Raw genomic sequence first — 71,403 nt, forward strand, 5'->3', positions numbered from 1 at the left:
TTCTTCTGGGGAAGACAGCTTGGTGCTCTCCTGGAGGAGAAGACAACTCTCTTCAGTGACTGGCTTGCTGTGCTCTCCCTGCCTAGAGGTGCTGGCACCAAGGTGGTGAGCTCCAGCTGCACTGCAAGGAGCACAAAACCCAGGATGGCTGCCCTGGTGGCCCAGCCCATGGGCTGTCCCACTGGCCCTTGTGTCCCTGTGGCCTCCATCCCAGGAGGAGACCTTGCATTAGGCTCAGTTAAAGAGCATTAAGGCAACAGCGAGCCTCATGGTGTAAGGTGTTCATGGAAACCTGTGTTGCTAAGCAAATAGGATGCTGTGCTTTGTATCAACTGCAGTGTTTGTAGCTTGGGAGGTTGCATGCCTTGAGGACAATTGTGACAGCTGAGCCTCGGAGCTGCAGATACATGGTCTTGAAGCCAAGGAAGGGCTGGAGTCACCCCAACAGGAGGAGGGTGTTTGTGTGACTGTGACATGGGACACAGGGTGTCCTCAGCAAGGGCTCCTCAAGTACTGCTGGGCTTGCTTGCCCCAGATCCCAGCAGCACAGGGTGGGTGGGAGAAAACATCTCCTCCTTGCTTTTTTACAGAAGTTTTCTGGGATTTTTTCCTGCTCTCACAGAAAGCCATGACAAATCTCCCGTCCCCTCCTAGGGAGGCAGTGCCAGCCCAGAACACCTTAGGGAGTGAAAAACACTCTGTCAAAAACATAGGAAAAAGCAAGCGGAGAAAGATCATGATTAGTTGCTTTTCTGCCGTGTGCATGTATAATAATGAACCTTGGGAGCAAGGCCATGTTAGTCCTAATTACAGCTCTTTAAATATTTATATAGCCTATTCTGCTCACCTTGCTCTTTGGCCCAGTACAGCGTATCTGTAGGGCTGCCCTTTCCAACTCAGCCCCATTCATATATTTCACTGGCCCCTGGGTAGCTATTTTGCTTTATCTGAGAGAGGGAAAAGAGATCACACCAGAAAGGTAAATCCCAGGTAAAAAGGGTACAGTGTTAACTAAAACAAGAGGTACAAAGGCGTTGTTTTGCCTGCATAACAGGTTCATTACAATCTCCTCTCAACATAATTTATGCAGATTTTTAACAAATGCAAAATCTGCAGATTTCAGGAAAATTCAGCATTGGGCATACCCTGAAGAATCAACTGAGACAACCATGCTTGTTTTCCTGTGTGACCTCCATCAAATTGTGATACCTTCAGCAGTGACAGAGTTAACCCCCTCTTTCACCTCTCAATGCTTCATTACAACAGGTCTATTTAGATGTAATAGGAATGGCTGGGAGATAGATTAGGTGCTCATGGCTGTGATGTGGAATTAGTTGTGTAACCAACCCCTTCTTTAGCCCTTTTCTTAAAATCCTTTTTCTAATTCCTTCCTTCAATAAACCTCAGGATCTCAGGCTCATTTCCAATGAACTATTCGTCAACTAGAGGAGGGAAAATCCAAACTAATGTTAGTTAATATCCTCCAACCTTGGATCACACCCACTCCCCACTCTACACTGAACATCTAGGGGATAAATCCATGTAGTAAATGTCCCACAGCGAGGAAGCAGGCAAATGATGGACTGTCTGTAACAGCATCACTGAAGTGACCAATCCGTACAGAAGAGCTGTGCAGCTCTCAGGATTTTGGTCATCTTGGCAATTTGAAGAATCTTTAATGTAGCATACTTCATCCTGAGCACCCTTATGAGCCTGTTATGCAAGCAAAACCATACCTCTGTACCTTCTGTTGTTTCCACAACACCTTTGTTAAGGAGATGTTACACCAGAGGGACTAAATTAGTTTGCATCAGAAGTGCGTGATGTTTCATGCTGCTCACTTCCATAGCAAATTTGCTGGCTGGTCTAGGACTGAAATAAATATGGGACCTTCCTCTGCCTCTGAAGTCAAGTAGCACAGATTAGCCATTTCCAGCCCATAGTACATCTGATTCTGGGTCTCATCTGACCCCTGTGCTGTCCCGATGGCCTTAATAGAGTATTCTTAGAATTATCTTTTTATTTCGTTTTTTCCCCCACTTCTAAATATCTGAAATAGTATTGCAGTTGAGCAGGGTGATATTTTATTTCTGTGAAAACAGGGCTATGGAAAAAGTATAGCACTGTGTGGGGAGGATAGTGCTGAAACTGGTGCAGTCTATTCCTCCCTGCCTCGTATTTGGGAACAGTCCTCAGTGCATACTGCCCTCCATACCATGCCCAGGGCACTGGCAGGTACCAGGACAGGGAGGAAAACAATGACTAAAGAGCATAAATTATGGCCAGCACCTGGGGCCTTTTTTTGCTCATGCCAAAGAAACCTCCAAGAACAGGTGCTGGTTGAGTTCCCAGTGAAGCCATTTGGGGTCTAGGGCTCCTAAAGGCACATTTTAACTCATTCCAGTTGGCTGGAAACTTTCCAGCAAAGTTCAAGGCCAGCACCTGCTTTCTTCAGGACTTGAATGTCTTGTATAGAATGAGTTAGGTTCAGCCAAGGCTCTGGGGTGCTTTCCTCTGGATCCCTAACATCCCTGGGCTGGGAGTGCTGCAAACTGGGGAATCAGAAAGATGTATTTGAAAAGTCTTTTCCTGGGCTAAGAAGTCTTGAGGTTAAGGGTCTGGCCCTAATTTCCTGAAACTCAGAGGGAGGGGGAAGGAAGAAAAATGTTCCTTTTGGTGAACCAGAATTCCTGATCTTCAGCCAGCTCTGGTACTAACATTGCCATCTATGCTAGGTTTCCAAGCATGTTAGCCAAGCGATTGCTCCTTATCAGACTGACCTCCTTGGTACCATGTGGGCTCAGCACAGCTCCAGTGTCACCTTGCCTAGGTGCCAGCTCTCTGGTGCTGTCACTTCCCAGTGCTTGAGAGCGGCATGTTGGTTTAGCAGCACTGCACAGCCACCCTGTGCACCCTGCAGAGGCCTGAGGAGGCTGCCTCTCCAGAGCTGCACATTCAGTCTCCATCTGGAGAGGAGGACAAGGAGAGCCACAGGGAAGGGATGGCTCTCCTGGAGCCAGTGCAGTGCTGCAGGAAGGCAAGACCTCTCTGGTAGGCAGGCAGGCAGTCAGTGGTCCCACTCTTTTTTCAGCTTATGAGGAGCTGGACTATGTTTCTGCAGGTGACTTCGCTGACATTATCAGCATGCTGAACAAATTAAGGACAGCGGTGGGACAGACTCTTTTCCCAGACCACCCTGTTGCCAGTGAGGAAAAAGACAAAATTTACCTCCAACATTTTATTTATTTTTTTTTTTTTCACCTCAGAAGTGCCCCAGGATCTGCCAAGGTAGACATTAGCAGAGGAAGCCAGTGATGGGCAGAGACCTACCAGATTTGAGCAATGCACTCAAATGCCTTGAGAAGAGCTTCATCAAACGTGGCACAGAGACAGCTTCCAGTAGCAGATAAGTATAAATACTTGTAAACTATATAATATGTATTCAAATACTAGGATAATATATAAAACCTCTCTTCTTCAGGTGTTGACTCCTTATTTCATTCATTTCACATTCGACCTTCTTTCCTCCTTGTCGTGGGGTGACAGCCTTTATCCCAATATCGTGTGTTGTGTCTGGCAGCTGCGCCTTTTCCTCCCCCGGCCGTCTTGCCGCGGCGGGGCGGGAGGGGTGTGAGTGTGACCAGGCACCTTGGCTTTTGCTTTTGGCTGCTTGGCTTGGCTGGCTTGCTTGCTTGCTTGCTCCTGCCTCGGCTGCTAGCTGTTTTTTTGCCGCTTTCTGCTTTCTACGCTGTTTTTTTTTTTTTTTTCTTTCGTTCTCTCTTTCTTACCCTCCCCCGAAGATACTGGACCGGCTCCGGACCTGACCTGGGACGTCCAGGACCCCCCGGAGTCTGCGAGAGAAGCTCAGCGCCCTCCACAGCACTGCCTGGTTTTCTTTTCTTTTCTTGTGTTGGGGAGTGTTCTTTTGTTATTTGTTAATAAATAGGTTTTGTTTTCCACTGTGCTCCTCCGAGGAATTCCTTCCCGAACCCGGTATTGGGGGAAGGGTGGTTGGAGTTTTTTTTTTTAGGGGGCTCCCTTTTGGAGACTTCCCCTAATTTGTCCTAAACCAGGACACTCCTGTACATAGATTCCCAAAATCATTAAGGCTGGAAAGGACCTGTAAGATCATCGAGTCCCCCCATTAACCCATCACCAGTGTGTTCACTAAGCCATGTCTCCAAGTACCACATCCCATGGTTTTTGAACACTTCAAAGGATGGTGACTCCACCACTTTCCAGTGCTTGACCATCCTTTCAGTGAGAAATGTTTCCTACTATCCAATCTAAACTTCTTCCTGGTGCAACTTGAGGCCATTTTCTCTTGTTCTTTCACTTGTTAACTGAGAGAAGACACCAAATGCATTGCACAACTCAAAATTAAGTCAGCCAAGACTTTCAGGTTTTCTGCCTCTTACCACCACCCTGCAGCTCTTATCCAGGCTTGCTGCCCTCACATCCCATTCCCACGTGGCCAGCAATTTACTCAGTTCAGCACACCTGCAGCAGCTCACACAATGTAGGCTTCAGTGACCAGCAATACATGGATTGAACAGTTATGCACACTGTGAAACCAGTGTGTATAACAGTAATACAGCCCAGGCAGAAGAACTCTCTAGGAAAGGCTCTCCAACTCATTATTTCACTCAGCTTGATTAAGAAGATGAGCTGTCAGGACTGAGTCCCTGCAACAGAGCTCCCAAGGCTGACCAAGGTGCAGGCGGATTTTAGTGTGCTGTGAAGTGCCTAGGAAGACCTCTGGGAAACTCAATTAATTTGCAGTGAATTTGTGCTGCTCTGTAGGTCCTGTATAGGGGAAATCAAAGCCCAGACAGCACAGCACACCCCTGAGAGGCAAAGATGCTCCTCTGTGAGAGAGCTGTCTTCCCCTTTCCACACCTGCAGGCACAAGGAGAGCTAAGCTGGCCCCTGGTGTGGTCCTGGAGTGACCATTGCATCTTCAGATGATAAGACCGGTTTGGGTCTTCATATTTTGGGACAAGGTGATGTACCAGGTACCCAGTGCTGCCCCATGACCTGTCACATCTGTCCTGGAGGTGTGGGCAGTACTGAGCCTTTGCCACGGCAGTCTGTCCTTGAGGAAGCAGAGGGAGCATTGCCTCCTCCTGAAGGGAACTGAGGAGTGGGAAGAAAGGAGGTGAATGGCATTCCTGAAACGTGGGAAAAGAAATGTTTTGTCATGGTTGCCATGGAAACTGGGAATGGACAATAAGCACTTAGATGTTTTATCATGTCCCTTAGCACTTGTAGCATGCAACCTGTGTGAAAAGAAGCATTATCCTGTACAGGGAAGCTGACAGGTACCTGAATGGGAAAAAAAAAGTGAGAGAATCTCTGCCAGGGCATCCCAGCAGAGGGGCTACAGAGACAGCAGGGAGATGGCACTTCCTGAGGTGCTGCTAAAGAATAGGAATGAGGTACTGTGGAAGGATGGGCAGCACAGAGTCAAACACCTGGGGAGACAGGATTTGGCATGGAGAATTCCATGGAACTCCAGGGCACATGCCACCCTTGGGCTCTCATTACTGCCAACCCCACTTTGGCACCTTTCTGTGATCCTACATGTTCTTAGTCCAACCAGGCATCTCACTCGAAGCTGTTCTGTTTGTGTGCTTCCTCACTGCAATATTTGAGGTTTTATTCAACACATCATGTATTACTTTCATCACTCAGATTAATTTTGGTGCATTTGACTGGAAAAGGTCACGTAGCTCCAGCTCAACCCTTAAATGACAGATCATGCCCACACACTATCAATACTCCAAAGAGCAAGACATTTCCCTGGTTACAATGCATTCGTAGGCCAAAAATCCTTCTTTGTCCTCAGCACACCAAACATCCAGTATGTTGTGGTCATGATTATTTTGGTCATTTTGCTTTCCCCATCTGCCTAAAACATTAAATTTCTTCCTCCTGCTCCCACTCACATTCCTCCTCCAACATTTCCTTCAGGAAATCTTCTTATGGATGTGCAAAAAAACTGCAGGCACTTATCACATGAAGCACATCATGATGAGAAACACCCACCCTTCTCATGAAGTACCACCTTCCTCCTATCCATCTTCCTGAAGTACATGCCAGTGATCATCTGCAACCACTCTGCACAAAGCTAAATAATTCTTCCTTCATGCTGAAACCACCAACAAAGAGCCTCCTTGGCCAGGGAAACAGAGCATACACTAAATCCAGATGCCCAGAACAAGAGTTATAGTGTTCATATCTCTAGAAGCAAATAGTCCCTCTCCATTCCAGCACCTAGACCTGTTTTTTTTTTGCAACGACACACCATCACTGACCTTTCCACTTCCCATTACTCTCAGTGAATATTTTATAGTGATCAGTTAGCCTCTGAAAATCCATCAAAAGTACCTGGTCCTGCTGGAAAAGACCAGGTATCTGTGTCTGTCATTTACAACCCTTAAAGCCAGCTCCAACTCTTGCACATTTCCAGGCTTTTGACATGAGAGAGCAGAAATCTCCCCATTTAAAATCCCTATGACATTTGTGTAGCTGATCTCCCAAGCCTGTCTGTGAGCTCCTGATCAGCAGTAAGATACCAGAGGTAATGGTGGTGGGGTTGCCCACTTGGATGGGCACATTCACACTCCTCTCCTGTAGCTCTGGGCTCTGCTCACAGATCTAGTTGGTCTTTGTCATCCAAAAGCTTTGCCATTGGCAGTGACCATCCAGTTCTGAACCACTACCTATTCTCACCAGTTGTTGCTGCCTAGGTGAGCCCCGAAACAAAAATTTCTTCAAGCAAAACAGCTTCATGTAGCTTCTCCACAAAATTTTATCTCATCTTCTTCTGGTATCATTTCCTGCAGTGTATCACCTCAGTATCCAGTGTCTTTGGAAACCTCAGATGTAAATTCTTCTGCCTGCCCAAATACAAATGCATGTGCATAATTCTGTCCATATTAATGAATCTCATAATCATAGCACTTAGCAGCATGTCCTCCATCTGCCAAACAGTAATTTGAAAATGGTGCCAGGAACATTAATGGGTGTCAGGAAAGGATGTGAATCACGGGAGCTCGGCGGTTTAATACGCTTACGCCTCCAGACCAGTATTCCTGTAGTTTTGGAAAGGCATCACACAAATTACTGCCAGTAAATCTGTAGAGTACAGAATAGAGGAAGGGACCTGAACCTCAGGATATCTCCCGAGTACTGACAAAATAGCATATGCACAAGGGTTGTCAAGAGAAGCACATTAGATTGTGATAAATAAGCAGGGTGCACCAGAGAGTTTGACGTAGAGTGTACAACGTACATATTTATGTACTGAAAAATACCATCCCTGTATAGACATGGCCAAAGATCTAAAACAGTTAATGTCTTTTCTATAGATGGCCCAAAGATATAATTAAAAAATCTAGAGATAGATGTGGGTACCAGAGGGGGAGAAAACTGCAAGCTGTCTTCCCGATTAGTAGCTGGGATTAAATCCAGAATAGTTGATTTTCCCCATGGAGCTATACGACTATATTGTGACAAGAATATTATTTGAATCTACTTTTTCATGGTGGGGAGAAGCATACTTCAACTGAATTTCTGTGACAGTAAGGTCTCTCTTTGGCTATGAAAATATATTCCGGTGCACAGCAAATAAGACTCGAAGCAAAGGTCTGTAGAGAATTAATATTCTAGATAAAGGCTTGGGTTTTGCCTGATACAGCACCAGGATGAATGGGCTGTTGTTAGGTTGAATTCTTTTCTTGTTACCAAGCAGGTCTCCCAGTAGCACTTGCAAAGATAAGGAGATCAGATCTCCAAATTCAGCGTGAAAGCTGATCACTAAATCATGATGGAAATTTTTCTCTTGCTTTCAAGGTATCAGGTAGTGGCTGTTACGACAGGCTACTGTGTCAGTTTGGAGACACATAAAATACCCTATTTTCTTCACCCTTAATACCAAGATTGTTGCCTCCCCATTAATATGCCCTTTTTATCTTTTCTCTTTCATTTGATATGTAATGCTACACTTTGCTTTGCTTGGTACTTTGGTGTGTAACCTACATCCCAAGGAGAGCACAAGTGACTGTGGGTCACATTTGTTTGGTAGCAGGCCTGGCTGCAGATCATCATTCCAGCTGTCCACAGAGGATATGTAGCTGGTTGGCTTATAACCATCTCTGCCTTGTAAATCTGAGGTCTCCTTTATCACATTGCTTCACAGCAGAGATAAGTGTGTCCTGCAAACACATTTCTGTGCATCTGAGTCTTTTTATGGATTTGCTTTGACTGCTTTCCTTCCTTTTTTTTGTGTTTGCTTTCCACAGTTATCCTGGGGAACACATTTTCTGGAAGGAATACTCACCAAGTGTGAATTTAGCATAAAAAAACATTTCAGACTCATAATAACAGGCACTTACATCACAAAATAATTCCAGAAAGTTACACTCACCCACTTGGGAACAGAAACACATCACATCATCAGATTACCAACATCTTCCAAAGAACTGGACACAAATGAGACACAAAGCACAGATTATTCCAATAAATTATTTAGCAAATAAGTCTGAGCAATAGGTCCATACATAAATATTGTGATTTCTTCTCAGATAATCTACAAAGATAAATGATTTAGCTATGTGTCAGATGAATTATTCAGCCAAAATGGAAAATAAGTGAGATGCAAACATTTGCTCTTAAAGAAGTCCTTTTAATCAACTAATCTTGTCAGCTTCTGACATAGGAAAAATGGAAAGAGAATGAAGCATAACAGTTTCTTCCTGAGGAGCATTGATTATATGTCAGCAACATCCTTGTTTTAAATCTGGAGAAGAAGTCTTTGAATGCTAGTAACTTTCTTAAACCTTGCTTTGAGTCTGTAAAATCATACATAGCATCAAGATGCAACATCTCAAAAGTTTTGCAGAGATGCTCAAGGTCACAGTCAACATGTTTCTCAGAGAGATTCAAGAAATTAGCAAAAAGGCATCTCATCTAGCTCCATTTGTTTCCTCTGTTGGATCACAAAATGTATTTCCCTCTTCTTACACCTTTCCTGAGTTACATCACAGCACCCCATTAAGGCAAGTATGAATACATCTAATGACTCTCTCTTTCAAAACCACATTGAAATGCTTCTCCATGAGAAGCAGCCTGCATCCCCCTTGAGCAATGAAGTCTGCCATCTGGTAGGTTTGTTCTTTATAGTCATTTAGAGGATATTAAATCTTCTTTTGTATGCAGAGAATTAGGTGGTGGAGGGACTTGGCAATCTATTGAAGAAAAAAAGATGGAGAAAAAACAGTTCATAAAGGCATTGTGTCCAGAGAAGGATATTAGAGAGGCATTAAGTAGAAAGACAAAAGGCAAGCTAGCATCAGCTCCTTTGAAAGCTGTAAATCATTCTAACTCCTTGGGTGGTTGGTTAAGTTCATTGTTACTTGGGTAATTATTATTCTTCGCTAGAACCTAAGCTTCTAAACATATTTTGAAACAAAATCATCCAAAATGAGCTGCCAGAAAGACCTAATGGTGTGAAGGGGAGTCATGGAAAAAATATGTTCAAACAGAGCCTTTAAGGAAATCTGCAACTTTTCATTTACATAGCTACATTACTTATCTTTGGAAATTAGGGCTGTTTCAAGCTATTGTCTTTGGTCACTGAGTAAGTGTTGAAGGTAGCAGGCTCCTTGAGGGAGGGAGAGTCTCCAGACAAGGTTTCTGGTGTACCTTGGAGGCTTTCACTGACCCTCTAACCTGGAGACTAATGGAGCAGGCTAATGCTTCCAAATCTGTTTCAGCAGTGCCAGGAGTGGTGGCCTGGGTGGAGGGCCCCTCTGTGAAGTGGAGGCTGTTGGCAGACTCTTCCAGCTGGAAGGATCAGGTAAATCCCAACAGAGTACAGAGCTAGCAAATCTGTGGGCATGCTAGAAATTCAGGAGATTTGAGCAGAGTCTGATTATCTAAAGCAAATGCATTACAGTCATTGATGGCATGGGATTGTTTGATTGACTGATTGCAAAGACATCGCAGCTTCCAAAACAGGGATCACAACTCTAGAAGGTTTAAGCAGGGCCATAAACCTAAGTTAGATCCAAGTTAATTTTATTTTAATTCTGATAGTTGTTGAGGCTTTAAGCATTTGGTTTGTATGTGAGGATACAAAAATCTTAAGAACAGTGAGACAGCGTCACCACAAAATGCAGAATAGCCCTGAAACTGTAACCCACTGTAGCACCTATGCTGGGGGAAGTGCCCAGTGCCACACAGAGCAGTCTTGAGCTAAGTTTTCTTAGTAGAAGCAGTCAGGAGTGGCATTTTGTGCCATCCTGTAGTCTCACATTGCAAACTCATCCAGACTTGCAGGACACAGCTGGCCCAGCCTCCTACCTGGGACTATATAGTCTCCTCAGGGCTCATGTAGGTCAGAAACTCTCTAAAAAGGGAATTCAACTGTTCTTGAACCATGGCAAAAATACAAAAAGCCCTCACAAAAATACTGTACACTCCCAAGAAGTGCTGACCACGCACAGGGCAGCACCTACACCACAAAATTAATCCATGTAAGCCAGCTGGAACAACCAGATGTAAATTGGAGGAGCCCTCTGGCTCCCATTGCTACCTGTAGGAAAAAACAACCCTGTAATGAGCAGCAGCAGCAGATTTCCAAACCCCTCCACTACTTCTCCAGATTCGCAGTCAGTTTCCTACCAGACTCATGTGTCAGCAGGTCATAAAAAGTTTCAAGTCTCCTTTTCTTTTTCTGGCATTCTGGAAGAAGTTGTACTAACAATGAGCCACTGCTTGACAGCTCTGAATCCCAAGCTGTTGGGATACAGTGTGACTTCCAACATATTGCTTCCAGCCCCCACCACCCACGGGGAATGGCCTGGCAAGGGGAGAAGCACAGCCTGTTAGGAGGAGCCTTCCACAAAGAGATCCCTTATTCCCTGCACTCATGGCAAAGGCAGCACCCACATCAGGCGACGCCAAGCAGCCAGTTCAGCTTCTGGCAGGTCAGGAGGTCAGAGGAATGGTGGTAACTTCACACATTTTGTGTGCTGCATGGCCCAAATCAAAGGCTGCAGACCAAAAGATACCACAGCCTGAAACGATGGAGATTTTTTTTTTCACCTTGAACTGCAGCTACAAACCCATGCAGGAAAGCTAACCCTAGGGGGCTGGAGGAGAAAGCAAAAAATTAAACACCACCAACTGCTGTCATTGGATCTGGCTTTGCTCCAAGGTCTGTTGGAGCTGAGATTGATAGGATATATAGTATCCTGGAAACAGTCAGTACCTTCAGCTGATTATAAAGCCATTTTAATTGTCTTGCCACCGCCATGGCAACCATACCCCTAACTACAGCCTCCAGGTGAGGAGATGGGCTGTTGGAGGACAGTCCAGTGCCTGTAGACCACATCTGATGATGATGATGCAGTGATTCAGACAGATAAAACCTTGCTCCAACACCAGAAGGGACCAAATTCAGAGAAGGAAATTAAGCCAGTACTGTAATACATGGTAGCCTATTATGATAGCCAACATTTAGCATAAAAATTTAAATGGACATTTGGTATTATAGTGGGAGGCCTCCTGTTACAGCAGTCTCTGCAGATCTTATCCCATCAAGAACCCCTGCAGTGCAGCACACCCACGCTGGGGTAGGCAGGGCCACATTCCCTGCACAGCAGCAAGGAATGAAGATGTGTGGCCTTGGAAGCATATCAGGGAGTGAAGCTTGAGGAGGGGGAAAGTGTATAGGGGAGGATGGGAAAAGCATGTAAGCAGGAGCTCTGCAGCCAAGGAACAGCAGGTGTTTTAATAAAAAAGTACCTCTTCTCCTTCCAGTAAGTTTTTGCTATTTAATATCAGAATGCTTTATGTGATCCTTTGTTATTTCTCCAGCCTGAAGCCCAAAGAGCCCTGGCACCTGAAGCCTCTTTGATTCCCATGCTCAGTGCAAGTTAATACACCTCAGCTCCACTGCTTCAAACAGAGCCCCAGCATGACCAGATTCTCTGACCCAAACACCCTTGTGCCAGGTGAGAACTGATCGCTTTAGCTGCTGCCTGATTTGTGTGAGAGCTGATCCTGTCATTGGCCAGCTGGTTTATGTCTGTTTGGATTAAAGAGCTGTGTTGCCTGGGTTTTCCTTCATGATATGGAGCCATGCAACCTTATGTATTATGAGGTGCTTCACAAAAACAGCTTTTAAAATAATCAAATATCTGCAAATTAATTGGAAATGCTTCTTTCCCTCATCTCTGCAAGGACATTACTCAGTCAAATGCATCCAGAAAATTGAAGGACTGAGAATTTTCAATCAGGACTGGAGTGATTAATAGTCTTGGAGCACTCACGTGCTGACATGCACAGTGAACAACACAGTGACATCTCACAATTCACAATGAGAGGTGTGTCCAGCAGGGATAGCAATCCACAAAGGGGGAAGAGGTGGGAGAGAAAGGTCAAATTTCCAACATTAAATTCACAAGGTTAATAATGCCTTAGCATCATGCATATTCATCTGACTCCTTCACTTAAGCTGAGCCAGCTGTCCCTGCTTCTGACATTTTCCTATAACAGAGGCGAAAGAAATTGGTTCCTTTTAATCTGTGGCAGAAAAGGTTTATGGTTAGGGATGCATATATGCTGTGTAAATGGGCAGTTGCCTCTGCTCAGCTGATGCACTGACTTATCAAGCAGGACACGAGCCATGAAGAATCAAGGTGAGAGCTGCATTGGAAAATGGACACACCTGTGTGCAAGCGCTGCTGCAGACATGCAGCTCTGGAAATTGCATGTCCAGCCTGTGTGTCTTTGGCCATAATAACAACTTAGATTTTGGCTAAGGCTCAAGGCAGGGGCACATGGGGGCTTGCACAGATCCTTTTCCCAAGAGCCCAGAGGTGGGCATATGCATGAGGTGCCATCCTTGGCCTCAGCACGGGCATTTCTCACTAAGCATCTTGGCCAGGGGTTTCCATCTGGATTTGGTGTGCAGGATGAGTGTCCTTCCCACACCAGTCTTTTCTGGATCTGAAAATGCAATCCCCTTCTTTTGGAGCCAGTTATTATTTCCATGAGATTCATTTAACAAAGGCACCTATCCAATACTTGTGGTTTCCTGGCATAATTAATAATGAGATTAAATTCAGTCTGTGTAGTGTTCAGATCAGTTGCAAGGAATAACACTGGTTGACTGGCACTTACCCTGTTCATCATCAAGAGAGCCTTTGCCATATCGCCTATTTTAGAAACTGCAGTGGGCTTCAGAAACTACCAGTATGGGACTTCCAGGAGCCCACAAGAGGATATCCCATCCATATCCTCTGCTTTCCCAGCTGGAGTCTGATCAATTTGCCCATTGAGCAAAGTGAATTTCCCACTTGAGACTTCAAGGGTTGGAAATAAAACTCCAAATTTGTCCTGGAGAGCACCAGGCAGATGTTATTTGCTTCTGAATGTTTACTCTAGCTGCCATGGACACATCTTGAGCCCTACAACACTCTACAGGTCACTGTGGGGGTCAACAGAAGACAGAATGTCCCACAGTGCCCACCAGGCTGGGTGCAGCCTCTGAGGCTTATCTGCCACTCGAGACTAAACAGATCCTGTGGTGGAGACAGAAGCTTGCTCTTCTTTGGGGCCACAAAACCAAAATAAATTGTTTCCACAAAGCTCAAAATAGCTTTAAACCATTGTTTTCCTTGACAGTAGTCACTGTCTGTCTCTGCTCTCCACCTTGCCTTTTGCAGCTTGTGGTGAAGCAGCTTGGGAAAATGCACAGGCAGGAACTTGCTCAAGGAGACTAGAAGTGAAAGCAGGGGAAAAGTTCCTTGGAGGAATTGCACTCTCCCCACCAACCTCCTTGCAAGATTCTGGTGCCCTTAGATACAGGTGGCAGAAGAGGTTTCTCTGGAGAACAGTGGAACAGTGGAACAGCTTGTCCAGCCCCAAGTCTGGATCCTGCTCTGTCCCACCCAGCACCTGCACTGCACAAGGGATATTCCTTGATGGGATATCTCCTTGATAGGGTACACATGCACCCTACTATCTCTCTGGGGTGCTGGTGCCAAGGACACCTCCTACTTAAGGATTTCCTGCCATCCCAATGTTATTGGGGAGTTGGTTTTAGTCTCCACAGGATAAATCTCCCCTTGCAGCTACTCTGTCCTCAGGCAAGAATAACTCAGGAACAAAACTGTCAGAAACAATTGGCCAGCCCATTGCCACGTGGGGTTCATTCTTAGAACACTGAGCTATACAGTGAAGTGTATATCTATTGAATATATAGGCTTAAACCAATAGCTATGTTTTATATACACTTGCAAAAAGTGTATGTAAAAAGCACAAAGTGCATAAAAGGTCACTGTTCAAGAACAACTTCCAAAGAGAGCCTACAAACTGGTTCTTGGGTGGCTGTTGGGTTGGAATTCATATCCATAACCCCAGCACTAGAAAAATTCCAGTAGACACACTCCCTGTGTAGAGTGTACTTATATCTACATATACATCCTTTGGAAGGAGCTGCTTTCACTCCCAAATGGGTTTCCTGGGCACGAGCACAGATCCTTCTCATCCACCATCCTGGGTGCATGAAGAGCTGACTGCAGCTGTGTCACCGCTGTCCCACTGCCCCAATGGAATTACCTTCCACCACTGCCCACAGAAAGAAGCAGTCTCTTCCCTTAAATCAGCAGCAGCTGACATTTTCACCCCCACCAGCCAAGCATGAATGACCCTGAAATGCAGGGTGAGCTCCTTATTTGCTGACAACTTAATGTTAAGACAGAGCAGAGGAGATTGAAGCAGAGGTTACACACTGCTTCCTCCTCACCTGCAGCTGTGTTTCCCCTGGATGCTCCATGCACCTTGTGCCGTCCATGGATGCTGGCATTTGTTTTCAGGACCTCCCACAAAACAAATGCTGGAAGGGTCTTCCCTGGTTCACACCCATCTCCCTTTCAGCGTTCCCGTGCTCCATCCCGTGCTTGAGCTGGAAGCACCACTCTCAGGAAAAAGGCACTAAAGGAAAGGCCTGTTCCAGCAGCCGTGGTGCATGTCCCTCCTTTGAGCCTGCCAACGAGGGGACCCCATGGGCTGCACGTCTGCAGGCTGAAGCCACAGCTCCCATTGCTGGATGTGCAGAAGGAAGGAGGCAGATCCGCGCCCCCCTCTCATCCCTCTGCACCCGAGTTTGAGCCGCTTCCCGGGGGGATGCCCAGCAGTGGGGAGGACCGTGCTCCTTTGTACGTCCACGTTCCTCCACCACTGCTCCCCAGGCTGCTGCCACCAGTGTGACTTCTGCCACTGCGTGTGTTTTTTGCCTCTATCCGCAGCATCACCAATACATGCAGAGCTGCAGATGCCTCCTGACAGCCTGTCTGCAGTGAGCCCCTGGCAGGGGGGAGCCCCTTACCACAGCCCTGGCACAGACTGCCTGCGAGCCCCAGCTCCGCAGCCCCTCGGGACAAGGTGGTGGGATGCTGCGCGCCGCAGAGCGTGTCCCTGCCGCGGGTCGGGGATGCCGATGGGAAACTCACTTCGGTGCGGAGCACCCACCCCCAGCAAAAAAAAAAAAAAAAAAAAAAAAAAAAAAAAAAAAAAAACACCACCTCCAAAAAGAACTCCAGAAAAGTTTGTGCTTTCCGCATTCGACGTTTTCTCATCGACTGCTGCAGGGCGGGCTCGGGACACCCGTGAGAAAAGCAAGGGGAGAAGGGGAACTGCTCCGGGAGAGTGACCCCTCCGGGACCTCCGTCCCGCGCCTGGCGCTCTGTGTGCCACCGGCACCGTGCGGGGGTCGGGGCTGGGTGAGGCCGTGCGGTCCCACACGTGCCCGCAGAAAGTGTCCCCTCCCCGCGGGGCGGCCGGGCCGGGCCGAGCCGGGCCGTGTCTGCGCGCCGCCCCGCCGGCGCTGCCGGGGGAGTGGTTTCCCCGCGCTGGCGGCGGCGGGGCCGGTCTGCGGGCGGGGAGGTGCCGCGGCGGCGGTGCCAGCGCCCGGTCCGGGAGGATGCGGACGCGCTGACGGAGCTGCCGGCTCCCCTTTGCCGCCGTGCATGGGCGGCGGGCGGCTGCCGCCTGCCTCGCCTCGCCTGCCGCGCCGGTGAGCCGGGCCGGGGGTCTCCGCCGGGCTCGGGGGGTGCGGAGAGGGGGAGAGCTGCCACCTGTGAGTGCCCCGCTCGCAGCCCCGCGGCGGCCGGGTGGAGCTCCTCGGGACCCGTGGCGGAGCCGGCGACCGGAGCTGGGCGGAGGGGCGGCGGGTCGGGTGTGTGCAGGTCCGTGCTGTGCGGATCAGCGCCGTGCGGGTCAGTGCCGAGCCGGTCAGTGCCGTGCGTGTCTGTGCGATGCTGGTCAGTGCCGTGAGGATCGGGTCGGGTCGGTGCCGTGTGTGGGTCGGGTGTGTGCAGGTCTGTGTGGTGCGGGTCGAGTCAGTACCGTGCGGATCAGTGCGGTGCGGCTCGGGTCCGTGCGGGGCACGGGAGCCTCGGAGCGCGGTGCCGCGGGTTGGAGCGCTGCGGGGCCGTGCGGGGAGCGCGGAGCGGGGAGAAGCGCTCCGGTCCCACGGCCGGCTGCGGGGTAACGGGGGAAGAGGGAGAGGCGCGCCTCTGCCGCCGTTTGTTTCTCCACATGCACATTTGTTCGAGTAAAGGGTGTTACGGAGAATTCACTGAGAAAAAGGGTTCTCGTTTACAAAAACACCACCCAACTCGTTCGGCAGCCGAAAGGGCTGTGTGAAGGAATTCTGATGAATGAGCACAGCGCTGAGGGAGTTGTTGGCTTGTGGGCTGCGATCGCCTCAGCTATTTGTTTATGCCTTTTTTTTTCCAAGACAACTTTTGAGGCGAGGAAGCGACTAACAAAGCACAAGTTTAAGACGATGATTTTGCTTGCAGCCGAGCTGAAGCGAGCACTGAAATCCTGCGTTTCCCATCAGGTAGCAAATACCGCACATACGATTACTTTTAGAGAATGAAAGAACCTACTTTGCTCTGTAAATGAGGACTATGTTTCACTCAGAGCAAGGGGTGAGAGTATTTTCCATCTGCCAAATGAACATACCACAGAAATTTTCTTTTCATCTGGGACAGAGCCGTGTTTGTGCATCTCTGAATATGGCTACAGTCGTGGAGGGGAGTCGGGTTAGCCTGGTCATAGCATTAACTCTTCCAAGCACAATAAGCAACACACAGAGAGAAATTTGTTTCCATTAGTCTTTTCCTGACTGAGATCTTTACTACTGGCAGTACAGCAATGAAGCACCTCAGGCTACGGGTTCACATCTTACTGAAGGATCCAGGGTTGGTGTTCACACCTGCCCTGCAGCCTGCCTGGCTCACAGCACAATGCCTCCTTATGAGTAGCCTGTGAAGGAAGGTGAAGCAGGGAAATTCTGCCTACGCACAGCTAGGCTCAAGCCAGTGTTTTCCTTCTCTTAGTTTTAATGAGCAACAATTTTTTTGCCCAGAAAAGAATCCAGCTTACAGCTCAGGATTTCGATAATTAATACACCATTTAAAAAACATGTTTTCAGAGTCAACATTATGATTACAAAGAGAAAACAAGCAAACAGGGAATAACTTGACCCGGTTTTGTCGCTTTCCCATTCTAGCCTGACAGTTTGTCAATCAGGTGGAATTTCCTCCAGCGTCTTTGGTACGTTGCTTTAGCAGAAGAAATAATGTGCAAATATCGTTACTACTTTCTCTCCCTTCTCATAATGATCTCTTTGTATTAAGCAACAGGCTTTTGCATAGATCAGGTACCAACCCCAGAGTGTCACAGGCTCTCTCTCATTTCTGAAATTATTGAATCCTGAGTTGTTCTCTCTCTCTGTTTTCTGAAATTATGCCGCTGTATTTGAGCCCATTTAACCGTTTCTGTTTAGAAGTTGGTCAGAGAAGCCTTGATCCTATGCCATTCAAGGCAGGAAGAGCTCTGCCAGGACTTCAAGGAGACCAGTATCTGCCTCAGCAACAGCCCTTCCTTTTGCTTCTTAAACATGCACATTCTTTGGAAAATTCTGTAAAATAATCAATTTCCTGAATTTTCAGTCTTCAAGGGAAGGCTTTATTGCAAACCCGAGGAAAGCTGCCAACCAATAACATCCAGCTAGAATGAAGTAGACTGATTAATACCAACAGGTCCTTAAAATCTCATTGCAGTCTTTGTCCCTCTTTGATTGCAAGTCCTCAGGGTCTGGGACCACCTCTCCTTCATGGTTTGGAGAGAGCATGACCGGTCCCTGCAGTGCAGATGCCAGTGCTGGAAGAAGCTGTGGTCCAGCAGGATAATCCCCTTCTCTCATCAGTGTGCCTTGATTGATCCCGAAGTGTTCTACTCCCTAGTGCCCATGTCCCCATAGGACTAGGAGAAAATAGTCCAAGTCCAGCTTTTCTGTTGAGACCACTGAGCTTATGTAAGATGTAACCTGAATTTTCAGCTGAGTTCAGTCTCTGACATGCACACACATAAACTGCCTCTGTCAAATACTTAGTAGACCTCTAGATTCAGGGGGTGAATGTTAATTGGTTGGCAGGAAGACTCACAGTCTTGTTAATGCATATCTGCTTTCAGTGTTAATGACTCATTAAAAAAAAGGCACGCTGAATTTTTTGGTTTTTAGTGATTTCTTCATTTTAGATATGTGTTGTCCTCACTCTCCATCTTCCCCATTCTTACTGTGGTAGGACATAGTGTTCTCATATCCTCCATCTTGGGCTAGAGCAGCTTCCCATGCTTGGAAATTCAATTGAGGTGACGGAATTTTAATTTGTGGACAAAACCAGCTGCATCTCTGGTGTTAGGTTGTGATATCATGACACCTGTGGTTGTGCTGTTAATTGCCAAGGAATATTAATAGCCACTTTATTGTCTTTATTCTCTTAGGAGTCTCTGGTGGGTTTTTGTTTGCTTATTTTTTATAAAATCTTACCACTTTTGCTTTCTTTGCCTTACCAAATTTTCTGCTAAATGCTCAATATTACATCAGGTTATAACACTGATAGCGCTGTATTCTAATTTTCCCAAAGTTACAAGGAAATAACTAATTTGTCTTTTAAGTAAATACTTTTCTATCTGACTGCACCTAACCTCTTACCCTACTGTGTTGCCTAGAAATGAGCCCAGTGATAGACTATCCAGAGTATTCTTTCACGGTGCCAAAAAGACATCAAACATTTTGCAACCCATTTCCCATGACATTTCTATCTGAGAATCATGTACTCTATGTTGATGCTCTAAGATGTTTTTCCCCCACTCCCTTGCTTGAATTCAGAACTATCCAAAAATACCTAGGGAATGGTAGAAAGAATCACAGGAAGCCAATTTTAATCTGTCACTGATTCCCATGGGTACTGCAAGGTGAGGGGCAATCGTGGCGTGAAATATTAGGGATGAGAGAATCATCATCTTCCAGCAGATCCCAGAAACAAAACCATTTCTTTCGAAAAGCCTTTAGTAAGGGTTGCTCTGAGTTAAAAGGAACAATACAGTTATTTGTAAGATGCTGGCTTCGTAAGGCTATGGGAAATAAAAGCCTATGCAAAATCACTCTACTCAACACAGGCATTTCTGATCCCAAAAGCAAGTTCTCAGATGAGAGTATTTGCACAGCAAGTAGCAGAAGAGATACCTCTAAAACATTTAACAGCTTGTTGAGGCTTATCTCTAATTTTGATGGGGTGTTTTCCTAATGAGTTCCTCTCACATCAATTAGCTGCTGAATCTGATGTTAAAAAAATAAATCCAAACTTTCTCTTGGCACACAGTTCCATGAGGGCTCTGTGGAGATTTCCACGGTATCGAGGTCTACCAGCTTTCAGAGGAGCTGGCTTAGTCATTCTTCCCATCTGCTCTACTTCTTCCTCCCTCCGCTGCTCTACACATGTTTCCTGGCTGGCTGCTCCCCGTCCCTATCTCCAAGCATCCTGTCTGGCTGCCCCCCACCCCCGTCCTGCCCTACCTATCCCTTGTGGCATCTTCCACGAGGAAGCTCAGGTAGTTTAGTGCTGAGATCAAAGAGATGAAATAAATGAGTTGCTTTAAAGCAGCCAGGGGAAAAGAAAAAGCAAAAGGAAGAATCCACCAAGGAAACACCCATAGTAAGCAGCATAGCAAAAATAATTTGAAAAAACTTTGAGTCGAATCATCCCCAAATCATGAGTTTGCTTTAAAAATTGTGATAGGTAAACACAGGAACACTTTAGTTCTTTTTACTTATTCTTTGACCATTTGTGAATCTAGTTTTTAGCTCCTTTTTGCCAAGAGGGCCAGCAGGAACTTGGGCAGCTACCGCAAACTGGAGGTTGAGGTTTCTATGTAGCCATGGCGCTCCAGGATCCTGGGATGTCAGAAGAACAGTGGTTCCCCAGTGGCTGATAGTGCAACACCAGGAGTCGAGGAGGCTGAGTTAGAGTCATCTGCCAGCACTGGCCCTTTCCAAGCCTGTGTTTTGTAGGGTTGGAAGTCCACAGATGAGTGTCTGAGAAATTCCCGAGGGTGATACTTACCCCAGTAGTTTCTTTGGAGTAGGAACAGTAAAAACTGCAGCTTGCCACAAAGTTAGCGGTGAGAAGCAGCACGGTCTGGAAATAGCAGCCTCCTACCCCTTTTCTCTCTCCCAAACTACGTGCTGTGTCTTATGCTGAAATGCCTCAGCTCCTCCACTTTGAGAGCCGTTTCATCTCCCTGCTTCCTGAGAGAGATCGACATCTTCTGTGGAGCACACGCTGCTGAGGAGAGGAAGGCAGCTTTGGCCTGCGGAGAGCAGAACTCAAGTACTGCGTGGGTGGTCGAAGACAAGAGCTTCTGAAATGAGGGAACAGAACAGATCTCTAATCTCCAGACTCTGACACATATCGCACTTTTCTCAGTTGCTTAGGAAAGAGATTTGCATCCAAAAAGAAGTGGGAGGTTTAAATAGGAGTTCATGCATTTATCTTCTGCGGTCCATGCGGTGATTTACATTTTGCTAGTCCCATGGAATCCACAACACTTCATGAAGTGCATTCATTACAAATGTGCAGCCAGGGGAAACAAAGACTCTGTCCAAGTAGCTACCTGCAGTATCCAAAAGCTGAACTCAGGTGCAGTCAAGGAAAAAAGGCTGTGGGGTGTCACTGATGTAAGTGCTTGTTTTGGATTGTACTGAGATGCTGAAGTCACTGTCCCACCCTTGGTAGAGTACTGGGCATGGTCCTGCCTGTGGATGGCCCAGGCCACCTGTGTGGATCTCAGATATAGTTCCATCCTCCTAGGACTAACAAAAGACTGAGATGTGGAAGAATTGGATCTACTGAAGCACCTGGCCATGAAAAACTCCAACTGGCATTCCTTGCAGGGATATGCATCTTCTTGTACCATGTGAGCAGCCCTTTCATGGCTTCATCCACCACCACAGTTGTAGCTCTGTCATGGAGTGCCCACTCCTCCACCTTGGCTGAATTGACAGCCTGCTCTGCTGCAGCAGAGTGGCCTGAATAAGGCACCCTTTCTTCTTCTGGGTGGAAAAACCTCCTTTGACCTGTTTGTTTATTGGGACTTGCTGAGCAAGGTTTCCTGTGACCCATCGAAATTTTCCACTCTGCAAAATGCAAGCAGCGGACCATTGCTTCTCCCACCTCTCGCCATTCTTATGCACTGCCTGTCCCAATTTTCCTTGTAATCAATAGCAGGGGTTTCTTTTTTAGCACACACAAAGGCTTGAGTCCTTGAATGAAGAAAAGTTTGCATTTATCCAGGGGCTGTGGTGGGGTGAGATGGGAGGTGGGGCCGGATGCCCAAGGCTGAGCTCCCGGTTTGTTTGCGGCGGTGTCTGAATCAGTGGGAGCCACGTGTGTGCTGCGATTGCACCCGGAGCTCCGTCCTGGCAGCACCAGGCTGAGCTGCAGAGCCACCTTGGGGGTGTCTATCCAGCACAATTTAAGTGCAGGGCTGGAAAAGCCCTTGGGATTGACCCATTGAAATAAGGAGGGGAGGGCTCCTGTTTCTGCTGTGCCAGAAAAATGATGGATTTGCAAGTGGAGCCGTGGTTCAAGGCCAGTTTCTGCCTCATATCTACACTTTGTTAGAAGGTACACCTTCAATGTGGTATTGTTAGGTTGTTATCATAATATTTCCATGAGTGCTCAGTGGGAAATGATTACTTTGGGAAGGGAAGAGGGTGTCCTGCAGTCCCTGCTAATCTAGCAGCAGCCCTGGCTTCCTGAGGTCAGGTCTCACTTTGCCACCCAGTTGTCTCCAGCACTGGGGCAGCTCAGGGAGAAGGGGTGATGTTCCAGAGTAGGAGGACTCTCTAAATAGAAGTGTCCTGATTTTGGAGGTGCTACTGCTTGTGGGAGAAAAGTTTGGGGCTCGGAGTCTCTGAGACGTGCTCCTTTATCAAGTGGGCTGCTAGGATTGCAGCCTGTGGCCCAGTTCCTGTTTCTGTTTTGCTCAATAAAGCACACTTGCTTTAAAAACATCTACTTTGCAATTCACAGTGGATTTATCCCAAGGAGAGGACTCTGCTACTGTGCCTGGTGGAGTCTTCTGCCCCCATGGAAAACAGACTCAGGAGAGACAGCCAGGCTGGGCTTCCTGTACACTGCAGCTGACCAGAGCTGCTGCTCAATATCCTGTGTCTGCTCTGGCACCAGATGCTCTCCTGTGGGTGGTGAGACCACCCCACTGGGACAGGCTGTGTCCTCAGGTTGTAGAAGCTCCAAAAATGCAGTTTGTTCCAGATGCTTTCCAAAGTGGGAGAGAAGCCCAGGGAGCACCTTTCAGTGCCTGGGCTTGTGACCCATGCCACCAGCACAGATGGAGATTCATCCCCTTATGTGAGCTGAGGGCCCTGGGTCTGGGCAAAGGAGCCACCACTGAAGTGTTCCTTGGTCTCACTAGTGAAAACTTGGGAAATCTCAGGACTTCCTTGTTTGATGCTGTGACTCCTAAGGAGGCAAGACATGACCAGCTCATTGGAGTAATACCTAAATTAATTGTTCGTTGCTGGGAGGTGTAGCCAGGCTCTGAAAGCCCAGGCGAGGTGTGGCCAAGGCAGTACCACTGGTCTTGGAGACTTGGGACTTGACTTGGTTCCTGTTAATGGCCATACAGCTGTGTTGGTGCTCCTGCAGCCTGAGAAGACGTTGGTTATCAAGCTGAGGCAAAGGAGGGCAAGTTGTTCTGGCAGCAGAAGATGGGTGGGTTGGAAGAGGATGGGTGGGTTGCATTGAGCAAATGGGCTCCAGGCTGGAAAGCAGCAAAGGTGGGTATCTCTTCTTCTCAAAGAAGAGATAACCAGCGAAAGGCTTTACTCTGGTAATTTCCATATGGTTTCCATTGCAGTATAAGCTCTTTGCATGGTCTCAGTAGCTGTGCCTTGTTTCTAAAAGATTAAGCAGTATCACAGAAGGAAGGGGTTTAGTTTATGTTTCCTCTGTTGTCGGCCACAGAAGGTAATCACATCTATTAGGCAGGTAAAGTATTTTCTCTTCAGAGAATAAATGGATTCTGGTAGTTCTCTACTGGAACTGGAAATGCTGAACTCTACAACAGTCTTGACTGGGAAGAAGATTTCTGGTTAAAAGTGTGGCTCTGATACTGGGAGAAGGGACATTTTCCATGCTGTGGTCCTGAAGTGATTTTTTTTTAATTACAGGTTTCAAGTAGCTGAGCAGCAGGGGCTGTCATCCCCTGTCCAGCACTGCATGCACCATAGGACAGAGTTGCCCAAAACACCACAGAGGGGGTTGGGCTCGGGTCAGTTAAATCCAGAAGTCCTTTGCTGGGACTGCAAAGCAATGGATGTGGGTTTAATTAATTCAGTACTGCATGGGTCCTTATATACCACTAACCAGTCATCTGAAGATAACTCTGAATAGAAAGTGGCCTGGCTTGTATTCCAACCAGTGGAATCCAACCATGTGGTGCCTGGTTCCTTATCTCTTACACCCTTTTGCCTCTCATTGGCGGTGTAATAATTACTCTGTGTAATAACTGTTCTTATTACATCCAGTCTTTTCTGAAGGAGACATTGAAGGTAGACAAATTCCAGCTGAATTTCCATAGGTTTAATAGCAGCAGCTTTGTAATGGGAAGTGGGATAAAAATCTTCTCCCCAGAGCAGTGGATAGCATGGTATCAGATGCTCCCTTGTTTTTATAAGAGACAAACATTGAGTGTAGTCATGAATTTTTAAGGGACAAAACCTGATGTTGGTTTGGTCATTGGTTAGGAAGGAGAATTGCCAGACAAGAATTAAACCTTCTGAATTGAATCCTAGGGATAGAGAAGTGATTTCCTGCTTCCCTAATTTTCAGTAAGCATGGCCTGTGGCATGAGAAGAAACTCCAGAATGCAATACACAATTTTTCCTCTGTCACTGTTTTTGAATAAAATCAGTGTGCAGTTAATCCAGTGTAATAAATCTTGGTGGGAAGGCTTCCAGAGCAGGTAGATTTGTTTAATCATTTGGGCTGGAATCCAAACCACTGGAGGATATAAAATATATGTACTAGTGCCATTCACTTCACTGAAAACACCGTTTTCCCATCCAAGGAAATAGCTGTGGCTGGCATGAATATATATTTGGAAAGCTGTAGAGCTAAACAAATTTCTCAGAAAATCATCTCTGGCCTAGATACTGACTATATTTACGCACTGTAAATCCTGAGGCTCGTCAGCTAAGGCTTTCTGACAGAGAAGTCATCAGAAATCAGTGATTCACACTTTGAAATGGTGGGATCCTCACCCCTGCTCAGCAGGCTCCCTGTCTTGATACCAGTCAACATATTACCTTCAAATTGGAGTAGATCTTTCAAAAAATCACTTCCCCTGTGACTTCCAAAAGAACTGTGCAGTAATGCAATGTTAGTGGATCCTTCTTTGAGCATATGTTGTCTTCTTTGTGTATTGATCAGTAGAACTGTCTCTCACTAAACAAACTGATCCTGCCAAATAAGGGAATACATTTTTTATTTTCCTATTTTCCAAATTTCAATACTATTTCTGTATGGGAGGATTTCAGAGTGTCCCAGTTTCAGCAGTTTTTGTGTAACTCACACTAAGGAATAAGGTTTAGCATCACAAAGAGTCAGATTGTGAGGTGTTTCAGTTAGCTTTAGGTGGCTTTGGTACATTAATTGCCTCAGTAATTCACAATGTGCTCTATGAAGATCAAATACCACCTCGCACAGAAAATTCACAGTGCGACTTTCTGCAGCAAGCTTTCAGCAGAACTCTTTCACACCAGTGCCTGCCAGTGCTGTCCCTCTGGTCACCAGCTCTGACTCTGCTGTGTTCTCTCTTCCAGGCACTTCTAGGATTTGACTGAGCTTGCACGACACTCCATCAGTGGTGCAGACGCCTGCAGCAAGGACAGCTTTTGGAAGTGGCACCGTTGATGTGATTGAAGGTAACGTGCTCTCTTCTGTCATTGCCCTGTGCTTGCTGCTTGTCCTGCACAGAGCCTCATGCTCTGGCTGGCGTCCCCTTTGCTGCCTGTCCTGGCTGGGATGGTGAGAGCAGGATCAGCCCTCAGCACACTGCATGTCTGAGAATCCCCCAGACTGATCCTTGCTTCAGGTAACGGCTCTTCCTAACCATGGCTCAGCTTGTCCCATAAAATGTCTTTGTACCCCTGTCCTTAAGGAAATACTTCCTTGCATCACGTGAACTGCCTATTTTCCATGAGTGCTGCACATTTTTGAATCCTGAAGCTGGTCTGCATTCAGATACTGTATTTTCCCCCATGAATTTCACAGGTCAGTTTTGCCCTCTGTTCAAAACCTAAAATAAAAGTGTGTGCATTGTTTCTGAGGCCTTTCCCATGGGAGGTGGTTTAGCACTTGTCAGGCTATATATTGCTCTGTATGTTACTGACCTTGTTAGTGCCATCACAAGCAGCAGAAAGTGATCTGTGCTTTTGCTCCTTGCCCCTGGAAAAAGATCAGCATAGTGTGGTCCTGGGACTGTAGCACTTTAGCACTGCATTTAAGATAATCTCTAAATGTAGTTTTCTCAAAGAACAGATTTCACCCCCCCCTTTGTGCTTAATTAAAGCTAGGGGAAGTAATGTATCTCTTAATTCAGTGACACAAGAATTTTAAGGTTCAGAGTAGATGACTCATCCACCAGAACAGAATTTATCCTTTGTTTGTAAATGCTATTTATTGCCTTGTTTTGCATCACTATGGCTACTGTATGTCATTGGTGATACCAGCACCTACCATACATAAAATGAATGCAAGACTGAATTAAAGAGCTGTAGTTCTTATAATTGTTTGTATCAGCTGCTTTTCTGTTGTATGTCAGTCAGTACATCTCATGTAAAAACAGAGCTAAAAGTGGCTTAATATTTTCCATCAACATTGGCTGAAAAGCAAAAAATTGTCCTGTGCATAAATCTTATCCCAGTTTGAAAAGCCCTAAGCAGCACCACCAAACCTGTTGTTCAGATTATATGGCTTTATGAACAACTCAGTGATGTCCTACAGGTGATTTTGAAGCTTCAGTGAACTGATTTGCAGTGACATTCTCAATTATTTTACATCTAGTTACATTTCCTGTTAAAGACCTAGTTAAGCTTGTTAGAAACATCACTGCTTTCACAGCCCATATAGATTCTTCTGCTTTCCTTCACTGTTTCAAAGTGAAGACTGGGAATAATTAATCTATTCCAGTTAAAGCCTAATTATTTTGGCAATTGCATCGCCCCATGTTCTATTCTGAAACACATCAAGTACAATCACTTCTGCTGTCCTATTCAATCAAAGACTTAAGTTGCACAGATTTTCTGAAATGGCCTGGGCTTCAACAGCTTGGGAGCTGATTCACTGAGGCATCTGCTGTAACACTGGCAGGACTGTCACCATTTTTCTACCCGAATCATTTGTCTTTGTCATTTACAAATAATCTGCAGGGTATAATGTGGTCTTAGGGAAGCACGGAGCCCATTATTGCTCAATAATAGAAATTCGTGAGGTTTTAACATCTTTGAGCTCATATGACACATTTGACAGTGCATGTGTGGATGTATATCTCTAATTTCCCATGGAATGAGGACAGAGAAATATTTAAACATTTGCAATGTATTGAATGGCTGCTAAAATAAACCAGCTAGCTATGAGTGACTGCAGGAATCTGCTGCTGGCTAGCAGGGACCAACCCCAGGACACACAGCAGTGGGCCATGGCATTTCGGTGGTTGCCAAGACTAAGACTTCATAAATCCTGACCCCACGCAAAGCCTCCAAGATTATTTCCATCTAGACACACACACTTTCTTATTTCCTTTTCCCTGCAACCCAGGACAGCTGGGCTTAGGGTGCTGAACCCCAAAAAAGGATGCCAAGAGAAAGATGTTCATCTTGGACATGCTCAGAGTGGTGGACCCAGTGCTCCTCCAGTCTCACAGCTGGCTCTGGAGCTCTTCCCAAAGAGCTGGGCTGGGAGAGCATGGTCCTGCTATTGCCTAGTGTGGGCATTCCCAGAGGGACAGCAGGAGGGGTGAAAAAGTCCCTCTGGGAACAAGGAAGAGACTGGGGCCAGAGTGGGGAAAAAAGGCAGGAATGGAATGAGCACCAGGGGTGATCAGAGGGAGGTGATATCAGAGGGAGTGCTACTTTCCTTTTGGTCCAAGGGCACATCCCTGTTCTTTTGAGCTGTCTAAGGTGGCAGGAACAGCTGGCAGAGCAGGACCCACAGTCAGCACTGCTGGGAGGCATCTCCCATTTCCAGGTCGCTGCTCCCTCAGTGCTGTTGTCCATAGGTGCCCAGTGGTATGGGCTGCTGGATGCTGCAGGAATAAAAGCATGTGTCCAGAAAACCGATGTGTTTTACTGATTGGGTGGTTTGTGCTGTCCCTGGGGAGTGGTGCAGGTCCAACCAAGGGCTGGGAGCTCAAAACCCTCTTCCTAGCAGGCAGAATCTGTCTCTTTTTTTCTGTGCCATGGCTCTGGGAGGATTCAGGCTGTGTAAGCTGCAGGGTGCTCAGACCAGGGGTTTGGTTTAGTCTTTTACTGGGCTTCAGAGCCTGGTTCAACTTTCCTGTTCTGTGCATGCACCGGGAAGTGTGTGAACTAATTCAGTGTTGGTTGGGTCCAAGGCTGACCCTTAGGGACTTTTCCCTATGCTGATGAATGTCTACAGACTTGGATCCTGGTCCACAGCTGAGCCCAAATGTCCCAAGGTTCTGCCATGCTTTTTCTTAAATGTGATGCAGTGGAAGTGAAAGTCTCTGCACTATAATGCTGCTCCATGCTACAGCTAATTAAAGTCATTGTGAAGGGTTTTGTAGTAATTGCAGATATTGTAAAATTTAGTTCTGTCCAGTAATTGGTAATGGAAGCCTGAAACAAGTTATCCTTAAGATGTTTTAGTTGGCATTTCTGAGAAGGTGCAGCCGTTACAAAGAAGGCTTTTGTGTGTGCAGCAGGACCAGAATTAATGGCAGCATTTAGTCGTGCCTAAAGGAGTGTTTGCTGTGGCAGGTGGCAGGGCAGCCTGATGGATGATGCCTGCATTCTGCCTGCTGCAGGAGGCTCCAGCAGCCACTAACTGCACTACCTGATGAATGCCAGCTAAAGAGAGTGAAAGCCCCGTGCCAAATCTCTCCAGGGCTGATGTATTAACATTTAAAATGAACATGGCCCCTTCAGCTCAGAGTGGCTCTGTTTGCCCCTACACACTTAATACGCATTCTGGAGATTTCAGGCATCCTTAGATTTTTCAGTGGAATGCTGTATTCATAAATAGCAGATGTGAGGAAAATCCATCCCAAGGCCGTGAGGACGTGCAGGTGCCCGGCCACGGGCTGGGCTGAGCTCTGCAGCGAGGGCTGCGCCGGCCCTGGCTCTGCTCTGGAATTTGCTGCCATGCCCGGCAGAACCGGGCCAGCTCCGCCACCAGCGCCGGTGCCCGCGGTGCCAAGGGGAACAGGGTGATGCTCAGTGGGCACATAGGCACCTTAGGTTCCTAAATCCTGATTTAAATGGTAGGTGCCAAACAGTCCCTGATGCATTTGGAAGTCCCACTCAACACCTCTCCAAACACTCAGGGGAGTAAAGACTGCTGAAAATCTGGTTCTTAGACACCAATACAGCTGGTGTGTCTGGAATTAACAGCTTAAAAAGAAGTGCTGGCTCATGACTAAATGGAAGAGACATCTGGAAGAGCAAATATTGAAGACGTTACGAAGAATCAGAATAAGAATTTAATTCAAGGCTGATATTTCCACCAGTTACTTTTTTTGGTCAACAGATGCAATTTCTGAGCTCATATATCAGTAATAAACTGATTGGTGACAAATTTGGAGAACTCCAGTTTCCAGCTGATGCCTCTGGGACTCTGTAGGGGTCCTCTCTGCTGTTCCAGGGGCAGCTGGGGTCGATGCCCTGCTCAGCATCACAACATGCAGCAGTAACAGTTAGCTTGGAGGCCAAGGAAATATTTTTTGGACAGTTCAGGAAGGACAGTGTAACACAATTATTTTAAGCAATATGAAAAGCCAATAATTTTTGTTAAATTAACTGTGGGACCAAAGCTCAGAGCTGAGGTGTCCCTTTCTCTTTTAATATTCACAGCATGACAGAGGTGATGAGCACCCGAGAGCCAGTGATGGAGGAATTCGCGCTCAGCCAGACTCCTGAGGAGGAAGGAGGCCCCTCAAGCCAGGTAACTCCAGCAGAACTGAGAAGTGTCCAGAGTTGTTTGTCAAAAGCAATTTAAAGCAGCCAGTAACTTTTCTTAGGGTGGGTGTTGAATTGCAGAGCACTGCTGCCAGAAGAACAAGCCCTGCAATACCTGTTTGATCCTACATAGGTTCTATTATTAAAAGTTAAGAGCTGGGCTGAAGTGTTTAGTGGGGTGCCAGGTCTGCAGGGCACAGTGACAGCAATGCCCAGATCCTGCAGGGATGCAGGCACAGAGGCTGTTTGTCACCAAGAGTTCAGATCTGAGCGATGGAGACATCCAGCCAGTACTGTGCCAAGCTTTTACACAGCCGCCCTTGAAATGAACTGAGTTTCCTTAGGCTCAGGGGGAGCTCCCTTTTTAGAACAGAGACCATTTGAAATGATTGGCTAATTCACAGAAATGGCTGTGGCATCACAGCAGCACCACTGGTCAGGGCCATTTGCTGGCAGGTGCAAGAGCATTTTCTGTCCCCAGGCAGTTCCACACACCCACTCAAGCACCCACCCGTGCTGCTCGTTGCAGCAGGAGGGATCACGATGTCCCAGGCCCCCCTTGTGGCAGCCCCCACATCACACTTTGTGCTCCGTGGGTGTGCTCATGACTGTCACTACCAGGGACAAACCACATAATGTGTCCTGGTGGACCTGAGCTGCCTCTCAACACAATGTGTAACATTGGAAGCAGACTCAGAGAGCTACTCTAGGAGCAGCCTCTTGCAGGTGAAAATCTAGCATTTGGAGGCCAGGGAAGTCAGAACAGAAATTTGCAAATTCCTTTTGGATCACTTGTTTATGTGGTGAAAGGCTTTGTGCATTTAAAGAGCACACGGGCTTTGCTGTTCCTCAGAGGCTGCACAGGATGGATGCTGCTCACTCAAGGAGCATGTTTTCAATATTTTTCCTCTTCTTCACCAAGTTCCATGTTTTCAGTGTTGTATTAGTGTATGCTGCCCAAACTCTGTCCCAGCCCTGACTTCACCTGTGTATGCAGGGCTGTTCTATGCTGTCTCTGATCATATGCCCCAGAGTTTTCCCCCAGCTCCTTTACCTTTCCACTCTGGGAGAAAGTGTTACCATCCACATTTTAGTGATAGCCACCTGAGGCAAAAAAACCCAAAACCATCAAACAGAAATGAGATGTAGCACAAACTCAGTGACTCAGTGGGAAAGCTAGGTTCCTTCCAGCAACTTCCAAGCACTCTGTCCAGGAGACTGGTCCTTCTCTTCCTGCAGTCTCCTGCCCACTCATCACACGCTCCAGCTTCTGCAGAAAAACACAGCAAGGCCCAATAGGCAGCTCTGCTTCCTGCCAGTCCTGACTCATTCCTGGAGGGACACGGTAAATACTGGGCTCTGGTGGAAAAAAAAATTATGTGGTTGATGTGAGAAAAGACCATATGAGAATGACACAAACAAAAATAGCCACAGCTGAGGCCACACAGGTGCCTTTCCTAAATTTTCTTGCAGCTGTAATAATCATTTCTCAGCCCGTTTTTAGATCTCTCCATGTCATTTCCTTGGGCTTCAGAAAGCAGATGAAAAAGCAGAATTTTTGTTGTATTGCATCGCCCATCCAGGGGTTGCCAGCAGGCTTGGGGATGGGGTGGCTGTCATGCAGCCCTCTGCCACCCCAGCAGGCTGCAGAACAGCTGGAGAGGAGGTCACTGTCACCTGCCTGTGCAGCCATGGGAGAAAATGAAGCAATTTGCCCACAATTTTATGGTTATTTTCTGCCAGTGGGGCCGTGAGGCTGAGGGAGCTGGGCTCCACTGTGGGTCTGCAGAGGAGGGCACTGCTGCTCAGCAGGTCTGTGGTCCTGTCCTACCCAAGGGGACCTTGTCTCATATTTGGTTTCCAGTCAAGACAGCTGCCATGGAAATGTCTTTCCAAATTCTGAACAGCTCAGGAGAAGTCTGTGTCATGGGAGGTTGGGCAGCTCTTTTCTAATAGACAGCATAAGCAGTATTGCTTGGTCAGGATGAGTTATAAGCTGTGGGTGCAGCTCAGGGTGGTGTCAGAAATATTTGCCTTCAATGATTCACTTGGTCTAATTGTACTGAAGGCACTTTCTCACAAAATAATTTTTTTTCCCTAATTGTTTCTCATAACACTAATGTGCAACATTTCTCACCTTTGTATAGATTTGCAAGAAGTATTGAATTCCTGTGACACTACCATGGGGAGCAAGGGTATGAGGATGAGGGTTATTGTCCTTCCCCATCTTCAGAAGTCAGATATGGGCAGCACAGCAATGTTAAAAACGTGCTTGCTGCTTCCTAGATGCACAGCCTTTCCCGAGGTCTTGCTTCCCCTTGCCAGCTGTGATGCCAAGTGGGACAGCTAAACCCTCTGCTCTTAGGGAGTACAGCTGCTGAGACAGAGGAAGGTTGCAGAAGCCATGGAGCAAACACTTCCAGTGGGTTATGATACCCCCAGACCCCTGTCAGTGTCCTGTATTTCTGCCTGTGCTCACAGCCAGTGCTGAGGCTGGCTCACACAACCAGCAGGGCTTGATCAAGCAGAGACCCTGCTTCAGTGGTGAACCTGTTGCAGATGTGTGGGGAGGCTCCCACCAGCCCTCAGCAAGCCTGTGGCAGCCTCTGAAGTTAAACTGGGATCGTTCTTGCTCTCAAGTCCTGGTTTAGTCCCTTCACATGCATCTTGATTTTATTGTTAGGAATGAAACACAATGAAATGAAATAAAAATAAAACTCAGCTAGCATGGAGAGATTTGTAGCTTGTTAGTGCAGGTATATGGAAGTTGGAGGATCCAGGAGAAAATGTTTCAGTGAAGCAACAACAGAGTTTCTTATGGTAATGTCCTGGAGGAGCTGGAATGATTTTTCCTCCAAAAAAACCCCAAAACAATCCACCAGAAAAAAAATTATTCAAACGTATCCTGAGAGATTTAAGTGATCCAGCTATGTTGAAAACAGGAAGGCACTTTTACGTGTTACAATATCCTTCATTAAAAAACCCTAGTTCAACCTCAAGCTCTAACCACTGTGTAGTGTTTGATCTGCAGCTTCAATGTGACAAATCAAAATAAATAGCTGGCATGGTCCTCTGTGTAAAGATGTTCTCTGGGGCTACCTGTTTTGCATGAATGCATCATAAAATAGTGTTTCACATTGCAGAAAATAGCTCTGCATAGTGGTGGCTTCTTAATAAACAATCACTGCAAGAAAACGTGAATATCATATCAGAGCAAAAGGACAGCAGCCATTTAGCCTTACAGCAATGACCTTGGTGTCCCAAAACCCCACCAGAACTGAAACACAAGTGTTTGGCAGCATAACAAATTTCCTCTGAGTCTCCATTTTCACCGCTCGTGTCGGATCACACAAGGCAATCATCTCCTCAACACACCGGCAAGCAGAGTGGGTTCTTTGCTCAGGAAGGGACAGCACGTGCAGGGGGGAGTGTGCTGAGACCTACAGCCTCTCTGCACCATGCTCAGCCAGAAGCTGGGTTCAGCTGGTTTTGAAATCCTCCCTGTGCAGGGCTGTTGATCTGCACCAGTTGGAAGAGGATTTTTTTAATGGATATGTGAGTGCATGTCAGATGTAGAAAGGACATACTCTGCTTGCTCTGAATATACATCCCTGCACAAAGCTTTCATGTACATCCCCCAAATGTCTTCCCAGGCTTTCCCAGACTCACGTGAGAAGTACCCCAAGCTGTCCAAAAGGCTGCCTTCGATCGTGGTGGAGCCCACCGAGTCTGGGGAGGTAGAGAGCGGGGAGCTGCGCTGGCCTCCTGAGGACCTCAAGTCAGCGGAGGACAAAGGTCTTCATGGTGACCAAAGAGTCTGCGTCCAGCAACAGCAGCAGCAGATGGATCTGGAAGGTCTGAATGAGTAATTTTCATCCTTGTTCCCCATAGGAAAATAGGTGTTTTAGACAGTGCTGTGCGCTGAAGTTAACAATGAGACAAACACTTGAAGGTGCCCAGAAAACATCTGTGCTGGAGGAGTCCTGTGGACTGAAAATTTGGTTATAGCTTTTGAGGAGTGATGTTTTCATCTGCATCAGTCACTCACTTGGCCAACAGGCAGCCAGTGCACTTCACGTTAGCAGGTCACTCTGGGGAGCAGTAATCCTGGTCAGTAGCATGTATCTATCCCTGTCTCCTAGCCTAGAAGTGAAGTGTTTGCCAGCTGCACATTTTCAAAGCATCCTGGTGTGCCAGGAGTGTGTCAGTGCAGCAGGAACTCACAAATACATACCCCTGACTAGAAGTGTCACTGTGGGGCAAATACAGGTAAAGATAAGACATTGGTAAGTGTAGCTTGCACAGGAAGTGCTCCAGTGAGAAACTGGCCTATTTGTTTCCTTTTTTTTCATCTCAGTGCTGTCCTTTTCTCTTATAGAGTGACCTGGTTTCCATTTCAGTGCACCAGCACTTGCCACACAAACGCCCAGACACAGCAGCCAGGACAGGGTGCAAGATGCACCTTCTTTTCCCTTCAAAGGGGTGATGACAAAAGGTCTTGAAGTGTAAAATCATCTACTATTCCAGTTGGCATTTCTGGGTGGTGACAACCACCAGTTTGATCATTCAAGAGTAAATATGAGCCAAATCTATTTCCTGGCTTCCAGGTTATATATTGTGGTTTCTCTGTTGGTTTTGTACCTTGATTTAGACTCATTGTGTCTTCAGGCCTGATAGCTTAAGCAGATTTCCAGGACTGGGTAGCCTTCTCATGACTGTGGCTGTCCATAGTGATCACATCATCTCACTGGTATCTTACCTGAGGTCTCGCGTTCCCCGTAAAGTCAGACTGTGATGCACTCAGAATTCCTCACTCCAGGTTTAACTACTGGTTTGCAAGCAGAGAAGATTTCTTGTATCAGGTCTGATCACCCTAACAGATTAACTGCCAGGTAGAGCAGGTAATCAAACAAAGGCTGCACCTGTATGGGGAAATAAATGCTGATGAGCTGTTTCTTTGCAGATACTTTAGCACACCCAGCTCAAGACGTGGAAGACAGTACAGATACTCTGGAAAGCAGAACTGAAGAGAATGAGTAGGAACTCCATGGCCTCAGAAGTGAAACTTCGTTGTGAATGTTGTTGGAAAGCTAACACACTCTGAAGACATGTCAAAGTAATCTGTATTTAAATTTGCAAGGGTTTTATTTAGTTAGTACCTGGTAAGAAGCATCTGGGCTTTAGAACTGTTCTTCTAACATTTTGATTTTCAGGCTGGGGTTCATATTATTTGTTTAATTTCCCCTTGGGAAACAATGGGATGTGTTAGGAAATACAAGGCTGTCAAGGAAAAGATGCTCCTAATTTTAGTTAGTGCATTTCATTGGTTTTATCTTTTTCAAGAAAGGCTGCTTTCAGGCATCAACATCAGGACAAAGGGGTTGCGTTTCTACAGGAGGAATGTCTTAAATCTAAAAACTTTCTTTTTTTAGCCATTTAAAACTAGCACTGTGATATTACGGACAATAGATGTAATATAACGTCACCAGTTGATTTTGTAACTTTTGTATAGAGACGCAAGGGCAAGGTTTGCCTCCAGGCTGCCGCCCTGGGGCAGCCCAGAGCAGTTCTCTCCCTTTGGCTAACCTGTGCATCTTTGGACGAACCAGCCTTTCTTTAGCTGCCTTTTCAGCAAGGCTGATGCCTTTTGGAAGCGCTTTCTGCTGTACCTTAACGAAGCGACGAGCTGGTCGCTGGTGTTTGTGGCGTGAGGCTGTGTGTGGTGGGCTTGGTGGGGTGGATCGTGCTGTTCGTGCGCTCTTCAGGCCAGGTGCAGCCCTGGCGTGCACTTCTCACCCTTAAAGCTGGTGAAATGGCTCCTGCTTCCCCCAGGGCTGGCTTTGTCCCACCTCGTTAACAGAGATTGTTGTGACATTGCTTCTTTGGTATGTTTGGTGTATAACGTAGGTGCAGGGCACAGCTGCTCCTCCCTTGCCCTGAGCTGGGTGGTGGTGGGGGGTAGGTGGCAGGAGCTCCACAGCACATCCCAAACCTGTGCTCCGTTTTGCCTGGCTCCAGGTTTCGCCTGAGCCACCTGCAGTAGGAGGGGCGTGGTGGCAGGACAAATGCCTGCCTCCCTCCTGGCCAAGCTGGCACTGCTGCCAGGAACACGTGTGCCAAGGGGTGCCCTCCTCACCTGCGGCACAGCCCCCTCAGCTTTGGAGGCACCGTCACCTCCTGGCGCCCAGAGCCCATGGTGGGACAAGCTGTCTCTGGACACCTCTGCCCTCCAGTGGATTTTCCTTGGGAATTTGGGGGTCATTTTGACACGAGTGAATCCCTTCCTGCACAGGGACCTCCCAGAGACTCCCTCCACTGTGCCAGGAGAAGCACCAGTCTCAGCCCAGAACACGACCCGTTGGATGGGCTGGTGGGGGTGGATACTGCCTGTACTCAGAAGGGTTTGATTGTCAGTGATGAGTGTCCTGGAAGCTGCAAAGATGGCTTTTTCCATCTCTGTAGGGCTGGATGGGGTCTGTACTTCCAATTAATGTTGCATCCAGAAGAAGCTGCTCACTGTAGGTGGAGTGAAATAGTAGGATTTCTTCCAGCATTAACTCCTAAGTTGACTTCCAAGTGCTTTCTTTTCTCCAGTAATAATTTTCACTAACAACAACTTTTAATTGTGTGATGGTTGATAAAATTTACTGGCCAGATGTATTAATAAGTTTTTACCTTCTTAGCAACCAAATTTAATATATTTACTTACAAAGACTTCTGTGCAATGAATGTTTATTACAAAGGAAAGAGACTATTTTACTTCAAAGCAACATTAATTTATGTACAAAACTATAGCTCATTATTTGGGGTGTTTGGGATCTAGGACCCTTTTTATAAGCAGTGTAGTACAGTATAATGTGATACTTAAGTTAAACTTTGCTCTCTCAATCTATATAACAGTCTGTTTTGCGTTCTTGATGTAGACTTTCTTGCCTACACTGTTAGGATTACTTTGTTGGGTGAGTGGGATTCTGGTCAGAGCACCGAATTTCACCAGAGTAACTGAAGGTTTCAAGAGCACTTCCTAAATCTGGCTGCTGTCCCTGTCACCCCCTTCAGTGGTGACAGTTTTCTGGTAAAGCCAACAAAGCCAACAAAGCTGGAACCACGTGTTGGCACAGGAGCAGGGAGGGGAGGGGGTCCCCAGCTCGGACCCACCGTGGCAGGAGGAAGAGCTGTGCTGGCGAGGCAGCCAGGCTGATGGGAGGTGCTCTTTAAATGCTGCTTTTGCATCCACTGTCAAGAAGTTTTACAAAGCTCTGGGGAGAAAACAACAGCAGTGACGACATATTTTTAGCTGTGTGATTTCCTTCCAATCTGCATCTGCCCAGCTCTGTGAGGAATGACGTTAGATGTATCACTTAATTTGCTTTTTGCTTTATAAAAGGAAAAACAGTTGTTTGAAACACTTCCCCCAATTTTCTGTGCTCTCTATCTGCTTTCAGACGCTCCCTCCCTTCCTGCTCTGGATGGCCCTTATCCTATTTCCACCTGAGGTCAATGGCACTTCCCTAAATATGTTTCCCAAAGAAACAACTAAATTCTACATACACCCTGAAAAAAACGCGCCACGCAAGCACCACTACTTTTTTTTATCATTGTACTTAAAGCTGCAGCTGGTATAGAACTCCCAGATTTCCTTCTTCCAGCCTAATTACTCCTCTCTTTCCTTTCCCCTCTTTTGCACTGCTCCCCTGAAGTATTTTACCTGAAGCAAATGGTTGCTTCAAACTAAAGCTTTCTCCTAAAGATGTGTGGCCTCAGTTTAAGAACCGTGCAAAGCCAAACTCCTCCTCCCATTTTTATTTTTCTGACCATGGGCCAGAGGCCCTAAAACAGGAAAGCAAGATAGAGAGAAAATTGTTTTATACAAACAAACCCTATTTATTCAACTTGCAGGTCTATGATTGTCCACTTACTTTGTCTGTGTGCAAGTGTTGTCTCTCTAATAAACTCAATAGTTGTTTTGTATTTTTTTTCTGGATTAAAAGCTTTGTAGAAACTAAAAAGAAAAAAAAAGACATTCAGTCATATTTTTCTAGTCTAGCTTGTAGAATATTTAATGTAGTGCAGAAAGGAAGTTTTATGGAGTAAGACATTGTTGAACTTTGCTCTATTTCAGTTCTTTCTAATTTTGTAAAATGCCACCTGTACATAATACTCGACTAATGTATGTCCTGTAGATGTATTACACCATTTAGCCTATTAAATGCCTATACTGAACTGATTGGAAGAAGCAGTGTATCCATAGTGTCTTTGTTTAAACATGGAAGCGGTTATAGGTGGTTGTGCATGTCCTACCACTAATACAGGGAATAAAGCCCACTGTAGGGCTGCCTTTGCTCCACGGCGTGCAAATCCTCACCCAGGCCCTCCAAACCACATGTTCCTGCACAGATAAATTCAGATTTACATCAGTGGCAGCTGCCGTAGCCATCTCTTCTTCGACCCCTTCCTTGACCAGGCAGCTCAACACTCCCTGCTTCTGTTTGAGGCTTTGCTCTCTGCCCTGCTCACCCCGCTGGTGCCCTGCCCTGCTGTGCTACCAGCGAGCCCGTTGGCTCATCTTCTTCACCTTTCTATGCTATGCACATTTTTAATGTTTTCTGGAAAGGCAGTTGTGGAGCCCAGCAGGAACTCACATTACTGGAAACCTACACCATGTGCAAAGAGAGAAGGGTCATGTAGCAGAGAAGATGAGAGGCAGAGATAGTCTGCCAGTGAACAACCAATTTTTTCCCAAAACATCAAATTGCCAGAAAACAAAGGATCAGATAACTGGAGGGTGAAGCTGCATCTTACTTACCCAGCTCAGAAGCAGCTGCTGCTCTCTGAGATGGGTAAACCCCATGGCAAAGGCATTGCTCCAGGTCAAAGCCAGTTCCCTGCCACTGCAGGGCAGTGCCTGCTGGGCAGTGGTTGCATGGCCAGGGGAATTTGCTGTATCCCAGGCTGGGGCAGTGAGCCAGCTTTGGCACTGCTTGCACACCTGATGCTCAGTGTCACTCAGCACTGGAGTTTCCATGCATGGAGCATGGAAAATCTCATGGAGGCATACATTACTGTGAGGGTGGGATGGCAGAGGACTGACACTGCTGTCTGCTCACCTCCCTTGGAGCTGTCCCTTCCGTCTGGGCTTTTGCTGCGTGGTGTTCGGCCACACAGGGATGCAACAGGTGCTTCCTGAGGCTCCAGGGGATGCAGTTTCAACTGCTGCTGATTTCATGTTGCTGTGAGATCTGTGCAGTCCTGGCTGTTTCCTTCCTTGAGCCTGAAGGCAGGGAGAGTGTATCAGTAATAAATTAAATAGGATGAATGTGGGAACACTGTTGTCTTTCTTCTAACATTTCTATTTTAAACCTGTATCCACTGGATCTGCAGGTTATCCCATTGACTTGGGACATTTTAATTTATTTTTAATCAGACATCTGCTTAGTATTTTTCTTATAGATTTGTTCTGCTTGACACTCCTGTCTAAAGAAGCAAATAACATTTTCAGTGGAATTAGCTTTTTTTAAAAAACAACTAGTAAGATACAAACCTGACTTTTTAAATCATGTTAAACTGAAAAATGTAACATCTAAATTTGTGTTTTTACCATCTTTTCTTTTTTCTCTTTTTAGATTTTTTTAAAATTCCAGTATTTTTTTGAATCCTTTTGAGAGAAAGGTGATGCCTGACAGCCTCAGAGGGCCATGACTCCCATAGCAAACAGCACATCCCTCACTTTCGTGTCATAAAAGCTTGTGTCATATGCACTGCTTCCACCACAAATTAGAGCAAGACACCCTTCTTCCCTCTGCCTTTTAAAACACATGGCTTTCATTCCAGAGACACTAACTTTCCATAGTTTAAATTCACTCAGTTCTGGAAAATCAGGATTGTAACAATTTCTTTGTTTTCCCTCTTAAAAAAAAAAAAAAAAAAAAAACCTTTAGATGCCACAAAATTAGGATTTTAACAATTTCTTTGTTTTCCCTCCTAAAAAAAAAAGAAAAAAAAAAGGAAAAAAAAGTTTCAGTTTTCCTCTAAGAACACTGGTAAAATATTTTCCTTAATTTTCTCCAACCTTTCTGCCATTAAAAGCCCAAAAACTTCACACCTAACCTTAGGAGACCTCCCTCCCAGAGACCCTCCCTGAGTCTGGTGGGCAGAGTGGAAGAGCAGCGGTCTGCAGGGGGGTAGGGACACGGACCAGGGGCTCACACTCAGCTTTCAGACCCCAGACCTTGCACCAGAAAGGCCAAGGATCATTTCATCCTGCCTGAGGATTTGTGCCTACACACCAAAGAAAATCTGTTTAAAATGCCCACGATTGCAGTGAGTCCAGCCATTAAATGGATGTTTGCAATCAAGCCAGCATTCAGCTTCAGCGTGGCTCCTGGAGTGTGACAAATTGTCTTTATGAATTAGTCATTTAATTTGTGAAACATAGGTTGGATATTGTCACATACCCACGTGTCCTGCACAGCCCTGACAGCTGTACCCCCACGCATTACTATTCAGTAGGAGATGAAGCCATGAAAACCCCTGGGACTGGGATGCTGTTGGGACATACAGCCAGACTCAGGATCAGGAGAAAGCTCCAGATTTCCGGCACTGGAAACCTAAAAATAACCTATTGTTGCTGTCAGCTATTCACTGATGATAACTTGAACAAGAAGAAACAGCACAGGCACCTTTCTCATCAGCTCAGCCCTCCCTTGGCAGCCTTGTGTGTCCACATTGAGGCTGGTGAAACCTGGCAAGTACAGAGCTGCAACCAAAAACACAGAGATGGAACAACATAAACTGAACATGGCATGAAAGCCAGCAGCTCAGCTGCTGTTCCACTGGTACTGGTCTGTAATGCCTAGCTCAGAAGTGTGGTGGGAAGCGAATAGCTTTCCCCCCAGAATTTACAGCTGAGGCAGGACAAAGTGAGCTGGACACAGTAAAGGTCTCCACACAGCTCTGGGGTGCATGGCTCTGGGAGCAGCATGGTTGTTTCTTTGATTCTCAGGGGCTGTGACCAGACACCAGCACTCCTGTCCCCCAGCAGGACACATGTGGCTGGGGCTTCCCCCTCCTCAAGAGCCCGAGGGCTGGGATCTGTTTCTCTGAATCTCAGGTGTTTCTGTCCATCCTGGTTTTGGTTCATGTGGCCCCCAGGGGTGTGGTGTGGAGCTGCTGGGATGGCATCCCTTGGCAGGATGGGAGCTAATTCCACTCCTGTGAAACGTCTGCAGAGGGGGAAGAGCAAGACTTGGTGTTTTTTCCATCATTAAACCCGCGAGGTACCACAGGGATGAACAATCACTCCCACAGTGCTGAAACCAATTCTGCTCTAGTAGGAACATGAAAAAAAAAAAAAAAAGATGGGTTTTGGGTTAAATGCCAGCAACCAGAAAACATGAGCAAAAGCAAAGCAGCCTTTTGACTCCTGCTGACCTCAGCACCTTCTTTCTAGCCCCAGGTCTCCCTTTGGACCACACCCGGTGCCCTCAGTTGCCTTTAGTGACCCTTTAGTGCAGGGACACATCTGAGGCTGAAGCTGTGCCCTCAAGCATAGCTGAGGAGGCACGTCTGAATTCCCTAGTTCACACAGAGGCTAAGGTGCTGCTGCCTATTTATAGCCAGATGGGTTAAATAAAATGCCTTATTCATCCCTGAGGTTTTAAACAAATTCCAGAGAGGACAAAGGGCCTTGTGTCTTTTTCCCCACCCATTTTGTTTTGGCCCAGTTTGTACATGCAGAGCTAAAACTTGTTCCAATATTGATTCAAAATAAGAGTAGAGAATTATTTGCTGGCTCAGCGTGAACCACTGTCCTGCTAGAAATCATCTGTATGGTTTTCATATGCATTTTGTGAAAAAGAAGCTATTAAAGAATGTCAATTTTCGTGTGTGGGTATAAACTCTGCTTGAAGATCCACTGATAGTAATCCTTTCAAATTGCTGCCATTGCTTAACCTTCACTGCAGCTGAGGGATGAGTTTGGGTGCTAAGGGGAAGAAAGATGGAATAAAATGAGGGTATTTTAAGCTCCTGCTTTATAGAAATGCTCAGTAATTTATTGAAATAAACAGAGCAAGAGGTGGTGCTTATCACACTAAGCTGCTGTCCCAAGCAAGGGCAGCTCACTGAGTCTGTTCACTTTTCTCTGCATTCTCCAAAGATTTTTCAGGCTTCTAACAGTGATGTGTGCCTTTTTCACGTGCAGAGCCTCAGCATGCTTGGGCAGAAGTGCTGCTGGCCATGTCTTACTCTGAAAAACCCAGAACACTACACTGCTTAGGTGGTTGCATCTCATTCCAACAAATAGGAAAGCACTGATTCAATTCACAAATAACCAGAGGTAACCTGGCTCGGGTCATGATAAGCACTAATGTGACCAAGCCAAAGCTCTCCCTCCAAGTGATTTGTCTTTAAACTCTTTAGGGGCAGCAAGTGTCTTTTGGTTGTTTTGTACTGGGGTACCTTAGGAGCACAGGGTCCTGCTCTGCAAGCACAAGGATTGGGGGCAGATCAGCAGGAGCTGCCTGCAGTGTTTCACCTTCAGAGATGTGCCTGGTCCTTACCCTGCCTGAGGCTTGAGTTTGCCCCTCTTTGGGGTACCTTTTGCATATTTCCCCTCTACCACCAGCCCTGCTCCCCTCGACAGCCCGCACAGGAGCACAGCTGTGTGGGTGAGCTGGATCTGGCAAAGACAAAACCAGCAGGGTTTTGCTGCATTCACCATTGTTGGTGCCCAGGGCCAAACCAAGAGTGGGCTGAGACAAGAGGAGGCAGGTGAAATGGCCCAAGAACTGCACAACACACTGCCTAAAAGCAGAGAAACAGCAACAGCTCGGAGTCTCTCCAGTTATCTCTCCTGGTTACCCTTGAGTTGCCAGAAAAACTATGGACAAATTAACAGATTTGTTCTTTTGTTGCCTTTTATTTTGCCCTTTCTATTCAGAAAATCTTCCATGTACTTATTTGAAGACATAAAGTGTTTCTGCCACTCAGAACTCTGCCAAGAGCAGTGCTTGTTGTTCCAGATTTGCAATAAAAATGTTGTGCAAATGACCCAGATACACAGAGTACAGCACTTAAGTGGGGATTTGGCTAAATCCAGCATATATATCTAATCAGAAAACATCTACAGGCTTGGGAAAACACCATGATGTCATCTTACAGAGTCTTAATGCATAGGTGGTTATAGGTTACATGGGAAGGGACAGGCAATACTGCATTAATGCTGGAAACTCTCTCTTGTCTTGTTCTGTAACATCTGGTGGCCAAAGGAGAGAATGAAGATCATCTTGAGATGTAAATTAACCTGATCCACCAGCTCTGTGCCTGAAGTCATTTGACCTCTTGAGTCTTCCTCATAGCAAACTGGATAAATGGCTGATTCCCAAAATGAGAACCAGATGCTGCTACATTTTAACAAAATTTCCTGCTCTTAGAAAGAAAACTTCACAGGCAAAAAGATTTTGTGCCTGGAACACAAGATGATGTGAGCCCTTAGCAGATGCATGGCTGCAGATGGCAGGGTAAGGCCCATGCTTTACACCAGCGCAGAACAGAGCTTGTGTGACCCTGCCTGGAGTGCTCAGAAGCCACAGAGCTTCTGTAGCAGCATATGCTGTAGGGGTTGTCTCACCCCAGGCAGGTTTGTAAATACTGTACCACTGCAGAGTAGTGAATTTACATGAGTTAAATACACACAAAATTAATGACACAGATTGACACAGAGCACATGGTGCCAAACATCAAATACTAAACTTTCCTAGGGTGACCATCAGCTCTGCTCCAGAGGATACCATTATCCTCTGAGCTGTGGTTTGCTACCGACCCAAAGCAAAATGCTCTGCACACAATATACAGGACAGAGCAGGAATCTGCAGCTAACACATACTCAGCTTTTATCACAAAGGCATAAACCAGCCCCACAGTGCCCATGATGCTGGGCTAGGTCTGGTGAAGCTGTGCTCATGAACTTTGAACCTGATGTTCTACAGAGATCAGATATGTACAGAGGTAATTCCTGTAAGTTTGTAGACCTGATTCTACATGGGTAATACCCTGAATCTGGATATTTGAACTGTAACTGGATCTTACTTTTGAAGTGGTTGTAGTGTTCATTTTGTCTGCATTTCTTGGCAGTTTTGCTGGCCCTCCACTGAGGACTTTCCTCAAGTATCTTCTTGGAGAGATCAGGTAGATCAACCAAAGGAAGGATTAAAAACCACAGAATGGGATCCTTTACAGTGCTGACATGTTTCCCTCTCCATTTTGGAAAATGGAGAATATTGCAAAAGGGAGTGTTAACCCAAGCCGGCCTCTGTTGTGCCAGAGCCTGGTGGATTTGGCCCACAGCCTGGAGAAGAAGTCAGCTAACATGCCCCATCTTTGCTAAGCAACCTAGTTTCTGTCTGAATTCCTACAAGATTAGCACACAGAGTGCATATTAAAGATTAATGCAAAAGACCCTGCAGAGTGGAGCTCCCTGAAAGGCATCACACAGCAGGTCCTCGTTAGCGCACGAGAGCAGATGGACACACCCCGGGGGGCTGACAGCACATGCAATGCCTCTCTGCACTTTCTTCTTCAGCCTAATGCCTCTGAACTTCATAAGCAGCCTCAAAACATCCATAAATGATTTACAAGAAGATGGATTAACCAAGGGGGAGAAGTGTCTGTTGCTGGGTTGTAGGAGACCCTAGACTTCTGTTCTGGCCCTTGTTCCACCACAAACATTGGCATAGCCACTTATCTCTCTCAGCTGAAGTTACACAAGATTTATATGGTCAGTCCCCAGACTGTGAACCCCTCCATTTCTGCTACCATGAGAGTATCTGCCTTTCCTCAGCAGTATTCTGCATTTTTACACCTGACATCCATGGCTGCTTACACCTGTGGCATTGACAAACTTTCTCATCAGTGGGGTTTGTCAGGAGACAGTGCCCTCACAGACAGGCAGGTTTTGGCTGCCTCCTTTTGGGCAAGAGGAAGGTTGCTGAGCAGTTGTCAAGTGTTTCCTTATTAAGAATATAGCACTGAGATGACATGATGGTTAACGTGACACCCCTATTGTTTTTTCCCTTTTCATCCCAAACCAAAAAGCAGCAATTTATATGCCTAGCATTTCAGAAATGTTAAAAATTACAAAAGACTACTGAATAATGCCCACACAATGTGACACTGTACACTGCTGCTTAGCAAATTGGACAAGAATCACACATGATGTAAGTATATGAGTTTAACAACAGCGTTTTCACTTGCAGCTCCTGGTGACTGTAACAGTTTGCATAAAACATACTGGGCGAGGATGGCATGATTTACAGATTACATCTCCAAACTAATGGGTAGAAACATGCATGTAGTTACCAGAAACTGTTACTCAGTTCTTGACTCCTCTCCTTTTGACATTTGCTTTGTGTTGCATTTCTGGTGCTGACACTGAGCTTTATACACAAAGAGTGAAATAGCTCAAATATTCTACGTTCCTATCAGCAGTCTCCTGATGTTGCTACACATCCATCTCTCCTCTCCAGAACACAGCTGCCTCTGTTGGACATGAGCAGCTGAGAGTGTTGAGGAGCCAAACCTGTGACTGCAGTGATGGGCAGCCAAGACCCGCTGCTGGCAGTAACCTTGCTGCCTGCCCTGAGCAGATGCCAGTGCTCAGCCCTCCCTGCATGCCACCAAACCTACACTTCAAGCTGAATTATTGACCTTTTTCTGCCCACGCGTACCGCACCATGGTCTACAGCTTCCTCACAGGGGAAAGCAGAGAGGCAGGCACTTTTCTCTTCTCTCTGGTGGGCAGTGACAGGACCCAAGGGAATGGCCTGAAGCTGTGTCAGGGGAGGTTTAGGCTGGATATCTGGAACAGGATCTTCACCCAGGGCATGGTTGGGCACTAGAACAGGTGGCCCAGGAATGGTCATGGCCCCAAGGTTCACAGTTTAAGAAGATTTTGGGCGACTCTCTCAGGGACATGGTGTGATTCTTGAGGCTGTTCTGTGCAGAACCAGGACCTGGACTCTATGATCCTTAGGAGGCCCTTCCAACTCTGGTTGTTCTATGATTCTATGCTTAATACTGGGATTTGCACTGTATGGCATTCAGTCCCACCACTGCCCAGCATCCTGCGTGGTGTCACCAGCTCCTCAATTCCTCTGCTCTGTGACGACTCACTGATCTGCAAACTCTGACAATGTCAGGTTGCTTTCTGAACTTGGATCTAGTTTTAGCAACTCTGTATCTTCCTAAATAACCACTCAGCCATGCAATTCAGCCTGCAGCCTGTAGCATCACGCAAATTAATTTTTATTATCAGCTGCTCAAAAGGGACCTTCTTTTGCAGAAGAGCACGTTCCAAACCCTCAAACAATCTCCACTTTCTTCAACACAATGTTTCCAACTAGAGAGAAAAAAAACGTACCCAGCCCAGCTTCCAGAAACACACTGCTCACCATAGAAACTATAAACTAAAACAATCCCACTAGTGATTACAGCCCAATGGAGCATTTTGGTTAATAAGTTATTGGAGTAAGAGGAATATTTGCAAAACATCACTGCTAATCCTGCCGTTTGCTGTATGTGGAAGGGTTCCAGCTGATTGCAGTGACACTCCACCCATGTGGAGAGGGGAGCAGAGCAAGGGACACAATGAGCTCTTGCTTTTTTCACCAAATAACCTCTCAGCAGCCATATTTCAATGTAAACTAATCAGGAATATATATGGCACTGTTTCTCAGTAGCAGTTTAATTTTTTCCCCTCTCTCTGTCCCAGCAGAGTTGTCCAGGATTTGCTTTCACATCATCTGCACTGGATGTCCATCACTGCCTGTGGGGTAGCAAGGCTGGCTCTGAGTCATGAGGTAATGAGCCTCTTGTGCTGCCCCAAATCAATGGATCCTGCTCTTTCCCATTAACAGTCCTGGGAGAACCTCTGTCTTTCTTGGCACAGGTGGAAAATTCTAGGAGTGGTCCAAGGAAGGTTTCTGAGCCTGACTCTGTAATCTGACTCTGCTCTTACTCATGTCAGCTCATCTGGCTGGCACTGCCATCAAACTCATGCCAGAGGGTCTTGTGTGCACAGATGAGTGAAATGGTAACACTGGGCTTGAGCTCAGCTTAACTCTATCACTAAGAGTATGTCCTTTGGATTTCTCTTCCTGAAGTCTTATCCATTCCATTTAGCATAGGTTGGTTTATATCTGCCCACCCTCTGTTTCCCATGAGAAGTCACAAGCTTAAGTTTTACAGGCAGCATCTAAATAAATTATTAGGCTACATCAGGATTTTCATCTTGGAAGAAGCAAAGACATAAATTCCCCTACAAATTCTTTGAAAATCATGCCCTTTTTGATTCATTGTTTTTGAAAGCCTTTCTGAGCCAGAAAATGCAGACCTCTTTGGGATATTCATTTTGAAAGTTGAACAAAGCATAGAAGCATCGTTTAGGAAGTCTGTTCAGGAATCCAAAAGATGAACAACCCAAATATGCAACTGCACATATTATCTTCCTTCTGACTGAGTGACAGCAGCCTCTCCATCACACAGACAAAAAGCACATGAATACCTCAACAGGGGCCAGTGCTCAGGAATGTGAATGTTCAAGATAACAAGTGCCTGTTTCAAGAAATTGGAACAGCTTTTGCAAAATACATTCAAAATTGAAGACACCTGTATCTGTGAAGATATTTGCAAAGACTGGGTGGTCTAGGCACAAGGACCTCTGACTGTCAACTCCAGGTGTTAGAAAGTTCTACAATTTTGGCTTAAAAGTGCAAGACTTAAAGCAAGTAGATCTGGACTCCCTGACTGCTTTTTACAGCAGGGGAACAGGAGGGGCACTTTGTCTTGTCATTACTGCAAAAATGGCTGAGAACCACCTTTAGAAAATTCCCAAACTGCAATTCTCTGATAGTCTCATGACTCCAGTTGCTAGATTTCCAGAGAGATAATGTGATCTCAAGAGCAAAAAAGAGTTTTTGATACTGCCTTGGAAATTCATGTTCTGTCACCATTTCAGGCTGACTCTGATGCTGGGCCAGTCCCTGAGTGCCTCTGTGCTAAACCAACAGAGGGGCCAGCCTAGGGGCCAGGCTCCTGTGCATCCTGCAGACTGACCAGAGGGCTCACAGCAGCTCCCCAGGAGGCACAGGGGAAGATGCAGTGCCTGGGAAGCAGAACTCACACAGCCAGCCTCATACACACCAGGAAGCTCAAGTTGTGCTACAGGAAATCCTGAGGAAAGAGGTGGTTCTGGTCCAGCCTCTCCCAATGACTTACACTGGTGTCAAGGGGTGTTTGCTTCTGCTCAGCTCTTGCAGCCAGGAGCCTTCTTGGGGCCGCCTCAGCCTTCCCCACTTACAGGGGGCAGCCCTGCAGGGAAAGGAATCCCAGGGCCTCCCCTCCACCAGGTCAGCTGGAAAACATAAAGCTCAGGGACTGGTGTCTGGAGAGGTTTGGGGACAAGGGGAAGTGAGACTCCAGGATTTCAACCTTTGCTCTAGTGAGTCCTCAACTGCAAAATAAATTATAATCCACATTCGCCTGCCAGCTGGCTGCCCTGAGCTGCAGCATACGGGGTCTTTCTTTTCCTTTTGCAGATGGACAGCTGTTTGTTGTTGCGTGCAAAGTGAGGCAGGTTTTTTGCTTTTTAAGGTATAGAAAATAAACTGCAGCCTTGCAACTCCCTAGTGCTTTACAGAGCAATCTGAGGTAGAAAATGTGGCCAAATCCCTCAGGCAGACAAGAAAGCTCCTGAGGCTTCCTCACATTCCAGTGTGTGCACCAAGCAGCTGAGCCCCTGGGTCTGAAAATGATGGCTTTATCCTGGTGCTGCCTCCTGGGGACAACACTGAGCCACTCAGGCAGGATGAGGAGCATGCTAGTGGCCTTTTTCAACTCAGAAAAACTGCAGAATAATTTAGATTGGGAGGCATCTATAGACTTTATTTGGTCCAATCCTGCTCCAAGCATGACTGCCTTTGGTGGTAGAGCAGGCTGCTCATGGCTGTGTCCTACTGAATCTTGAACACCTTAAAGGACAGAATTACCACATGAACATGTCTTTTTTTTCCTTATGTCCCATCCCTTTATAACAATCACAAAAAATGTGATTGTTACCTTGAGCCTTTTAACTGCATGCACCTGAGACGAGTTTGCCTCTTCTCCATAACCATCCACTGCTGATTAGACAAGACAGAAGGGAGCCTTCTTTAGCCTTCTGTGTGTTGGAAAGGTGGGCTGAATAAAAAGATTAACCACTGTTCCAGCCTGGTGCTCAGGATGTCTTGGCTTAGTGACTTATCCAGCACCAACCTCCCCGGCACTGTTGGCAGGTAGTCAGAGGAAGGTGGCCCCGAAGTGTCCAGCTCTCAGGGGATCTCCTTTGTGTTACTACAGGAGGTCAGTTTCTCACTGCTGCCATCTGGACTTTTGGGAGTAGATTTTTTCCATGTAGTAATCACCTGCCATGAGGGTTTGCTTGAAAATGCAGGTGTTTCTTTGACACCTAAATAGAAATTTTTTTTTATAAATGTGCTGGATCTGATAAGTATGGAGCAGATGGTTTCTGAGGTCTCTGTGCCTAACCTCTCCAGCCATAAAGAGGACAATATAAGACTTTTTGTCTTTCCTTTATCTGTCTTCTGTGTGGACATTTTCAAGGTCTTTGTGTATGGGCTGTCTTTCCCGAGTCCATACAGTGTTCAGCAAATGGCAACTCTGATTCTATTTGGGTCTTGTGTGACACAAACCACAGAAAGAAAGCAGGTGAGACTTTCTCTCCATGGTTGTTGCTGTAGCTGTGCTACCAGTGACTCACAAATCAATACGCTTCACTTCCACCAGAATTTCATGGGTAAGGGAGGTGTTTCCACAGCACAGATGTGGAGGAAGCCATGGTGACAGAGTGTGTGGGAGGGGGGCTCTACAGGTGCTTCAGCTGCTCCTTGTCACACCAGCCACACTGTGCACTGGCATTGCTAAGAAGTGGTGGATGACAATAGCTATTGCTATTTTCTCCTGTTGGGACAAGTACCCCCTTGTTTAAAAATCCACACCTCTGTGCACACCTACACAATACTCCAAATCATTGCAATATGTGGACTGTGATGATATGAATAACATAAATATTCCTTTGTACTTGTTAAAAGATTTTAGCTCTCCCCTCCACCCACCCACCCCTGTGTGCCTCTATATATCTGATAATATGGGATTATAAAACAGTGCTGTTATTCCTGTGGGGTTTGGTTATTTAACATTGTACTGAGCAAAGTTATCAGAGCAATCCCGATGGACCAAAATAACTCTTTGTTTATGATGTAGTGTTTGCAAAATGGGAGCCAAAAATAGCTATTGGCTGGTTGGCTTGAAACCTTGCTGACCTTTTAGCACACCCAGCAGAATCCACCAGTGCAGAAATCCCTGTGCTCTGGGAGTGCATCAAACCACCCTCCACTCATCTCTCCAGCATCTGACTCCTACTAAGCCTGGGCCACTCGTGTCCAGCCCCATTTGCTGTCAGTCCCCTTGTGGCATGTGCTGAAGGGGAGAGAGGTGTCACCTCCACCTGGGAAGAATGTCCAGTCTTCCAGGGGGGGAAAGGTCTGTAGAAGCACACCACCACCTGCCCCACTTCTGTGACAGCTTTAGGGAACCCAGAGCCAATCACAACTCTCAGTGTGTTTTGAACACTTTCCCCCTCCACACACAGAGACAGAACTGGACCTGGATTCCAGATGGAAGTCAGGAGACCATTGCTGATTGTGCTCAGCAAGGGTGTCCAGCTTTCTGCCCTGTATGCCCCCTTTTCCTCCCTAGTTTGCACTTCTCCACCCAGCTCAAGAGTTTGCTGGCCAATGCACTGATAAATACTTAACACCCCTGCAGAGGCAAAATGTGTTCATTAAAGGTGTCAAAGGCTCACAAAGCCCCGATCTCTGCAACTCTTTTATTTCTGCATAACCAATTCTCTAACTATTCTGTCTTCCCTGTGGTTGAAGATTCTCCCGTGATTGTCCTAGGGTGACTCAAAATTTTCTCTAAACCAGGATGGTGAACAAAGGCCATTTTATCCTCTGTCTCACTCTGAACCTACACCAAAAGGCAAGGAATTCAGAAATTCCAGCACAGATCTAACACCCTCTTCTCCTCAGCTATGCAGATGATTGTGACAGAGTTTCCTCCTGCTCATCTCTATTCCTTCTCACAGTGCCTTCTGTCCATTATTACTCCTTCTCACCATTCTCCCACATTCTTAGCTGAGAGAAAAATCCCAGGGCCCACAGGAATGGAGGCACCTGATAAATCAGGGACGCAACTGAATGTGCAGAGACATCAGGAAAAAGTAAAGGCATTACCCAAAGATAAGGGGAGATGTGCTCCTTTTCCAGGGGTCTGTTCCTGCCTTGCCCCATGGAATCCCCAGTGGGAAAGTCCAAGAGGCAGGGAAGACCCTGCCAGGCTGACAGAGTCACACTCAGAAGAGAAGCCTTGCAGCTCCAATTTTTCCCTAACCACTCTTCCTTGACTTGACACAAGGCACAGCACTTGGTTTGCAGTTACAAAGCAATGTAAGACATCATCACAAGGCATGAAGTGAAAAATCTCTTTGCTGGCTTTGTTTGAAGAAAATATCTGCTCCTGCTGGATCCTGAGGGAAGCTCCAGACTGGACCCAGAGCTCTGGTGATGTGCAGAAATGATTGTGAGGAACTGAGGCTGCAACACTGCTTTGAGGCAGCCTTCCCTGCAGTGCACAGAGCTTGTGGAATGGAGAGGCTTGAAGAAATCACCTGTGAAATACAGAAAAGCTTTTCCTGTGCAAACTGTGAATATTTGAAAGTTCATTCATTTGGCTTCATTTAAGGGAATTTTTTACAGAGTAATACCATCTTGATATGAGACACACATCAAATTTCAAATCATTCCTGCCATTCTTTCACAAAATGGGTAAAACTTTATGCTTTCTTCTGCTTTATTCTCAGAAACTGCTACTTTAGGCTAACATTTTTAGGTATACAGTAAATATATTCTGACCTGTCTCAGTCAGAATGCTCTTAATGTTACATTTTAATGCAAACAGGAAAAGACTGCAAACTAAGCAAAAATAAGAAAAGGGTCTTAGAAGGATCAGCCAAGCAGCTTGAATAAGGGGTAGCCTTAGCAGGACAGCCCAGAGCAGAATGCTGGTGGGCCTTTCCAAAGACAATGCTCTCAGCAAAAGGATTGCTTAATGTCCTGTAGGAGTATAGGAGCAAGAAGGAGGAACCAGAAATTATTAATAAATTCTACTTATTTGGCTATTACATGTACTCTTCCTGTATTCTACAAGAAATGCATGGGTATTGGTAAGTCACTGAAAACTATCTTACTGTGTACCTGCTGGGAAGGACTAGTCCTACTTTTAAATAATTTTCCAGTGGTGTTGGGATCAGACTGGTTGTATAAAGGATGTTATATGTCAGCACCAACCCCACAAGCCCACCTTAAATTTATTTTATATAAAATAGACAAAACCTGTGGAAAGAGAAGCTGAAAGCAGAAAGAGATCAGAATCTAACCTGTGAAACTCAACCAGTTTCAAACCTGGTTGGATCCACATTGCTGCTATGGGTCACTGTGCAAAGTTCTTACTCCCCATTTGACCATCCTGCTGATACCAGCTGTTGTTTCACTTACAGAATATAAGCAGTAATGGGCAGCAGATAGATCTTCAATAAAGACTAGGTCTTCTTTAACCCTTTCAGAGGTTATGACAAATTCTTGCTTTGCTGCTTGATCACAAGATATTTTCAGGAATTATCTGCAAGGGAATCTGGCTCAGGCAGCACTGATCTCAGATTTGACCTGCTTGCCTTTTGTTACTTCACATTCTTATTTGTCATTCTTCGAAGACAAGTGTATTTTCCCTGTAACAAGACCATCTTGTAGAGGGTTAGCATACAAAGGGCAGATTACTGGAGAATCAGGAGCAAAGGCCCTTGAGACACTTGTGCAAATTGCAGCTGAGGCAGATGGTATTTAAACAGAACGTGTGGGCACAATTAGGGGGAGAAGAGAAGCCACAGAGGACCTGGAAGGCAGACTGACAATATCTGGTAGCCTTGGCAACACCTTCTCCTGATTGCCCACATCAAATGCAGAGGATAGGCCATGAAGGGGGTCGCTAATCAAGTGCCATCTTTGACGACCTTCTTAATTTCTGCAATTCTGCTCTGAAGAGCTCCTGCCTTTCTCTCAGACGAAGGAGAAGTGTTGTGTGAGCACTTGCCCAAAGGAGCATTGAGCAGCTTAACTACCAAAACAAATAGCTATGAGCCTCCAAGTCGTTCTATTGAATATACAGGACACACAAAACAAAGTTTTCAGATGTACCTGTGGGCAGGGAGTGCTTCCTTCCACCTTGCTTGCTCACTCCCTGGCCCATGGGGATATGCCAGGTGACACGAGGCTATTCTCTTTGAAGTCAGTGGGAAAAAACAGAGGTTTCTAGAGGAAGAACCACTTAATTTTTTGAGATTTTGGGTAATTAAAATTAAGATAAAGCATCTCATTGGATAAGAGATGAAGAAAACTACATGGAAAACTTGTGGCATTAGGGTCATGAGGGATTTCCACAAAAAATGAAAAGAACATAGAAATATTTTCTCTCTACCCTCTTTGCAATAATCACATTGAGTATTGCATGGAAAAGCATTCATTTAGATGACAGAGAGATTATGTTTTTAATTTGATGTCACTACATTTCAGAATAAAACTTTCTGTGACACCTGCCAACTTAACTAAAATGTGAAGCTTCAGTATTTTACCTAGGAAAGTGCTTCTAAGGTTTCTCAGCTAAAGAAAGCAGTGAAAAAAACAACCTGAACTCTAATGTAAGCAATTCTTATTACTCTGGAATTGTAGGAGGAGTAAATAAAAAGGAATATCTACTGCAAGGGTAATAAGCATTTGAGGGGAAAATGGGCAAATATGGAGCTGAAAAATCTGAAAGTAAAAAAAATCCAGTTATTTTCAAAATCCTCCTCAACTTGCACAAAGCAATTGCAGGGGATATGAATTCAGCTCCCTTTTGCAGGCTGTAGGCTTTGCAGGACCACGCAGCGACTGCTCTTTACCTCTGCTCTGGTACTTACGGTCCAGAACCTTCTGACCAAGGATAAACCTCTTGCATGAGATTTCCCCAGACATTTGTCTTTCTTCCTTCAGTGACATCTGCCCTGATCTGCTCCTTTTCCTCCATAAGCAGCACTTTCTCAGCAGCATGGATGAGCACCTTCTGCATTCCACAAGTCCCAGACAGGAAATCTTGGATAGCATCTGAGCTCTGATCTTCACTGACACTTTGGCCTCACCTGCAGCTCAGTTTTACATGTGCCTTGCAGTGGCTGGGGGATGCTCTGAGCACACCTGTACCCCTCACCCCCTCAATACTTTAATGCTGTGTAGCCAGCTTCTAACAAAGCCTGTGAACATTCTCTAAGAGCCAATATGGCTGTTAACAATTCTTTTTCTCTCCCATTATGGACTATTGACACAGCTGTTCTCTTTCATCACTCAGACTATGGAGAAGAAGTATAATTTCCACATGAAAAGAACGTTAATAAAATTTTCACCTCTCCTCACAAAACTGCTCTCCCATGTTAATGATCTGCAGGGACAGATTTGAACAAGTGTCAGCGCTTGCAACATCTGGAGCTTGGGTAACAGAGGGATCCCTCTACAGGCAGCTGGGAAGTGATGGGCAGGACAGCACGGGAGCAGGGGCAGAGGAGGAAAGTCTGGGAGTATTTCCTGCAGCTCAGGGCCTGGCAGTGCAGGGCTTTTTGTGGCTTAAAACCCAGGGGTGAACTGAGGGGTGGTGCAAGCCAACTCTCAGTCCCCGTGTCTGGTTTGACTTGACGTGGGAGCTCAGCTTCTCCCCCATGGGAGTGTCCTGGGGCTGTCTCAGGGGACAGGGTGAGGACGTGAGCCGTGTCAGAAGTGGGTGCTTGGCTGGCAGGAGGAGCTGCCCAGACCCACCAGGCAGCCCACGGTCACCGCAGCAAGGCCAGGCCTCAGCTCTGCTTCTGCAGGAGGACAATCCAAGAACCTCCTGCATCCCACTCTGCCTTCACCCTCCCAGCAGCTCCCTGGCAGAGAGCATCCCTTCAGTCCTGGCACCTGCCCTGCCACACGCAGTGCAACATCTGTGTCTGTGTCCCCAGACCGGGGGTTACCAGACCGTGCTGCATCCCCCGGCAGCGGGAGCAGGGCCGAACCGGCACCATTTTCTTGATATCTTATCAGACTTTGTATTTTTGAAATATGAGAATAATATTTCTCTTTGCCTGTGTCGTGAGCGTTCTGGGTGGGTTTGCAGCACAGCTTCTGGGAGAGCATCCAACGTCCTCTGCCGTGTTTGGAAAGGGTGGCTCCCGCCAGCCCTGCCGTTGATGACATTGGCAGCTGCGGCAGATTTGGCCCACGGACCTTGTTCTCCTCGCTGATTTTCATCCCATCTCTCATGGTTTTTTCCACCTGACCTCCTCCCTCCAGGACAAAGACAATCGTCTCCCTGGCTGCTCCTTGCGGTTGCCCTCGCTGTCCCCCCAGCAGCTGGTGCCACGTGTCCCCATCTCAGCCACCATGGGCCCCGTTTTCCAGTGCTGCCACCAGCCGAGGGACGCAGGAAGCTCGCTCCTGTTCCCATCCCTCCCCAGCCCGGAGTCTCCTGCTTTCAGTGGCTCTTTGCACGGCCGTGAAGGTAAAGCACAGTCTCTCCCCAGCCCAGGACTGGTTCGGAATGCCGCATCTCTCTGGCTGTAGTGGTGTGGAAAGGCTCACCGCAGCCAGAGCAGCCCCATCCAGGCAGTGGCTCGGCAGGGACACACCATCCCTGAGGCTCTGCAAGGAGACAGGGAGCAAACTCTGGTGGAGAACCTGCAGCCTGAGTGGCCGAGGAGCAGCAGGGAAGGATGGAGACGTGATCCCTGCAGGTACAGGGCAGGGAGGAACACCAGGAAAAGTGGGTTAGCTCCTACACCAATGGCTCTGCAAGCCTCCTTGAGGACATGACCGTGCTGCCTTCCTCAGGAGATGGAATTGTGTCCAGGCAAGCACACACAGAGTGTCCAAGCCAGCTCTGACCATGCCCATGCTAGTGGCAGAAGTGTCCTTGCAGCCTGGTTGCTCACAGGGCTCCTGGCCACCGCTGTCAGACCTGTCTCCACTGCCTCTCATGATAGACATGAGTCAGACAAATCTTGACAGGACCTACCTGGCCCTTTCCCCACCCTGACCTCTACAAATATACAAAATTTGAGAGCCAGATTTTGTGAGCAGAAGAGAACAGAAACTCCTTCAGTATAGAAAAAATCAAAATTAGTCAGCATAGAAGTAAATTATTTTTTCAGTTCAGAGTGCTGCTGCAAAGATGGTTTTCCTCCCTGGGTTTCTCCAGCCTGGCTGTGTCTTCCTCCATGGAGACCAGTGCTTTCTGGGGATCAGCCCTCTCTCTTCATCACCTCCAAGGCTTTGCTGTGTGCTACCCCGTCTGTATCAAGCAAACAGAAAACTCTCTGCCCTGTGTCCTCCCTTATACAATTTATAGGAGTATAACAGGGGAACAGACAATTCCCTATGAAAATACCATAAATCTCCTGTCATATTTTTGCTGCACCTTAGCACATATTTAGCCTGATACCTCCTGGTGATTGAGTCTCCTCATCAGTGTAAGCAGTTTCCTGCATTTGCTGCCGCTGTGAAAGCACCTAATTCTCAGATGTTTGTATTTCCCATTACAGCAAACCCAGCTGCTTTCTTTCCCCACTTTGGCACTCAGAGCTGAACCAATCTTTTGTCCAAATAGCTGAAGTCAGCATTGCTGTCCCCCTGTTTAAGGGGCAGCCACTTGCCAATTGCTCAGAGCAGCTCAGCACCTCCAGGCTCATTCCCATTTCATGTACAACAGCAGCAACACTGAAAGTCCCAAATCTGTCCTTCAGAAATGCAGAGGTGGCTTGGGAAAGTCAAGATATGCTACACTGGGTGTGATTGAAAGACATATTTAAGGTCTTTTAAGTTTCATTTAAAAAGAAATGAAGCTTCTGTATTTAAGACCTGAGATTTTAAGAAAAAAAAAGAATATTAAAATCACAGGACCTAGCAACACTGTCATTATTAACAGCCATTTTCTGAGAACACCAAATGGCTGGGCAGCCAAAGGCCAGGTTATGAGACCTGTGTAGCAAAGACATCACCCTACTCACAAAAACATGTCTTTCATAATTGCTTTCTGTGTGCCAGTTGGAAGAATGCTCTTGTAAGGAAGATACCTGGACTGCTCTACAGCTCAGGATCTGATTTCCAGCTCTGCTGTGGTTTTTATCCTTGGGCTCAAAGAACAGATGTTCAAATGCTCTCTGCTTCAGTTTCCCTATTTAAAAACTAAGGAAGCCACTGATCTCTCAAAATGGCCAGGATTCTAGAACTTTCTTTTCTTTTATTCAAGTTTCCAAAGAACTTAGAAAAGTCACATAGACAGAACTGTAAATTACAAAGTATTATTTTTATATGAACGTCATCTTGAACCAAACTCTCCTCTTTGACTCACAGTCCTTAACTGACACTGGCACGTTCTTTCCTTCATGCCTTTAATTGCTTCAACATAAATTAATTAAAATGTAAATTAAATGATAGCTTGCGGGGAGATTGCAATTACCATGATTTCATCTTTCACTGCTACATCCCGTGGTACCAACAGGTCTGTGCAACAGGTATAGCAATTAATAGCAGACAATAAAGATGTCTGCAATCACTTACCTCTCTGCTGCAGGTTATTCAGTAAATGTTATATTGCACAATTAATATACGAATATCTATCCCAAATCTCCAGCTCCATCAGACAGAGAAGTGAGAGGATGAGGTCTCCATTCAGCAAGCAAAAAGGAGAAAGATGCCCAAAACATTGGGCAAACCTTTAAGAAACCATACAAAATGTTTTCCATGTGGTAAACAGATGGTTGTTGAGATAGTTAAATGAAACAGAATATTTAAAGTTAATAAAGTTTAAATATTTTTTGTTTTTAACTGTGCCTTCACCAGGGTCTACCTGAGAATGGATCAGCCTCTCCACTACCCCTGTGTGTTCAGAGCCTTCGAGGTCAGAATGTCTTTAGGCTGAAATTACCAAGTGTTACAAAGAATGTCAGTAATTAACTTGATTATTCCAAATCTGAAGACAGAGATGGGAGAGTCATGTTTGTGCTTGCTTACCTAGAAAAGCAAAACAAATTATTTCTAACAAGGACATGAAGAAAAAAATCACCAGGGCATTTCCAACAACTCTGAAATAAGTGCAGGCTATCAACAGCCATCATAAAATGCATCAGTTTGTTTGAAAATAAAAGGTAGTGGAAACTCAAGTTGTTTATTGTCAGAAAAGCCCAGAGCTTATGATCTTCACTGTCTGATAAGCCCTGGGAAGAGCCACAGATCTGGCAGTGAGCTTTCAGCAGGGCAACAGCCACAGCCAGGGCACTGGAAGTATGTTACTCAGGGCCATTCAGACCCTGAATATCTCCAAGGATGGAGACACCACCACCTCCCTGAGCAACCTCTTCTGGTTTTCAGTCACAGTCAAGGCTGAACTCATGGGAGAGTGGGAAGAAAAAGCTGCCTTGTGCTCAAGACAAGAAGAATCATAGAATCACAGAACAGTTGGGTTGGAAGAGATCACCTTGTTTCAATCCCTGCCATAGCCAGGGACCCTTTCCAGTAGGCCAGGATGCTCCAAGGCTCATCCAGGTTGTCCTTGAACATTCCCAGGGATGGGACATGACAGCTTCTCTGGGTAACCTGTGCCAGGGCCCCACCATGCTCTCTGTAATGATTTTCTTCCTGTTTCCATGTGGCAAGAGGGGTCTTGAAATATTGCCACCCTCTACAGTCATCCTTGGAGCCAGGGAAGTGTGGTGAGTTTTCCCTGTGGGATGTGGGCTGTAGGCACAGCTGCAGCCCTAGTGCAGGGCATGCAGGCAGCTCCAGCCACATCTCCAATGGCTCACTCAGAATAAGCCCCCAGTGTCTCTGGGTGCATGTGGAAAATAAGGATTTGTGCCATGGTGCTACCTACATATGCTGCAATTTGTCCAGTTCCTGCAGCTAAACAAGCCTATTTTTGTAGGGCTGCTGAAAACATGGCCCTTAATTACTGCCTTCAGCAGGGAGTGGGATTATCCAGCAGATGAGAGAAGCAGCCTTGCTGCTCTCTGGGATGACACATTGGCCAGCTGAACTCCAGTCAGCAGTCCTGCTCTGAGTCACAATTTGTGTCCTCTCCAAAAGTAATAGTGCTGTTTTTTAAATTTATGGAGGAGTTTATCCCTTGTACTTTTGTAATCAGTTCTTTCTTGGCTCTTTGCATGAAATATTAAGAAAAAAAAAAAAAGAAATACTTGCTTTCATCCTGTGGCATGAAAATTCTTACTGCTGCTATGGTATGAAAATGATGTACCTAGTCCTACAGAGATGGCACAGAAAGCTACAGAGGGCCTCAGACCTGTCTGTGTCAAGGCACCCCCATGAGAAGCAGAACCAGACTGAGGAGATACAGCCCATCAGAAAAACCTGCTCAGGGCAAAGGAAGGCAGGAAGAAGGGAGATTATCAACCCTTTTCAGATGGTGAATGTGTTTAGGCACTGCCAGCTTAGAGCAGAACACCTCCTCTTTCCAGCCTTTTAATTCATTTTGCTTTTGCAGTGCTTTCCCTTCTTCCCTGTTGCTTGCTTGCTCTTGGCCACTGATTGACATTAATATTAGTTTTTCTTAACTAGGATTCTCCTACTTGTGTCCCTGCACAAGAGTGGCTCCACATATGCCCTAGAAAAATCAGCAGTTTTTGTTTACACAGGGTTTTTTTTTTTTCCATTCTTTAACTTTTTCAAATTGAAGTCTTGTAAGGTTAGACAGTGGAAAAAGGAAGATTTGGAAAAAATATCTGAACATTGTACTTTCCCTGGCAAGGACGTGGAGGAAAAGTTGAGAGGAGGTGGTGATGAGGGTAAGGAGTGGAAAAGAAAAACTTGACTGAAAGAAAAAAAAAGAATTTTTGTTTTGAAAATTGACAAGTGGAAACAAAATCAATAGTTTCACATTTCTTGAAATTTCTCATGAATTTGCTGTTGTGCCAAAAATGAAACTTTCCAGTGAGTCCCCTCCCTTTTGTCACAGTTAAGTATATTTCCATTGGAAAATATATGTGTACCAAATCAAGGATGAAGAACAAACTAATGCTGGAGAGCCTGTCCAGAGCACAAGGTGAGAGTCGAGGGGAGCTGGGATAGAAAAGATGTTTATTATATTTGCAAATACCTCCAGCATGGGACAGGCAAATCTGTGCTGGATCATAAGTAAGTGTTAAGTTACCCCCGAATCATTAGAAAGATAAATATTCTGAAAAAAAAGTAGGATGAAATTCAATTAGGACAAATTTGAACTGTCAGCTACACGAAGGAACAGGCTTTCCTGCTTATGGGAGATAAGAAGCTACTTTGGTATCAGCTGGGTAGGAAAGGACCTGAAGGTTTTAGTGGGTCACACCTTGAGTGCAAATCAACATTGCTCTTGTGAAAAAGTCAGATACTGTACTGTGACATACAAACAGGATTGCAGCTGATAAGACACATGAAGTAATTCAAGTCTATTTAACATCAGTAAGACTTTAGTTTCAACTTTTGCATTCAGCTGGGAGGCATTTTAAGGTCTTTAATTCGCTTGAGGGAGTTCAGAGGAGAGAACAGCTGGGGTGAACAAGGACCCAAAACCACAACTTGACCTTGGGAAGGTCAGAAGAGGTGGGTATGTTCTTCTAGAGAAGAGAAGAAGAATTCAAAGGATGTGAAGAAAAGAAAAAAATACATTTTTCCCCATTACAGCTGTGGGTAGGACAAAAATAGTGTGCTCAAGTTACAACAGGGGAGATTCACACAAAACCCAGCAGAGCTTTGGGCTGGTGCAGTTGGAGCTGCTGAGCAGAGGCACGTGGGGTCTCTGAATATTTAACAAGAGATTGGACAAGTACTTTAAGAAATGGCACAGCCATGGCATCCAAGATGGCATCTTGACAGTGCCCTTCCACCCACTTTCCTGGGATTTTTTAACAGTTCAGCAAGTAATGATTTTTAAAACAGCTCCCTAAAGACTTGGAGCTTCCTGAAGACGCCCAAACCCTCTCTCTTTCTGCAACCTTTTCCCACTGCCTTGTGTTTCCACTGGCTTCAGTGAAATGAGGATTTGCTGGCTGCAGCTCTTGGACCACATCAATGACTGCTCACAGTCAAACATTTAATTTACCTCCCAGCCATGCTCAGAGCCTTGGGAGTGAACAGCTATTTTTAAAGACACCAGTCTGCCACACTGGAACATTTGGTCGTCAGTAGAGAGTGTGCTCGAAGAAATAATGACTGCCTTTTTATCCAGAGACTATTACAACTTATGTTTAAAGTACACTAAAAAGCATGTTTCTCTGTATTTGTATGGAAGGTATATTTAAGGCAAATGTCCCTCCAATTCTACTCAATAAGCAAAGAGCAAACAGCATTACTCCACTCCTGACATTTTAAAATCTCTCTGATGTTCTTTTCTTCCTTTAACAATGGGGCCAATTTTCCTTTTCTGGCTGCCAGCCTGCCCTTACTTTTTCTTTTAGCATCTCTTGAAATTACCTTGACCTCACCTTTAAGCACTCCCTTCTCCAGGACACAGAGCTCAGTTGGTGTGGGAGGTGTTGCTGATGGAGGAATGAAAGAGCAGACATCACCATAAGGATGAGAATCTTATCAACACTTGCTCTAATGAGGACCCAGCAAGCCCCTGGGGCTATCATTAATGTAGATCCTGGGTCTCTCCTCTGCTCTGTCCCTTCCCAGGACTGCAAATCTGTGATGCTTTCTGGCCATAGCTCTCCACAATGGACTGACTGCCCCTGTGTTTGGGAGGGGCCAGAGTACAGACCTCATTGAGTCTAAGCACCTTTCCAGCCATCGTCTTCATGGCACAGCTCAGGTTCTTTGTGTTTTGCTGCTGACCTGACAGAGACAGATATTGATTGCTGCTGCCACACACATCCTTGCCAAGGAGAGGGTACCCCCTTTCTCACAGCTGAAAAATAAGCAGTCTTCTCCTCTCACCTAGAGGCTTAAACACACACACAAAAAATAATTAAGAGCCTCCCCTTGACAAAAAATAGAAAAGTCATCTACCAGCCCAAACCTGTGAGTGTGTCTGTGCCAGGGGAATTGCATTCCCAGTTTGTAGGTACAGGGACAGAATCACTCTCCAGCTGCATCAGTTTCATTTCAGGCCAGGTCTAACACAAGTTTGTCACTGCCCAGGACACCTGGGTGATGGACTTTGAGACCAGGAGCAACCAGCCATGCTCTACCCATAATTGCTTCAGTAAATCACTGCACTGAGTTCATCTTTTCATCAGTAAGCCCTGACAGAGCTAAAAAAAAAAAGAAAAAAAAAATGCTTCTGAAAAAAAGGCATAGCCCTGAAGCTGGTGAAAGACCTCTCCTTTACCATCACTGTGAATGAAAGCCTCTATTTCTCCCTCTGACAGCAAATACCTCTAATCCAACCCCACCAGCACAGCTCAGTTCTGCTACAGCAAAAGCTTCCCTCTGGGGCAACCATCCCCACTGGCTCCTAGCCTGATTTTTGTCTTTGAAAGACAAATCAGATTCAAGTAGGGTGTTACTTGTAAGTGCAATCCCAATTCTTAAATATCTCAACTCATCTCAAGTGTCTTATGTTAAAACAAAATAGGACATTCAACACAGAATAAAACATCTCATACATAAAACCAGGTAACTGCTACGGAAAAAGCTATTCCTGGGTAATTCCAGACCAGCTCTGAGCATACCAGTGGCCTTGGAAAATGCCACATTTGTGAGGTGTCAGGAGACCCAGCCCATAACCATGAGACTGAAGAAACTTTGTAGGCCTGGAGGAAAAAGGTTCTGCACCCTGTTAACTCACAGCCAGTGCACTTCTGAAGGCACTCTCCTCAAAGTAATTAGCAATTCCCACCTTGTCAAGGCTCAGACAAGTCAGGTATTCAATTATTTTAACATCCTGGCCCTTCTGAATTACAGCCTAGGGACATTATCTATGGGCAGCTCCTACAGCTGGTTCACCTTCCAGCTGGTTCAAAGGAGAAAGGAGAGCTGGAAAAGCAGCAAAACCACTTTGCTTCAGCTGGTTCTGTAGCTGTGGTGTGCCAGCAGAGGGACCAGGGCTAACTGCCTCCTTTCTAGTGGGAAATCCCTGCAGCTGTGGCTCCCACTGATTTGGGGCAACCTTTGGAGCCGAGGCAGCTGCAGAGGGTCTGTATCTGTGCTCCTGTGAGGTGTGTGCCAGCAGCCAGCACAGCCATGAAACTACAGATGATGATGGAAGAGGAGAGAGGACAGAGCCAGAGATCCAGACAGGACTTTCCCAGCTGCACAGTCACTTTGCCATGTCCTTGGCTGTCACAAGGTGCTCGAGGTGCAAAATAAACACTGGCCAGCAGGCACAGGGGCAGTAGTGCCACAGACAGGAAGAAGGCAGAGAACCTTGAGAGACTGGCAGATCCACAGAGGATGTGTGGTGGGGGTAATGTTACACCGTGGGTGACAGCAGAGACATGTTTTGAGGAGATTTGAGCAATGAGACTTCTGTAGGTTGATGAATCATCTCTCTTTCCAGTAGACAGAGGCAACACCCCACTCCTGAGAGCTCAAATTAGGGCTGTGAAAATAGCTGAGGGTTTTTGGCTTTAATCCCAAATCAAAATATTTTAAGAAATCAGAACAACCCAAAAAAAATTGTTATTCTTTTGGGCTAAGTAGGCTGGGTTCAGCCACCCATCCCTCTCCTTCTGTATGGTGATACTGCAGAAATATTTGTGTATAGAAGCATTTATTTTGGTTCGCTCGAAGAAAAAGGAAAAAAAAAATTAAAGAAATAAAGAAAAGAAAGGGCTGTCTTCCTCCTTGCTACAAATAACTTCAGGAGACTTCCCTCCCTGAGCTCTTCACAGCAAGTGGTTGGTGTCCTGGAGCTCTTGGCCCTATCAAGATGTTACCACAGTGTAAATCAGTGTCAGGAGCACTTGAGGCAGGGCTAAACTCACGAGTGCACAGAAGGTAATGGCAACCTTGTAGGGCATCCAGAGAGGGGGAGAAATAGAGACTGAGCCCATGCCTTAGAGGAGGCCCTTGCTCACTCATCCAAAGACCAGGAGCCATCACAAGGTGATTATACAGAAGCACTGCTGTGAAGAAGTCAGAATTGAGGCACCTGAGGAGGAGAGCTTGTCGGTACTGGGCAGGAAAGCAAAATTCTGCTTTACAGCAAACATCCTATTAAAAAATCTCAAAAATAGAGCAGGTTTCCATCAAAAATGTGAGTCAAATTCTCAAGAAAGAATTTTAGGGCATCTGTTTTGATATAAAAGCCAAATTTGAGAACAAAGTCTTTCTGACCTCTTCTCTATCCTCAGCAATTTCATTCAAGTAATAGCAGTAAGATTATCAAGATCTAGTCGTTTGAAAAAAAAACTGTTCCTGCAAAAAATTTAATTTTTCTGGTGGAAAATAATCTATTAGTACTTCTTCCAGCTTGGTCTAGAGTTGGAGTAAATTGGTGCTCTCTGAGATGAACTGGGAACCCATGACAAATGCATGCATATGACCAAGTCTGCAGGAAAATATTACTAGGCAGAGGGAAAACTGAGTTCTGGTTATTTTTATGGAGTAATAGGATGCTGGCAACATGATTTTTTTTTTTTTTTTTTTTTTTTTTTTTTTTTTTTTACATTATTAAAGCAAAATTCAGAAAGTCCTTAACTGTTATTTATTAAAACTTGTTTTAAGCTTCTCCTTTAAAATGTAAATGAGTTTTCAAATTGAGGTCTCTCAAAGAGGAAAAAGGCTCTTTAAAAGCTATTTACATTGTTTTCAGAGAAGTGTGATTTCTACCTTGTCAACAGGCCCTTATGCTCTGAGGCAAGGCTTGCTCCAGTTGGAGCTTTGCAGTCCTGTCACTTCAAAATTGAAAAAGGGCAGTTTCTTCCCTTCTCACCATTCCAGTTGTGGCAATGAATGGTTAAAACTAAGGGAACAAAATAATTTTTCTTCTAAAACCCATCATACTGTGGTGCAGGAGAATGGTGTGAGGAGCACAAACAGCTTCATGCCTTCCCCTAAAGCAGTGTCCCTCTGCTTTGGTTAAATTTATTGACCCCTCCAGACCCTTTTGAACTGCATATCCATCACCTTCTCTTCTCCCAAGCATTGCTGCTCCCCTTAGATACCTTGAATGGTTCCTGCACCTTCTCCCTGGGCACCAAAACTCCTTCCTGGCCCTTAATTTCCTCACCTGGAAGCCACATCCACACTCTGCCTGACCTGGCCTCCTTGGTGTTGCTGTGTTTGGGTCTGGCCATGAATGCCACAACCATCTGTCCCTCTTTTTGGTCCTTGGGGGACCACCAGGTGGGATGGCACATCCCACCTGGGGCCATCCCAGTTCCTGGCTCCTCTCCCCTCACAGGCAGCCTGACTCTGGTTCCTCCCTAACACAAGGAACACATTAGGAATGCCTTTCTGTCAGCAGACTGCCATACACATACACCAGTACAGTCTGAGTTACAGATAATTTTGAATTGGAGGAGAAAGGAAAAATATTTAGCAAAATTATGTAACTGAAGTTCAAAAATAGCCTATTGCCATCTGGTTGAGCTATTTTGACAACCAAAAAAAAACCCTTAAGTCTTTATAGAGCTAGATATACTGTTTGCAAACTCAGCCAGATTTTAAACAAAATCTCAAATTTCACATACTTGATTTACCTCTGGAATTTTTTGAACCAGCTTTGCCTGTGCATGAACCATGCCCAGTCATACATCTCCATTCCAAGTCTGCCATTAATATTTAAATGCTCTGTCATATTCTTGTAAAAGCAAGTACATGATGTCAGGAGACTGCAGGAAAAAACTTTAAATAGAGTAAAATATAAAATAAAAAAAAATAGAATGCAACCCTCTCAAACACTGTGGATTAATCCCCAACCTGCTGCCCTGCCTCCATTGGCCATCAGGAAACAGCTATTTTAGCAGCCCAAGTTGTAATGGAAACATCCTTCTCAAGCTGTTCCATTTGCTAAAGCAACTGGGAATTGCAGAGAGCCTGAAACAGTGCCCAGACATGACCTTCCCTATTAAACAGAGGACAACTTCGTGCCATCTGCACCCAGCTGAAATGTCAGCAGGGAAGGGAGTGTTGCCCTTAAACTGCCCCGGGCCGCAGGATGGGGATGGAGCGGTGTGACAGCGTGCCAGGAGCTGTGGCCACCCAGCCTGTCCCAGGTCAGCCACACAGCAGCGCTGCTTAGCTCTGCTATTCCAGGGACTACTGACCTTCCCAGCAAATCCCAGGAAACTGTCTTCCTACAACTGCAATTGAATCTCAAAAGTTGTGCCTCAGTGACAGCAAGTTGTGTAGAAACCTTTAGAATTCAGCATCAGTTGTGTATTCTCCAGTACAGGGAAGAAAATAAAAATGCTTTCAAATGGATTCCCCTGTCATCTTGCCTGAACCTGGCCCCTGCAGCAGGGATGAGGGGCAGCAACCTGCCTGCTCAGCTCTCAGACTTGCCCCCACAGCCCTGAGATAATGATTTCCTCAACCCACACAGCAGGGAAAGACTCTTTCCCTTCAGCAGTTTTATGTACATTGCCTTTCAGCCTCATTGCATGAGGTTAATTATCCCTGAGTTGCTTCCCCTGCACCACCTGGCATCACAAACCTATTGCCTGCCCTGGTGCTTTGCAGTCCTGAGCCCTTCTCACACTTGCCTTCTCTAGGGACATGGGTGGTCTCAGCATACACCTCTGTCACCTCTGGAGACATCATCCACCCCCACTGATGCTCACAGGTACCCAAACCTGGCCTGAGGCAAAGCCTGGGACCCACCCATTTGACTCCAGGAGCCTGACTGAAGTGGCAAGGTCAAGATGACAATTCCAGCTGACAAGAAGGTTTTAAAAAGAACAAGGTTTTACACTGGTGTTTCTGACAACAAGCACTAAGCAGCATTTTTTGTTTTAAACTGATTTTTTTCTTGAAAAGAGAAAGTCAAGAGGTGAAGAACGACACGGTCACACAGAAGTTCCCCTCCCTCCATCTGTCTCCACATCATGCAGCCTTCACAGTACATCACCCTAAAGGCAGAAAAGGGCAGAATCTGAGTTACTCAATAAAATGTTAAAATTAAACAACCAAGAACTGACAAAGCACATAATGTGCTCATGGAACAACATCTTCCCAGAAAATGCTCCACTGCTGGTGGGGATTACTAAAATTTTTTATGAAGTTTCTCCTTTGGTCCAGGACAAATTCTTCTGTCAAAGCCAGACAGCTTGGTTACTCTCAGAGCTTTCTAGTCCCCTCTGCTTTTAAAGGGCTTGAATTTGTTTCAGAACGGCTTCCCTCTGGTTTCAGGCCAGAAGGAGTGCACATCAGCCCCATGCTCTCTCAGCACTGTGTACAGCTCTGTAAGGCACCATCACCTCCTCTGTGTGTAATTAAGACAAAGGAGCAGCAGTTAACAGGGCAGAGGTTAATGGCAATTCCATTCACAGCACACCACGGGCAGCGTGGTGAGAAATGCAGTCACACACTCATCCATCACCTCCAGCCTCTCCCTGCAAAGGTGGCTGTGCAGAGAGATCCTGCCTTCCCTCAACTGCTTTGAGTGCTTCAGGATGGGTGCTGAGCAGGGCACCACAGCCAGAGCTAGGGCTGAGAAGAGGGGATCCCTCTCTTGTAACCAACTATACAAGGAACCCTGCTCCTACTTTCAAGACCACAGTTTGGTGACTAATAGTAGGCAGGATGATCTCAGGCCATGCACAAGGCTCAGTATCCTATCTCTCCCTCTATTTCCCAGCAGGCAGGACAGATCAGGAAACATATTTAACTTGCAAGCTGTCAAGTTTTACTCTACAAGCTGCTCAGAAAGGACAGGTCTCCAGGACTGTTGTTCTAATGTAGTTACCAAGGTGATTTCCAGAGAACAATCAACTCAGGAAGGCAGCAGCCACCACCTCCAACCTGCAAACTCACAGAAAGCATTTCTGGAGAGGGGCTCTTTGTACAGCCTTTGTGATGGGGAAGAAAGGTCCTACCACTGCTGTAAGCTATCAGTGATGGGGGGGTGGTTTCACCTATGCTTCCCAAAGTAATGATATTTCTGTACAGATTTGTGTGTTTAGCCCGGAGGCATTAGAGTGGCATCTGAGTTGTCCTGGGACATCCCCAAATGTGGGATGTTTGTCAGGTTGCACTATTGCTTGTGGAGAGGTTGCAAAAGAAGTCAAACTTGAAGCAGGTTTCACATAGTGGGATCAAAGGGTATTTGAGGAGAAACTGGAAGAGCAGGGGTGCAGACATTTCGTTTTCCAGTGAATTGGACATGTGCTGAATTCAGAGATGCACCAGGTCTCTGCATTCCCCTGCTTACCAGATACTGAATATTTAATTTTACTTTGCAGCACCTGATGAGTTTCTCATGAGAGACTGATGAATTCACAACACTTTGTTAAGAGGTAACTGGAAATATTGGTATTTCTTGACCATCAGTCAAACTATGGCTGCAGCTGCCCTGTGAGGCAAGACAATGAACTTGTAAAGCCAATTCATAAGAGTGAATCAAAGATTTCTCATGCAAGAAGGCATCCTATGACACCCTTCAGGATGTCTAGAGACTGGAAACAAGGTAGGAGTGAGACCACCTCCCAGGCAAATCTGCTTTGAGCTGTCCCAGACTGTACTTGCAGCTTTGGCTGAGCAGAGACAAATTGTGCAATGTGAATGAGATATCAGAGCTGTTGCTCACTTGTGGCAGGTAAAGTCTGGAAAGAGAAAACAGCCTTCCTGGAAGCCGTGGTCTTTTAGCTAAAGAAACTTGTGGACTGAAAAAAAAAATTTGAAGGTCTTCTTGTAACTAACACTGCCTACATGTCAATGAGAACAGACTAAGCTAACTTCTTGTGTGTGGTAGGAAAATAGACAGCTTGGCTGCTGTTAGGGGTTAGGAGCCTGCAGTGAAGTTTCCCAACTGATCAGCAGGTTTTAAGGAAAAAGGGTTTCCAGACAGGAAAAATAACCTCTTTCAAAAAGACTACTATTCCACTTTCCTGCTGCTGCCCTGCACACTGCCCAGTGACCCTGGCACAGGCATGGCCCCACAGCAGGCAGGGACATTACACAGGGCTTGTTCAATTGTCCAACTGGGACCTCACCCACAGGCTGGCCAGGAGCCTGGGCTGGGAGTCTCTTCCATTTCCTTCACACAGTGGAACAGGAGGCCTGCTCCCAAGCCCTGGGCACAGCCCGTTTCACTCCAGCACAGCCTCTCCCTGATCCTGCCAGGAGACTGTGGGGCAGATGCTCCCTGCCTGCCACCTCCTGGGAAAGCCTTGGGAAGCCTGTCCATGCTCTACTTCAGAAAAACCCTCTACACCCACAAATTCCACGAGAAATGGTCAGTGCCTGTAGAAACAATGCCTACAAGGAAGAACCAGAGTCTTTGCTGCAGGCTGGTGATCACTGAGGAGTTTGTCTCAGGCTCACAAAGACAGTATTTCCTTTGTGCCAAACATCCAGAAGCCTGGGAAAGTCCCAATTTTGATACCCCCCCCCTAAAGAATAGGGTCACATTGGAGATAGCTTGATACAGAGAACTGCAGCAAGGCTGGTGGATAGAGCTGTAGCAGAAAGCCTTGGTTGCCTCTGGGAGAGTGCACATTCAGGAAATATAGGCAGGGAAACAAGTTGGACTCATGCCCTGTTCTGATTCTTTGTGTATCAGAAGCTGGAAGTATTTTGTTTTCTGCTTTTCATACTTAAAAAAAAAAAAAAAAGAATCCAACATCAAGTTGTGTTTTGGCAGAGGTCTTCTCAGAAGATCTAGAGAAGTAGAGTGGGAGGTTTTGCAGCTTCTAGTGAAATAGGGAGAGGAGGAGGTGTTGAACTGCAAAGATTTTTTTTTCTTCCAACTGTTGGTTGGGAGTGGAGTTAGATAAATGTTAGCTAAATACAGATTGCTTAAAACATTTTGTAGGAAAAGCAATTCAAGTTGAAATTCATCAGCTTTTACTTGCACTGTCATAATAGTATTAATTCTCTAGTGAATAAAAAACAAACAGGGCGGACAAGATTGCTAACATAAAAACAATTGCTAACGTAAAAACAAGAATCAAACAAATTTTTGTACCATCTTCACCCAAAGATGACTGAGTGCCCATTTCTCCTTAACTTTGCACATTCTTTGCTACTTCTTTTACCATAAGCATAAGAGAAAGGAGCACATGGGACTTAAACTTCAACCCATTGCAGTACAAGACGCCTCACCCTCTTCTCAGTGTACTCACAGTGCACAGGAGCAGGGGGATTTCTGACCTGACAGTGGCAGGGGTTTAGGAAGTACAAGTATACGGGCTGGGCAAAACTGATTTCTCAGGCCTAGAAATGCAGATGAGGATTGGGGGCTCTAGGTGGAGGACAAGGCTGACAACTCAGCCTGTCAGAAGGTATCTCTTAGATGGAGAAAAAAGCATTCTGATGGCTATTTATGATCCTTGAACCAGTTAGTGGTCCCCTACTGACTGATCCTAAAGAGAAGTCAGTATGATGAAGAGCAAGCCTGGAGAAACAGACTGATTGCAGATTGGTTTCCACTATGAACCTTCAGGAATACCAGCTGGAAACCCAGCTTGAGTCAACAGCAAGGTGGAGAGAGCAGTGACCTTCTCAGCATCAGGGAGCACAGCTAGGAACAGGTTGCACCACACTGAGGAGCAAGGAAGTGATGGACCTCTGAGACACCCCAGCTGGAGGAAGAGGGAACACTGCCCTGCCTCCGAGTGACACCAAGACACAAAGACCAGGAATAGGTGCAAGACCCTTGACATGGACTATGTTGTTGGAGTCATCCATCAGTACCCATAAACAAGAAGAGTGCAGACAGAAAATGGACACAAGTGCTGTCATGTCATCAAAGACTCTGTTACAGTGAGGTTCCAAAACCAAACCTTCCACAGACAAGGCAACTGCATGAGTCAGGACAGATAGCAATGAACTGAGCAACATCAGTGGGCATCAGCAACAGGGAACTGTTTCATACATTAGAAATAAAGACAGAAACTTTGCCAGTGAATCATTGGCAACTTCTCACTTTTCTCCCCAAGAAAAATTAAAAGTGAAATATGTATTACTAGAAAAATTTTCTCATTGTTACAAAGAGCTTGCGTAAATGCACAAGGCAGCTCTGGACAGTATAGCCAGGAACCCAAATGCTTCTCCTGCCCTCCAAGTAATTGTGCAAAAAGCAAATAAATAAAACTTCTAAGATGCACAAGAAAACTTGAATTCCACCCCTCAGACAACTTATCCTCGTGGGACACAGTTCTCAACAATGTATGCCAGGCACATGCATGTGAATATTGCAGTTTTGTGATTTCCCAAGGACAGGAGATAAAAAGGCAAAAATTATGCCAAAATACCACAGGAGAAGTCCTCATGAAAATAAACAGGCTGCTCTGAGTTCCATCATTATTAATAGAGAGAAGAAAAAGACTGATGAAAAGTATGTTCCAGATTGAAGCTGCAAAAGATCAGCTAGAGAAAAAGCTAAATGTTATTGACAGCTTTGCCCAGGAACATGAG

At 45.9% G+C, this 71,403-nt stretch overlaps 1 protein-coding gene across 5 annotated transcripts; it reads left to right on the top strand.

The window, feature by feature from the left end:
• Positions 1–15,918: 15,918 nt before the first annotated feature.
• LBHD2 (LBH domain containing 2) lies at positions 15,919–37,886 on the top strand. Of its 5 annotated transcripts, none has more exons than XM_041476259.1 (5): positions 15,919–16,090; positions 25,280–25,381; positions 29,549–29,639; positions 33,307–33,508; positions 34,617–37,886. In XM_041476259.1, the coding sequence occupies exons 3-5, from the start codon at positions 29,550–29,552 to the stop codon at positions 34,691–34,693; spliced, it is 369 nt and encodes a 122-aa protein (XP_041332193.1). In that variant the 5' UTR covers positions 15,919–16,090; positions 25,280–25,381; position 29,549; the 3' UTR covers positions 34,694–37,886. The 5 variants fall into 5 exon arrangements, with proteins under 5 accessions (XP_041332193.1, XP_041332195.1, XP_041332194.1 ...); XM_041476261.1 differs by lacking the exon at positions 15,919–16,090 and adding an exon at positions 16,114–16,262; XM_041476260.1 differs by lacking the exon at positions 15,919–16,090 and adding an exon at positions 16,119–16,307.
• Positions 37,887–71,403: the final 33,517 nt, after the last annotated feature.

The sequence above is a fragment of the Pyrgilauda ruficollis genome, unplaced genomic scaffold, assembly GCF_017590135.1.
Source record: "Pyrgilauda ruficollis isolate IOZ18807 unplaced genomic scaffold, ASM1759013v1 scaffold38, whole genome shotgun sequence".
NCBI lineage: Eukaryota > Metazoa > Chordata > Aves > Passeriformes > Passeridae > Pyrgilauda > Pyrgilauda ruficollis.

Bases quoted from the DNA above. Each gene is read 5' to 3' on its own strand.
- LBHD2 (XM_041476259.1), top strand. From the start codon at position 29,550: ATGACAGAGGTGATGAGCACCCGAGAGCCAGTGATGGAGGAATTCGCG. The intron at 29,640-33,306 runs GTAACTCCAGCA...ATGTCTTCCCAG, and splicing joins AAGGAGGCCCCTCAAGCCAG to GCTTTCCCAGACTCACGTGA. The intron at 33,509-34,616 runs GTCTGAATGAGT...GTTTCTTTGCAG, and splicing joins GCAGCAGATGGATCTGGAAG to ATACTTTAGCACACCCAGCT.